The 72,089-nt window shown below is 35.5% G+C and overlaps 2 protein-coding genes and 1 non-coding gene across 3 annotated transcripts; 2 read left to right on the top strand and 1 right to left on the bottom strand.

Annotated features, from left to right (window-relative positions):
• Positions 1-5,535: 5,535 nt before the first annotated feature.
• LOC112745485 (small nucleolar RNA R71) lies at positions 5,536-5,643 on the top strand. Its single transcript, XR_003173412.1, has one exon. It is a non-coding gene; the product is annotated as a small nucleolar RNA R71 (small nucleolar RNA).
• A 28,814-nt stretch (positions 5,644-34,457) lies between these two features.
• LOC112743798 (ABC transporter B family member 15) lies at positions 34,458-46,244 on the bottom strand. The gene is made up of 10 exons (XM_025793140.3): positions 45,877-46,244; positions 45,222-45,276; positions 44,752-44,930; positions 42,730-43,190; positions 41,312-41,683; positions 40,403-40,571; positions 39,368-39,809; positions 38,001-38,452; positions 37,103-37,285; positions 34,458-35,808 (listed from the first exon to the last, which is right to left on the bottom strand). Exons 1-10 carry the CDS (start codon positions 46,096-46,098, stop codon positions 34,609-34,611), a joined length of 3,735 nt encoding a protein of 1,244 aa, XP_025648925.1. The 5' UTR covers positions 46,099-46,244; the 3' UTR covers positions 34,458-34,608.
• A 196-nt stretch (positions 46,245-46,440) lies between these two features.
• Positions 46,441-50,223, top strand: LOC112742996 (protein MAINTENANCE OF MERISTEMS-like). Its single transcript, XM_072214684.1, has 3 exons — positions 46,441-48,517; positions 48,600-48,687; positions 48,767-50,223. Exons 1-3 carry the CDS (start codon positions 47,814-47,816, stop codon positions 50,030-50,032), a joined length of 2,058 nt encoding a protein of 685 aa, XP_072070785.1. The 5' UTR covers positions 46,441-47,813; the 3' UTR covers positions 50,033-50,223.
• Positions 50,224-72,089: the final 21,866 nt, after the last annotated feature.

Here is a 72,089-nt window from a genome sequence, read left to right as displayed (position 1 = left end):
CTTGGTGCTCTGATCTTAATTCATGATTGTCACAACTTCGATACAACTAACCAGCAAGTGCACTGGGTCGTCCAAGTAATACCTTACGTGAGTAAGGGTCGAATCCCACGGAGATTGTTGGTATGAAGCAAGCTATGGTCACCTTGCAAATCTCAGTCAGGCGGATATAAAACAGTTATGTGGTTTTTGAATATTAATTAATAGAATAGGGATAGAAATACTTATGTAAATCATTGGTAGGAATTTCAGATAAGCGAATGGAGATTCTTTCGTTCCTCTGAATCTCTACTTTCCTGCTATCTTCATCCAATCAGTCTTACTCCTTTCCATGGCTGGCTTTATGTGATACATCACCATTGTCAATGGCTACTTTCGGTCATCTCTCGGGAAAATGATCCAATGCCCTGTCACGGCACGGCTAATCGTCTGGAGGCATCACCCTTGTCAATGGCTTCATCTTATCCTCTCAGTGAATAATATGCTCACGCACCCTGTCACGGCACGGCTATTCATCTGTCGGTTCTCGATCATGCTGGAATAGGATTTACTATCCTTTTGCGTCTGTCACTAACGCCCAACAATCACGAGTTTGAAGCTCGTCACATTCATTCAATCATTGAATCCTACTCGGAATACCACAGACAAGGTTTAGACTTTCCGGATTCTCTTGAATGCCGCCATCATTCTAGCTTACGCCACGAAGATTCTGGTTAGGAGATCTAAGAGATACTCATTCTAGCTTATTTCATGTAGAACAGAGGTGTTTGTCAGGCATGCGTTCATAGGGGAGATGGTGATGAGCGTCACACATAATCATCACCTTCATCACGTTCTTGGGTGCGAATGGATATCTTAGAAGCGAAATAAGATGAATTGAATAGAAAACAGAAGTACTTTGCATTAATCTTTGAGGAACAGCAGAGCTCCACACCTTAATCTATGGAGTGTAGAAACTCTACCGTTTGAAAATACATAAGTGAAGGTCCAGGCATGGCCGGGATGGCCAGCCCCCTAAACGAGATCACAGGATCAAAATACAATCCAGGATACCTAATACAATAGTAAGAGGTCCTATTTATAATAAACTAGCTACTAGGGTTTACATGAGTAAGTATTTGATGTATAAATCCACTTCTAGGGCCCACTTGGTGTGTGTTTGGGCTAAGCTTAAGTGTTGCACGTGCAGAGGCCATTTGTGGAGTTGAACGCCAGTTTTTGTGCCAGTTTGGGCGTTCAACTCTGGTTTTGGATCCTTTTCTGGCGCTGGATGCCAGATTTGGGTAGAAAGCTGGCGTTGAACGCCAGTTTACGTCGTCAATTCTTGGCCAAAGTATGGACTATTATATATTTCTGGAAAGCCCTGGATGTCTACTTTCCAACGCAATTGGAAGCGCGCCATTTCAAGTTCTGTAGTTCTGTAGCTCCAGAAAATCCACTTTGAGTGCAGGGAGGTCAGAATCCAACAGCATCAGCAGTCCTTTTTCAACCTCTGAATCTGATTTCTGCTCAAGTCCCTCAATTTCAGCCAGAAAATACCTGAAATCACAGAAAAACACACAAACTCATAGTAAAGTCCAGAAATGTGAATTTAACACAAAATCTATTAAAAACATCCCTAAAAGTAACTAGATCCTACTAAAAACATACTAAAAACAATGTCAAAAAGCGTATAAATTATCCGCTCATCACAACACCAAACTTAAATTGTTGCTTGTCCCCAAGCAACTGAAAATCAAAATAGGATAAAAAGAATAGAATATACTATAAATTCCAAACTATCAATGAAACAGAGCTTCAATCATATGAGCGGGACTTATAGCTTTTTGCCTCTTGAATAGTTTTGGCATCTCACTTTATCCATTGAGGTTCAGAATGATTGGCATCTATAGGAACTTCAGATTTTGAATAGTGTTATTGACTCTCTTAGTTCAGTATGATGATTCTTGAACACAGCTTCTTTATGAGTCTTGGCCGTGGCCCTAAGCATTTTGTTTTCCAGTATTACCACCGGATACATAAATGCCACAGACGCATAATTGGGTGAACCTTTTCAGATTGTGACTCAGCTTTGCTAAAGTCCCCAATTAGAGGTGTCCAGGGTTCTTAAGCACACTCTTTTTTTTGCTTTGGACCTTGACTTTAACCGCTCAGTCTCAAGTTTTCACTTGACACCTACACGCCACAAGCACATGGTTAGGGACAGCTTGGTTTAGCCGCTTAGACCAGGATTTTATTCCTTTAGGCCCTCCTATCCACTGATGCTCAAAGCCTTGGGATCCTTTTTAATTGCCCTTGCCTTTTGGTTTTAAGGGTTATTGGCTTTTTGCTCTTGCCTCTTGGTTTTAAGAGCTTTGGCTTTTTCTGCTTGCTTTTTCTTTTTCTTTCTATTTTTTTTCGCCTATTTTTTTTTTCTGCAAGCTTTGTTCTTTGCTGCTTTTTCTTGCTTCAAGAATCATTTTTATGATTTTTCAGATTATCAAATAACATGTCTCCTAGTCATCATTCTTTCAAGAGCCAACATATTTAACATTCTTAAACAACAACTTCAAAAGACATATGCACTGTTCAAGCATACATTCAGAAAACAAGAAGTATTGTCACCACATCAATATAATTAAACTAAGTTCAAGGATAAATTCGAAACTCATGTACTTCTTGTTCTTTTGAATTAAAACATTTTTTATTTAAGAGAGGTGATGGATTCATAGGACATTTATAACTTTAAGACAGAATTACTAACTACTAATGATCATGTAATGAAGACACAAACATGGATAAGCACATAACATATAAAAAGAAAAAAACAGAGAAAGTAAGAACAAGGAATGAGTCCACCTTAGTGATGTCCTTGAGCTCTTGTATGTCTCTTCCTTGTCTTTGCTGCTCCTCCTTCATTGCTTTTAGATCTTCTCTGATTTCATGAAGGATGATGGAGTGCTCCTGATGTTCCACCCTTAGTTGCTTCCAATAATTGTGTGGGAGAAAATGAATCCCCTGAGGTATCTCAGGGATCTCTTGATTTGCAGTCAAATGTTCTACCACTGAGCTATAGACCCTTGATGGAAGCTTTTGTCTTCCCTTTCCTCTTTCTAGAGGTTTCTCTAGCCTTAGGTGCCATCAATGGTTATGGAAAAAACAAAAAAGCTATGCTTTTACCACACCAAACTTAGAATGTTGCTCGCCCTCGAGCAAAAGAAGAAAGAATAGAAGAATAGGAAGAAGATATGGAGGAGATGGATGGGAGTGTGTATTCGGCCATATGGGTGGGATTGGGTGGGAGAGAGATGTTGAATTTTTGAAGGTAGTGGGTGTATGGATGTGAGTGGTAAATGAAAAAAAAGAAGGGATGATCATGAATGGAAAGAGAGATGATGAGGTAGGTGGGGATCCTGTGGGGTCCACAGATCCTGAGGTGTCAAGGCATTTACATCCCTGCACCAATTTAGGCATGTAAAATGCCCTTGCACACAACTCTGGGCGTTCAGCGCCAGGTTGGTGCCCATTTTGGGCGTTCAACGCCCCTTTGCTGCCATTTCTGGCGTTGAACGCCAGAACCATGCTTGTTCTGGGCGTTCAGCGCCAGGATGCTCCCATTCTGGGCGTTCAGCGCCAGAACTATGCTCTGTTCTGGCATTTGAACGCCAGACAGATGCTCCTCCAGGGTGTGATTTTTCTTCTGCTATTTTTGATTCCTGTTTTTGATTTTTTTGTTTATTTTGTGACTCCACATGATCATGAACCTAAGAAAACATGAAAAACAATAAAAATAAGAATTAGATAAACATTGGGTTGCCTCCCAACAAGCGCTTCTTTAATGTCAATAGCTTGACAGTGGGCTCTCATGGAGCCTCACAGATGTGCAGAGCTTTGTTGAGACTCTCCAACACCAAACTTAGAGTTTGGATATGGGAGTTCAACACCAAACTTAGAGTTTGGTTGTGGCCTCCCAACACCAAACTTAGAGTGTGACTGTGGGGGCTCTGGTTGACTCTGCTTTGAGAGAAGCTTTTCAAGCTTCCTCTCCATGGTTGCAGAGGGAGATCCTTGAGTTTTGAATACAAGGGAGTTCTCATTCCATTGAAGGACTATTTCACCTCTGTCAACATCAATCACAGCTCTTGCTGTGGCCAGGAAAGGTCTTCCTAGGATGATGGATTCATCCTCTTCCTTTCCAGTGTCCAGGACTATAAAATCAGTAGGTATGTAAAGGCCCTCAACCTTTACTAATACATCTTCTACTTGTCCATAAGCCTGTTTTCTTGAGCTGTCTGCCATCTCCAGTGAGATTTTAGCAGCTTGCACCCCATAGATTCCCAATTTCTCTGTTACAGAGAGGGGCATGAGGTTTATTCCTGAACCAAGGTCACACAGAGCCTTAAAGATCATGGTGCCTATGGTACATGGTATTATGAACTTTCCAGGATCCTGTCTCTTCTGAGGCAATGTCAGTTGATCCAGATCACTTAGTTCATTGATGAACAAGGGAGGTTCAACTTCCCAAGCATCAATGCCAAATAATTTGGCATTCAGCTTCATGATTGCACCAAGAAACTTGGCAGTTTGCTCTTCAGTAACATCCTCATTTTCTTCTGAAGAGGAATACTCATCAGAGCTCATGAAGGGTATAAGGAGGTTCAATGGAATCTCTATGGTCTCTAGATGAGCCTCAGAGTCCTTTGGTTCCCCAGAGGGAAGCTCCTTATTGATCACTGGACGTCCCTGGAGGTCTTCCTCCTTGGGATTCACGTCCTCTCCTCTCCTCACAGGTTTGGCCATGGCGCTTATGTCAATGGCCTTGCACTCTCCTTTTGGATTCTCTTCTGTATTGCTTGGGAGAGTACTAGGAGGGATTTCAGTGATCCTTTTACTCAGCTGGCCCACTTGTGCTTCCAGATTTCTAATGGAAGACCTTGTTTCATTCATGAAACTTACAGTGGCCTTAGATAGATCAGAGACTAGATTTGCTAAATTAAAAGCATTTTGTTCAGAGTTCTCTGTCTGTTGCTGAGTGGATGATGGAAAAGGTTTGCTATTGCTAAACCTGTTTCTTCCACCATTATTAAAGCCTTGTTGGGGCTTTTGATCCTTCCATGAGAAATTTGGATGATTTCTCCATGTTGAGTTATAGGTGTTTCCATAAGGTTCACCTAAGTAATTTACCTCTGCTATTGCAGGGTTCTCAGGATCATAGGCTTCTTCTTCAGAAGATGCCTCTTGAGTACTGTTGGATGCAGCTTGCATTCCATGCAGACTCTGAGAAATCATATTGACTTGCTGAGTCAATATTTTATTCTGAGCCAATATGGCATTCAGAGTATCAACCTCAAGAACTCCCTTCTTCATAGGCGTCCCATTGCTCACAGGATTCCTTTCAGAAGTGTACATGAACTGGTTATTAGCAACCATGTCAATGAGTTCTTGGGCTTCTGCAGGCGTTTTCTTTAGGTGAATGGATCCACCTGCAGAAGTATCTAATGACATCTTAGATAACTCAGACAGACCATCATAGAATATATCCAGGACGGTCCATTCTGAAAGCATGTCAGAAGGACACTTTTTGGTCAACTGTTTGTATCTTTCCCAAGCTTCATAGAGGGATTCACCTTCTTTCTGTCTGAAGGTTTGAACATCAGCTCTAAGCTTGCTCAGCTTTTGAGGAGGAAAGTACTTGGCTAAGAAAGCCGTGACCAGCTTATCCCAAGAGTTCAGGCTGTCTTTAGGTTGAGAATCCAACCATAATCTAGCTCTGTCTCTTACAGCAAAAGGGAAAAGCATGAGCCTGTAGACTTCAGGATCTACTCCATTAGTCTTTACAGTATCACATATCTACAAGAATTCAGTTAAGAACTGAAAAGGATCTTCAGATGGAAGTCCATGAAACTTGCAGTTCTGCTGCATCAGAGAAACTAATTGAGGTTTCAGCTCAAAATTGTTTGCTCCAATGGCAGGAATGGAGATGCTTCTTCCATGTAAATTGGAATTAGGTGCAGTAAAGTCACCAAGCATCTTCCTTACATTATTATTATTTTCGGCTGCCATCTCCTCTGCCTGTTCGAAAATTTCTGAAAGGTTATCTCTGGATTGTTGTATTTTAGCTTCTCTTAATTTTCTCTTCAGAGTCCTTTCAGGTTCTGGATCTGCTTCCACAAGAATGTTCTTATCCTTGCTCCTGCTCATATGACAAAGAAGAAGGCACAGAAAAATAATAATAATAATAATAGAGATCCTTTATACCACAGTATAGGGATCCCTTTGTGAGTGGAAGAGAAGAGGGGGAGACAAAGCACGTGATGTAAAGGGAGAGATGCAACTGTACGAATGGAAGAGATGTGAGATGAGATGTTAGGATATGAATGAATAAATAGAATAGGATGGGGGGAGGGATAATTTTCGAAAATTATTTTGAAAAAGAGTTAGTGATTTTTGAAAAATGGTTTTTGAAAAATGTTAGAATTTTTTTTTTTTTTCGAAATTTTTTTTTGAAATCAAAAAATAAAAAATAAAAATAATTAGTTAATTAAAAAGAAATTTTCGAAAAAGGGGAAGATATTTTCGAAAATTAGAAAGAGAGAATTAGTTAGGTAGTTTTGAAAAAGTTAAGAAACAAACAAAAAGTTAGTTAGTTAGTTGAAACAACTTTTGAAAAGATAAGAAGTTAGGAGGTTAGAAAAGATATTTTGAAAAGATATTTTTGAAAAAGATAAGATAAGAAGATATTTTTGAAAAGATATGATAAAATTAGTTTTGAAAAAGATTTGATTTTTAAAATCACAATTAATGACTTGATTCATAAGAAATCACAAGATATGATTCTAGAACTTAAAGTTTGAATCTTTCTTAACAAGCAAGTAACAAACTTCAAATTTTTAAATCAAAACATTAATTGATTATGTTATTTTCGAAAATTTGGTATAAAAATAAGAAAAAGATTTTTTGAAAAATATTTTTGGAATTTTCGAAAATAACTAAGAATTTTGAAAAAGATTTGATTTTTGAAAAAGATTTTGAAAAAGATAAGATTTTCAAATTTGAAAATTTGATTTGACTCATAAGAAACAACTTGATTTTAAAAATTTTTGAAAAAATCAACTCAAATTTTCGAATTTGATGAGAGAAAAAGGGAAAGATATTTTTTTTTATTTTTGAAATTTTTATGAAAAACATGAAAATTATGCAATGCATGAAATTTTTAGATCAAAACAATGAATGCATGCAAGAATGCTATGAATGTCAAGATGAACACCAAGAACACCATGAATGTCAAGATGAACATCATAGACACAATTTTGAAAAAATTTTAATGCAAAGAAAACATGCAAGACACCAAACTTAGAATTCTTTAATGCTTACGCACTAAGAATTCAAGAATGCATATGATAAACATGAAAAGACACAAAACAAAAAATCATCAAGATCAAACAAGAAGACTTACCAAGAACAACTTGAAGATCATGAAGAACACCATGAATGCATGAGAATTTTCGAAAAAATGCAAGATGCATATGCAATTGACACCAAACTTATGATATGACTCAAGACTCAAACAAGAGCACAAAAATATTTTTGATTTTTATGATTTTCTAAATTTTTTTGGATTTTTATTTTATATTTTTTGAAAATTTATATGAAAAAGAAAAAATAAGGATTCCAAAATTTTCAACATGAATTCCAGGAATCTTATGCTCTAAAGCTCCAATCAAAGGGTCAGGCATGGCTTAATAGCCAGCCAAGCTTTAGTATGTAACTCAGACATGACACGCCTGACATTCCTTACATTCAACAGTCAATTGGCTAAGAAAGATAAAGAAGCTTTTCTCTTGAGTATAAGGATTGAGACATGGCTTTACAGCCAGCCAGGCTTCAACATGCTTCATGAAACACTAGAATTCATTCTTAAAAATTCTGAAGCCATAGAATAATTTATTTTTGAAAACATTTTTTTTTTGAAAACTTTTTTTTTTTTCGAAAACAAGTGAGGAATTTTTGAAAGGTTTTTGAAAAATTTTTTTTTTTGAAAAGAAAACAAAAAGAAAATTACCTAATCTGAGCAACAAGATGAACCGTTAGTTGTCCAAACTCGAACAATCCCCGGCAACGGCGCCAAAAACTTGGTGCACGAAATTGTGATCTCCAGGCTCGAACAAATCCTGGTAATGGCTCCAAAGCTTGGTGCTCTGATCTTAATTCATGATTGTCACAACTTCGATACAACTAACCAGCAAGTGCACTGGGTCGTCCAAGTAATACCTTACGTGAGTAAGGGTCGAATCCCACGGAGATTGTTGGTATGAAGCAAGCTATGGTCACCTTGCAAATCTCAGTCAGGCGGATATAAAACAGTTATGTGGTTTTCGAATATTAATTAATAGAATAGGGATAGAAATACTTATGTAAATCATTGGTAGGAATTTCAGATAAGCGAATGGAGATGCTTTCGTTCCTCTGAATCTCTGCTTTCCTGCTATCTTCATCCAATCAGTCTTACTCCTTTCCATGGCTGGCTTTATGTGATACATCACCATTGTCAATGGCTACTTTCGGTCATCTCTCGGGAAAATGATCCAATGCCCTGTCATGGCACGGCTAATCGTCTGGAGGCATCACCCTTGTCAATGGCTTCATCTTATCCTCTCAGTGAATAATATGCTCACGCACCCTGTCACGGCACGGCTATTCATCTGTCGGTTCTCGATCATGCTGGAATAGGATTTACTATCCTTTTGCGTCTGTCACTAACGGCCAACAATCGCAAGTTTGAAGCTCGTCACAGTCATTCAATCATTGAATCCTACTCGGAATACCACAGACAAGGTTTAGACTTTCCGGATTCTCTTGAATGCCGCCATCATTCTAGCTTACGCCACGAAGATTCTGGTTAGGAGATCTAAGAGATACTCATTCTAGCTTATTTCATGTAGAACAGAGGTGTTTGTCAGGCACGCGTTCATAGGGGAGATGGTGATGAGCGTCACACATAATCATCACCTTCATCACGTTCTTGGGTGCGAATGGATATCTTAGAAGCGAAATAAGATGAATTGAATAGAAAACAGAAGTACTTTGCATTAATCTTTGAGGAACAGCAGAGCTCCACACCTTAATCTATGGAGTGTAGAAACTCTACCGTTTGAAAATACATAAGTGAAGGTCCAGGCATGGCCGGGATGGCCAGCCCCCTAAACAAGATCACAGGATCAAAATACAATCCAGGATGCCTAATACAATAGTAAGAGGTCCTATTTATAATAAACTAGCTACTAGGGTTTACATGAGTAAGTATTTGATGTATAAATCCACTTCCGGGGCCCACTTGGTGTGTGTTTGGGCTGAGCTTAAGTGTTGCACGTGCAGAGGTCATTTGTGGAGTTGAACGCCAGTTTTTGTGCCAGTTTGGGCGTTCAACTCTGGTTTTGGATCCTTTTCTGGCGCTGGACGCCAGATTTGGGTAGAAAGCTGGCGTTGAACGCCAGTTTACGTCATCAATTCTTGGCCAAAGTATGGACTATTATATATTGCTGGAAAGCCCTGGATGTCTACTTTCCAACGCAATTGGAAGCGCGCCATTTCGAGTTCTGTAGCTCCAGAAAATCCACTTTGCGTGCAGGGAGGTCAGAATCCAACAGCATCAGCAGTCCTTTTTCAACCTCTGAATCTGATTTCTGCTCAAGTCCCTCAATTTCAGCCAGAAAATACCTGAAATCACAGAAAAACACACAAACTCATAGTAAAGTCCAGAAATGTGAATTTAACACAAAATCTATTAAAAACATCCCTAAAAGTAACTAGATCCTACTAAAAACATACTAAAAACAATGTCAAAAAGCGTATAAATTATCCGCTCATCACGAGCCTTGAGGCGACGGCGGCAACCTCGCGCAGCATAGCGGTGGAGCACAGCTTCGACATCCCTCGCGAGCGCGCTTTCTCTTTCTCCACCGCGGACTCTCTCTCTCCCTCTGTCGCCTTTCTCCTCATCTGTGACGGCACAGCCGCAGTGATTCGAGGCGCTTGGCTCGGCGGCGCTGGCTTCGTGACAAGGACGACGGCGCAGACAGCTGCAGTAGGGGCGACGGGATTCACGGCGCGAGGCAGCGGCGGTTCACGAGGATGGCGTGAGCTTCTCCCTCTACCGGTGCGCTCCTTCTCTCTCGGATTCCCTCAGTGTGCGTGTGTGTTTTTTACATTGAGAGAGGGTGAGGTTGTGTTGGTGTTTCAGAAAGAGGAAGGAGTAATGGCGGCTGGGAAAGGGAAGTTGGATTTTCTGATTAGGGATTTAGAATTAGGGTGTTAGGTGTAATTGAAAATCAAAAACTAATTTTTAATCCATTAATAATATTTATAAAAATACTATTTAATTATTTATCAATTTATAAATTATTTTTAAATAAAGACTCTAACTCAATAATTAGAGATAATATAATTAATTTTTTTATTCATAAAAATTAAAATATATCAAATTCCAAAATCTCAATTCTTTAAATCAATTTATACAAAATTCTTATTATTTTAAAATTACTAAATTTTATAGTTCAAATATAGAAAATTATCCAACAATTATAAAATTAGAGAAAAATTCTAATTTAATTAACAAAACTTGATTTAATTAGCTTTAATTAAATAATTTCTAAAATTAAAGTCTTTAATGAATAAATAAATTGAAATCAATTTAGAATAAGGCTTTTCAAAAGTTTTGGGTTTTACAGTTGACTTTGAATGTTAATCTGAAAATTTAAACATCTCCAAAGTTTTAACTCCATTCTTATCCTATTTTCTCAACTATTCACTGTTTGCTTTTCCTAAGTCATTGTCTTTTATGCTATTTGATCTTCAAAACTCTCATTTCAACTTGTCTAACTAGAACAATTAATCAACCATTGCTTGCTTATTCCATTAATCCTCATGGGATCGACACTCACTCACCGGAATTTATTAGTTGGTACGATCCGATGCACTTGCCGGTAAGTTGTGGTTTGAAATATGCACACCAAGTTATGCGTGAGCATCATTAGTGTCTTTTCTATATTATTTATGGAGTATTCCCTTGATTTGTTAGGGGATTTCAGTGAACTTTATCCTAGTAGATGCTACTTTGAGTTGTTGTTGCATTCTATTGATTACAGGTAGCATTCAAGTGGAATTTGACAGAGTTCAGAAAGAAGAGGAACAAGAGAAGGCATTGCTGCCTGATGAGCAGATATTTTATACGCTTTTTGGCATCATTTTTATATAGTTTTCATTATGTTTTGTTTAAGTTTTATTATGTTTTCATAGGTTTTAGTGCAAAATTCACATTTTTTTATTCTACTTTGAGTTTGTGTGTTTTATGTTGATTTCAGGTATTTTCTAGCTAAAATTGAGGACCTTGAGCAAAAGTCTGATTCAGAGACAGAGAAAGGATTGCAGATGTTGTCAGGATCTGACCTCTGTGCACTCAAAGAAGCTTTTCTGGAGATAAAGAAGTCTAAATGGCGCGCTCTTAATGGCTATTGAAAGCTAACATCCAGGGCTTTCCAGAAATATATAATAGTCCATACTTTGCTTTGGAAATAAAGGCCCAAAACTGGCGTTTAACGCCAGCCACCAGTCCCATTCCTGGCGTTCAACGCCCAAAAGGGAGCCCAAGGGTGGCGTTCAATGCCCTTAAAGGGTACTAGCTCGTGGATTTCACTCAAACTCAGCCCAAACACTCACTAAGTAGTCTCCAGAAGTGGATTTTCGCACTATCAACTTAGTTTATCTTATTTTTGTAATTCTTAGTTAGCATATTAGTATATATAGGAGGAGATCACCCTAACTTAGGATCTTCTCCCTCCCCCATTTTGTATTTTCGAATATTATGAGTCACTAACCTCCTAAGGTTAAGGTCAGAAGCTCTACTGAGTTTCATGAATTAATAATATTACTGTTCTAGTTCAATATGTCTGATTCTATTCTCTTATGCCTTCTCATTCTTCATCTCATGAATTGAGGGTGACCCGTGACAATCACCCTTAAGACATGGGTTCCGTGCGAGTCCTGAACCGGATAGCGTTGAACCAAAGCTAAAGATTGCATTGCGGATTCCAATAGAGTACCTGGGCAACTTTGGATATGTGACATGAAATTCCGTTGACCATGGGTAAGTGAGGTCTCTGTGGCGCTAAGGCTAGAGTCTGAGAAGCAGCATTCCCTGAACTAGAAAATCTGCCTTGTCTGTGACACCTTGAGTAGGATCATGAAGGGGAGTGGATTGCTTAGAGCTTCATCTTCTGCTACAGTGAGAAACCTAGAGGTGGCTTGATGAGAGGACATGAGTCACTTGCAACATGGTGGATTGCTACAGTGGAGGAGGTTAACTTGATGAGAGGACATGAATTAATCACTTACGGCTGCCATTGAAGGAATTAGAAAGTTATTGAAGTGGACAGTAAGAAAAGTTAATCTGGAAAGACAAAGCATCTCTGAAGCCTCAACCGTTCTCACACCATTGAATTCCCACCTATCTAGTAACGTTTTATTTATTTATTATGTTTTATGCGTTTTCTATGACAAACTATAATTTTTATCCGCCTAACTAATATCTGCAAGGTAACTACTGCTTGATCAAACCAACAATCTCCGTGGGATCGACCCTCACTCACCTGAGGTATTACTTGGACGACCCGGTATACTTGCTGGTCTATCTGTGTGAAACGTGCGGAGCCAGTTTCACGCACCAAGTTTTTGGCGCCGTTGCCGGGGATTGTTCGGATTTGACAAACAACCGGATTATCTTGTTGCTTAGATTAGGTATTATTTATGGTTTATTTGCTCTTTTGTTTGTGTCTTTTGTTTTCTTTTCAAAAAATTTTCAAAACCTTTTCTATTTTTGGCTATGTATTTTCTTTTGATTTTCTTACTTTGAGTCTTACCTATTTCTTGTTTTCTTTTTCAAAAATTTTTCAAAATCTTTTCTTTTCTTTTGTAATCTTTGTCTTTTGTTTGAGTCTTGTGTCAGTTTTAAGTTTGGTGTCCCCTCTGTTTTTATCTTTTTCTTTAAATTTTTGAAGGTGTTCTTATTTTCCCTTCTTCATATTCAAATTGTTCTTAGTGAATTTTCTCGGTTGATTTTAAAAATTTTAAGTTTGGTATCTTGGTGTTTTTCTTTGCAAATTTCAAAAAATTAGTGCCTTGGCTTTTTAAATTTTAAGTTTGGTGTCTTTTTGTGTTTTTCTTTTCTTAGATTTTCAAAAAGTATTCTTGAGTGTTCTTCATTGTGTTCAAATTGTTCTTGGTATTTTTCTTAGTTTGATCTTAAAAATTTTAAATTTTGTGTCTTTTAGTGTTTTTTTTTGTCAAAATTTCAAAATTGTGTTTTTAATTTCAAAAAATTTTAAGTTTGGTGTCTTTTTTTATTTTTCAAATTTCAAAAATTTAAAATTCAAATTTTGACTTTCTTGTTATCTTTTCAAATCTTTATCTTATCTTTTTCTTTAAATTCAAAATCTTATCTTATCCTAATTCAAATTCAATTTTCAAAATTCAAAATTTTTAAATTTCAAATTTTAAAATCAAATCTTTCAAATCTTATCTTTCTTTGTTTGACTTCCTCTTTCCAACTTTAAATTTTTAAAATCAAATCTTATCTTATCTTTCAATTCTTTTTAAAAATTCAAATTTCAAATCTTTGAATAAATCTTCTTTTAAACTTTCTCCTTGTAATTTCAAAATCAAATCTTTTATTTTGTTTTCAAATCTTGTTAATTAGTTAGTTACTTGTTTTATCTTTTATTCTCCTTTCTCTTTTTCAAAACTTCCTAACTACTTTCTCTTTCTTCTTTTTCGAAAATCCCCTCTTTGAGTTTAGATCTTGTTAGTTAATTGGTTATCATATCTTTTCTTAATCTTTCCTTTTCTTATTTTTTTTTGAAATTTCTTAATTATTTTTTTATTTTCGAATTAGTTTTTATTTTAATTATCTATTTTAAAAAAAGATTATTTTAATTCCTGTTTCTTTCTGAGTATCTCACTGGAGTTCTCTAGATTGTGACATAGAGACTCCCACTTTTTATTGTCTCTTGTTTGTACAGGAACACTAGAACCACTATGGATCGTGAGGAAGAAGCACAATCAAGAAGAACCTTGGGGTCTTATACAGTCCTCACTTCTGACTTCTATAGAAGCAGCATTAGCATACCTCCTATTGGAGTAGCTCATTTTGAGCTCAACCCACAGTTAATCACTCCAGTGCAGCAGAACTGCCAGTTTCAGGGACTTTCTCAAGAGGAGCCCGTAGAATTCCTTGCAGATTTTCTGCAATATGCTGACACAGTGTACACTAATGGAGTAGACCAAGAAGTCTACAAGTTGTTGCTCTTTTCATTTACTGTGAAAGGCCAAGCAAAGAGGTGGTTGGATAGTCAACCCATATCAAGTTTGAAAACATGGAGTCAGCTGGTGGAAAAGTTTTTGAATCAATACTTTTCCCCAAAAAGCTAACCCAGCTAAGACTGGATATTCAAGGCTTCAAACAAGGAGATAATTAATCCCTTTATGATGCTTGGGTGAGGTACAAGATGATGCTACGGAAATGCCCTACTAAAATAATTTCAAAATGGGTAAAGTTAGACATCTTCTATTACGGACTCACAGATATGGCTAAGATGTCCTTAGACCATTCTGCTAGTGGTTCAATCCACATGAAAAAGACAATTGAGGAAGCTCACACGCTCATTGAGACAGTTTTCAACAATCAGCATCTGTACTCATCTAATGAGACTCCAATAAAAGGAGAGGTTAAGACAGTGTCCACTGAGTCAGACCCTCCTGAGCAAAGTAAGTCATTAACCCAGTAACTATACTCCCTTGCACAACAAATGTTGAAATTTCAAGAAATGCTGCAAGAAGCCCGAGCCTCTAACAGAACTATAGAGGCACAGTTGAGTCAAACTAGACAGCACTTATCTGAACTGATAAGAGAAGAGTGTCTGGCCCTCATTAGTAACAAGAAAAAGCGTGGCCAAAACGCTAATTGTAACACCCTACCATACAGAGTCTTATGCTTAAGTCATAATTCAGAGATGGCAAGGTATTACGACCTCTAAAACAAAAATTTAGTACGTATAGTAGTATGAATAATTGATTATAGCTAGGAGCCTTTGTAGGAAAAGGGGTAAACAAAAACCGTAACTCGAACGCGCAACACTCCGATCGATAACGTAACGAGCAAAGGATAAGCTAACGCAAGATCATATATATAAGGAGTGTCAAAAACGGGAATACCAAGACTCAAAATCCGGCTGCGAAGATAACCGGTCCGAGCATAATAATATATACATATAATAAAATAAGGAAACCCCAAAGGAAACCCAAAGGGACACAAATACATACAACCTATTCTCCAAAATCCCCTCTAGAAGGAGTCATCATAGTTTGTATTATTTAATGGAGATAAAAGTATCTAAACAAGATATATAAACCAAACAGAGTCCCAAGAACAAAGGATCTTCGCTAATTCAGAAGTCTCCAGCATGCCTCAACGAGAAACCTCGCGTCCTGCATCTGAAAACCACAAAATCCGCATGGGTGAGAACCAGAGGTCCCCAGCACGGTAACATCTTCCACATATATAATACATAATAATAGAGGAAAGCCGAAGGCAATCCTAGAACTTCCTCCAGATAATATTAAAGCTTATAAACAAGCTAAACCGTAAGTGGCAACTGACTAAAGATTCTTCAGTCTAACTAATACTTCCCTTTCCAATTCCTCCAGACCTCCCAACCACCAGCAGGAGTATAATATAGCAAACACAGTTATATCAGACAAGAGATTTACAAATAGGAACAGATAAGGCATTTAGGCAATTAGCAAGTAATATGCAGTCAAATAGGCAATCTCAAACAATTCATGTAGTATGCTTATGATGCATGCCTGTCCCTAGTGGCTGATGATATCATCTGTCGGTTATAGAGCCAACCCGACAAGTCCTGGTAGCTAACCATTGGACTGTCCCTCTATCGTGCATCCCCAACTCGAGTTATACTCATCATAAACTTGATCATAATCATGATCTATATCCATCACCCTCACTGGTGAATATTTACGGGGGCGAGCTCATCCGGGCCTTTCACAGTGCCCGGCCACACTTACGACATAGGGTCAAAAGAGCTTCGAGTCTCAACCTGGAGCATGTGGTGGCTAGCCACTGCTACTACCCAGGGAAACCCTCATCTCCAATGGTGGAAGTGCAAACATACACAATTCAATCAACAGCATATATGCATTTATACTTGGCCATAAACATGGCTCCGCCGTAACACGGCAATAATCTAGCCATCCGGCTCACGGTTAAATCCATAACCAGCCAATTCATTAACAATTATGGCCCTTCGGCCCATGGCATAACAAGCACTTCCACCGCCATTCTCCGCATCTCACATAATCATCTTTGATCCTCAATGATCATTCATTTTTCCCCTTGCTTCACTCGCAAGTTACCACAGTCACTAGCCCTTTTTCTCATGCTAGGCATATCATAATGATTTAAGACATAAGTGGTGAGATCGGAGGCTTAGAAGTATGAAATTTGGCTTTTAAAACTCAAAAATCAACTTTGGGATGAAAACAGGGCCACGCGTACGCGCACTCCACGCGCACGCGCGGATGGCCTTATAACTCATCTACGCGCAAGCGTCATACGCGCGAACGCGCGGATTGAAAATTAGCCAAACGACGCGCACGCGTCAGCCACGCATACGCGCAAATACATTGTGCCCCAGGCACAAAATTGGCACAACTCTGGCACAACTCTCTGGAAAATGGCTGGGCATTCGATGCAGCGCATCGACGCGCCCGCGCACACCACGCGCACGCGTGGATGATGCTTTCTCGAAGAACGGCGCGTACGCGCCAAGTGCGCCTACGCGCGAGGGGTCATTCTGCTAAAAATTTTCTAAGTTAAAAGCTGCAGAATTCACAGATTCAACCCCCAATCTTCCGACGGTCATAACTCTCTCATTTTAAATCATTTTTCACCCGTTCTTCGAACGGCACGGACATCCCGGATCCAATTTCATTTCTAAACAGATTTGGCACAAATCAAAGATTCGTAGTCCAAGTTATGTCCCGTCAAAGTATGCCCAAAAACCATATTTTCATTCAAAACCACAAAGTGCCATTTTCAAAACAAGCCACTTTCAACTCTTTTCAAAATCAATCAAAACATGCCAATTTCATCCCTTTTCTTTGAAATCAATCAAAGTGTACCAAATTCAACAACAAGCCATCCTCAACTCACACATTGACATTTTACCAAAATTCTCAAAACTACCTCCAACCATTTTAACACTTCTCAATTAATGGCTAAAGGACAAACACAATCTCATGTCATACATCCTTCTCATCCCAATTTCCAATAATATCAATTTCCAAATCAACCATCATTATACATGATCAACATCATACTCACCATCAACATGGTACCACCCATCAATTCAACCCCAATAATCCATCAAGCATATATCACAACATGCATTTCTCATATATCACACAATCAAGGCATCAATATTCATAATCACATATATGAACACATCATATATCTCAACCATTCAACAACACCAACAATTCAATGCCTATCTTAGGGCCTCTAGCCTAAGTATTTCCTACCACATTACATATTAGATACGGGAAACCGAAACCATACCTTAGCCGATTCCCCAAGCTCAACCGGAGCACTTCCAAACCACTTGTCCACAAGCTCTCAAGGTATCAACACCTCCAAGAACAGATTTTATCACACAAAACCCTCTTCCAAGCTTTCCAAAATCACCAATCAAGCTCCAATATTCACATATACACAACCTAAGCCACAATCATCATACCCATACACAATATCTCAATACCCAAACCTCATAGAACAACAAATTACACTAGGGTTGAGAATCTTACCACACCCAAGGTCCAAGGAGACAAGATTAACCTTCTCCTTCAAGAGAGTTGGGTCCTATAACATCAAAGAACCCAAAATCTCAACATTTTTGCTCATGAAACTCGAAATCAAGGGCTGGAATTTCGAACAGTAAAACGTGGCTTACCTCAAGATTGATTGTATGGGTTTTGTAGAGCTCTCCGCGGTGAACGCGTGGCCGCAAACGGAGCGGCAATCGGAGCTCTAGATCAAAAGTTATGGTGGTTTGAAGATCAAGTGAGAGAAAGAACTTGAGAGAGTGTTCTTCCTCCCCTCTCTTCAATTTCAGCGTGTTTGAGTGTGTTGTGAGGAGAGAGAGTGCTGAAAACTAGGGTTTTGGTTTAGTTTAGTTGGGCCAAGGGCCCACTTTGGGTCCGGTTGGACCGGTTTGGCCCGTTTGGTCCAATCTTGGTCCGATTTCTATAAAATTGGTACCGAAATTCTCGTCTCAATCTCCTCTATCACATTTAGCCATAAAAATAACATTTTTGGCTTTCTAGAATAAATTCTCATTTATGGGTTAATTAGCCGTTAATTAACTGGGTCTTACACTAATCAATTGCCACCCTCATAAAACATGGCCATTGGCCCCTTTTGGTCGTGCTTTAAGAAAAAGAGCGGCCAAAGCTCTAATCAATCGCTACTAGGGGTGGCAAACGGGTCTTAACCCGCCGAGTCAGCTCGCGTAACCCATTAAAAAAGGCGGGTCGGGTTGAAAAATTGAGACCGTCACACATCAAAAGTCTGCCTAACCCGCACCGCTTAAACCGTGGGTTTTGGCGGGGCGGGGCGAGGCGAGCTTCCCCGCCGGCCTTAGGACTTTTTTAAAGATGTTCTAATTTAGTATTTTGGATTATGTTTTATGTCTGATTTATTATGTTCTAAACTTGTAGATGTTTAATTATATATTTTGGACAATATTTATTTTACTTTAGACAATGTTACTTTTATTATTTTGTTTCAAAAAATTTGGTTTATGATTATGTTTATTACGTATTTATAATTATAAAGACTTTAATATTTGTGAATTTAGATATTATAATTTTTTATGTCTTTAGAAATTATAAATTTATTAAAAAAGTTGTGAAATTATATATATATATATATATATATATATATTATTTAATACTTTTTTTGTAATTTATATTATTTAATATTTAATAGTAAAAAAAATTAAAAAAGAAGATTTGGTGGGTTTGGCTCGTCAGCCCGCCAGCCCATTGTTAGGAGGGGCGGGGTGAGATTTCAGGACCGCCTCATTAGGCGGGGCGGGGTGGGGCGGGCTTCTCCGCTTGAAACAGTCTTTTTTTTTTTTGTAGTGTAAATATTGAGAGGATAAAATTATAGTACATTCAGTTTTAAGACCATCTAGTATTATTGATTTTCAACTAGTTTATTTAAGTAAATTACCCTATGCATTACTATGAATTTAAGATTTACGAATACCAACATAATATATATCCAAAGTGAAAAAATAAATATTATTAATAAAACGTATTATGAAGACTTTTAATAAGAGCAATGCTACATGGTCAACAATTATTATTATTTTTGGCTAGTACTTTGTTAGTAATAATTTGCACCCATATTTATATAGGTTTTGCACACAATAAGCATATAATTTGCACCTTTATTTATCAAAATTTTACACATATGAATTATTATCGTTTACGTCCAAATTTTTCAGAATTTTTACACGTGAATTAATAAAATTTATCTATTAAAGATAATTTAGTATTTATGCTAGTCAAAAGATGGCTAAAAATACTAAAAATTGTTAATTTTCCAAAAAAAAATTTTAATAATAATAATAATATCAATAATAACAAAAAATAATAACAATGATAATACCAACAATAATGTTTAATAGTTATTTTTATTAAAAATAATAATATTTTGTTATAAAATTTAAACACTTTCTAAATTTATACTCTCATATAATTCATGCCACAAATACATTAATAGTAGGAATTTACAAAAATGTCACATGATAGATTTTGTTCTTTTTTTTTCTCGAATTACTGTCATTCATTAACAATTCTAAAGTTCTTATTGACGCAACATTATAATGGATTTTCACACTCGTGCTTAATTATTGGAGTTTTGGGTGTTATCCACTCAAAAAATACTAATAGAATTTTTTTCCTTCAGATAGAAAGCCCACACAATATACATAGTTTTGGTTAATTCATTTCCTTCTTTGTCATGTGGTAATCACTAATATTTATTGCACATCAATCTCACTAAAAACATGTAACCAGCTCTCCACATGTTATGTACTTATAGGTCAATCAAATCTTAACCACTCTTAGCCACTATAAACTTGGTCACTGGAAATATTTCCTTATAATTCAATTCAATTACGATTTGATTACGATTGAACTACTAAACTTTTAAATCAGTGGTTTGACCAATTCATTTACTGATTTAATTTTCAAAACCTTGATAATAATGGGTTCATATAGAGCTTTTGATAGGAATAAAACACACAATTCTCTACTTGCAAGAATTAGAGGAGAAACAATACCCACTCACAACAAGTATTAACAACAGAGCAAGAATACCCAATAGCAGCGAAAAAATCACATAAACCAGAAATTAGAGACAAGCTAACACACCAAGATTTTTAACGTGAAAAACCTCCTCAATGAGAGAAGTAAAAATCACGAGTCACCATAACCAGGAAATAGCTTCACTGTGATGAAAAATAGGGTATAAGAGAGTCACAAATTACTGCACAAAATGTGCATACAACAGGCCAAACAACCCAAGTTTCAAAGCTTACAAAATAAGAACAAGAAGATGAAAATACCACAAAAATAGAGCTTCTGTGTGTGGCCAATATCTCCAGCTATAGATATTGAATAAAATATTCGAACGGTAAAAATAAAGAACCAGGTGTGTGGAATACACTATCCAAATTTGAGCTCGATCCAACAGTTAACGAATCTGCAGCGACCAATTTACAGAGACAGCTTTGTATATGTGTGAAAATGACTTTCTCTCTTCTCTTCTCTCTAGTGTTCTCTTGCAAATGAGACATCTATCACTCAACCCTAACTAACCTTAGCCACTTCAACTATTCATGAACTTGGATACTAACATTTGGGCTTTTTCTTCACATAGGAAGGGAGCCCAAAATACCCAACAAATCTCTCCCTCACGACTATGTGGAGGTAACCGCCACTCCGGCGATTAAGCAACAAACTTCAAACTTCCATCTTGGTAATGCCTTGGTCATCATATCAGAACCATTCTCATCAGTATGAACCTTTTCAATTTCTAATAACTCAGCATCCAGAATATCACGTATCTAATGATACCTCACATCAATATGTTTGGATCGAGAATGAAAAGTAGAGTTTTACCAAGATGTATATCACTTTGACTATCACAAAACAACACATACCTCTCTTGAGTAAACCCGAGTTCCTTTAAGAATTTCTTCATCTAAAGCATCTCCTTGCACGCTTCGGTAATGGCAATAAACTAGGGCCTCGGTAGTAGACAAAGCAACATATTTTTGCAATCTAGATTGCCAAGACACAGCTCTACCCACAAAGTTCATCAAGAAGCCTGAAATGGACTTTCTAGAGTCAATATCTCTTGCCATGTCTGAGTCAGAGTAACCAACTAGAATAGGCCTATCACTTTCATAGCACAACTTCATGCTAGAAGTACCACGAATTTATCTCATTTTCCATTTTACAACATTCTAATGCTCTCTTCCTGGGTTTGAAACAAAATGGCTAACACAACCAACAACATGAGCTATATCCAGTCTTGTGCACACCATAGCATACATTAAACTACCCACAGCTGATGCATATGGAACTTTCTTCTCTTCATCACTTGATGGACTTTGCTTGCAACTTAATTTGAAGTGTGTAGCATGAGGAGTACTAACGGCCTTTGCTTTCTTCATTTGAAATCTGTGCAACCTTGTTTCTATGTATTTCTCCTGTGACAACCAAAGTTTCTTCTCTTTTCTATCACGATCGATTCTTATACCAAGAATCTCTTTTGCCGGTTCAAGGTCCTTCATTGCAAATGACATCGCAAGTTGCTTCTTCAACATATCAATCTTAGAAGCATTCTGACCAACAATAAGCATGTCATCAACATATATCAAAAGGATAATAAAATCATTACTAGCAAACTGTTTAACAAATACACAATGATCAAAAGTAGTCTTCTTGTAACTTTGTTCTGCCATAACAGACTCGAACTTCTTGTACCATTGTCTTGGAGCTTGCTTCAAGCCATACAAGCTCTTCTTCAGTTTGCAAATATGATCCTTTTTTTTTCTTTTACCATGAAACCTTCAGGTTGTTCTATGTAAATTTCATCCTTAAGATCAACATGAAGGAAAGCAGTTTTCACATCGATCTGCTCTATCTCTAAATCAAGAGTTGCAGCCAAACTCAAAACATTCCTAATAGAAGATCTTCTCACAACCAGTGAGAAGATTTCATTATATTCAACTCCCTTTTTCTGTCTATAGTCCTTGACCACTAATCTAGCCTTGTACCTTGGACACTCAGAATTTTCTTCATGCTTCAACTTATAAACCCACCTGTTCTGTAAAGCTTTCTTCCGTTTTGGCAACTTCACAAGCTCAAATGTTTGATTATCATGCAAGAATTTTATTTCATCTTGCATCAAATCATTTCTTAGTGTCGTCACCTTCCATAGCTTCCGCATAACATTCAGGTTCGCTCCCATCAGTCAAGGTCATATATCCATCAGTAAATATCACATACTCATTAGAAGAATACCTCGTTGAAGGTCATCGCTCTCTAGTAGACCTCCTAGGATGAAAACCTGGTGGATCTTCAGGTAGCTCAGGTTGATTATCAGCATCATCATCAACTGGAGCATCAATCGAATCTTCCATCTCTTGGTCATCAGGAACCAAAGGCTCATTTTGTTGCATATGCTCTTGATCTTGATTCTCTACTAGTTCTGGTGAAGGAGGCGACTGAACTGGATCTACATCAGTCAAGTCACTGCTCTCTTGTGATTGAATCTGCTCTGTCTTATCAATGTCTTCAATAGTCTGGTCTTCAATAAACTCTACATCACGGCTTCTTACAAGCTTCTTTTCAACCGGATCATAAAGCCTGTAACCAAACTCATCTTGACCATACCCAATAAAAATGCATTGCCTTGTCTTCACATTCAACTTTGACCTTTTATCCTTCGGAACATGAACAAATGATTTGTATCCAAATACTCTCAAGTGACCATACGAGACATCTTTGCCCGACCAAACATGATCCGGAACATTATTGTCCAAAGCAATTGTAGGACTCAGATTAATCACATGAGCCGTTGAAGAACTGAAGATTGATGGTTTAGAGGTTATAGTAAACTCTCGTTGTAAGTATAGTTACTAAACCAAGCAATCAACCTTTCTTACAAAAGTTTTGGTTGTCACAAGTAACAAACCCCTTTAAAATTGATAACCGGGTATTTAAACCTCGGGTCGTCTTTTCAAGGAATTGCAGGGAGGTATGTTCTTATTATTGGTTATGAGTTTGTAAATTGGGGTTTTGGAAGTAAGGAGGGAATATGTTATATGACAAGTAAAATAAAATAATAATAATAAAATCTCTTGGCAAGGTATAAGAATTGGAATTCCTATCCTAGTTATCCTTATCAGGTGTGAAGAGAATTGGGTTTTAATCCCACTTGGTCAGCCTTAATTAAACAAAGGAAGGTTAAGTGGACTGATTAGCTTGATTCTCAAGTCCTAGTCAACTCATGTGGAGAGACTAGTGTTAGAGCAATCCTAGTTCAAGCAGAATCTGCCAATTTCAATCACTTGCTGAGTTTGATAACTCAAGTACTACCAATTACTTGACCAAAGCCAAAAGGGAGAAAAATATCTAAATTAAATTAAAAGCATCAATATAAATAAAGCAAAGCAATCTTAAATCTGAAATACCTCAAATAACATTAATTAAGAAAATTATATGTAACATGGAAGAGTTCATAAATTAAATTGGGAAAATAAATAAAAATAAAGAACCTGGGATTGAGAGTCACTCCTAAAACTAAGAGAAATCCTAAATCCTAATCCTAAGAGAGAGGAGAGAACCTCTCTCTCTAAAAACTACATCTACTCATAAAATTGTGAATATGAAAGCTTTTTTATGTATGGATGCATTCCCCCACTTTATAGCCTCTAATCTGTATTTTCTAGGCCGCAAACTGGGTCAAAAACAGCCCAGAAATCGCTGGAGAAGAAATCTGCCACGCTGGTTTTTCGCCACTACGACACGTCCGCATGGAGCACGCTGTCGCGTCACCTAGCGTCAGGGCAACTATGGCATATTATATATCAAATCAAATCTCCAGACGTTAGCTTTCCAACGCAACTGAAACCGCGTCGTTTGGACCTCTGTAGCTAAAGTTATAGCCGTTTGAGTGCGAAGAGGTCAGGCTGAACAGCTTAGCAATTTCTCCAACTTCTTGTATTCCTTCCACTTTTGCATGCTTCCTTTCCATCCTCTGAGCCATTCCTGCCCTGTAATCTCTGAAATCACTTAACACACATATCAAGGCATCTAATGGTAATAAGAGAGGATTAAACATAGGGAACTTAAGGTCAAAGAAGCATGTTTTCAATCAAAGCACATAATTAGGAAGGCAAATGTAAAACCATACAAATAGTATGAATAAGTGGGTAAAGAGTTGATAAAAACCACTCAATTGAGCACAAGATAAACCATGAAATAGTGGTTTATCAACCTCCCCACACTTAAACATTAGCATGTCCTCATGCTAAGCTCAAGAGAAACTATAAAGATGAAGAGGAATGGTAGATTAATATGAAATGCAACCTATCTATATGAATGCAACTACATGCAAAATGTTTCCACCTACTTAGTTAAAAGTAAACAAATCTTTCAAGAAGAAATATGAACTGGATTTCACTAATTCAAATCATGAAAATGAAGTACAAATAGACTTGCAAGAAGAAAATAGCTCATGAAAGCCGGGAACAAAGAATCGAGCATCGAATCCTCACTGGAAGTGTATACACTCTAATCACTCATGTGTTTAAGGTTTGATTCTCTCAATTCCCTACTATCCTTGCTTTCTAAGGCTTGCTCTTCATCTAACAATCAACATAAATTTAATGCACAGACACACATATCAAGAGGTCTTTTAAGGGTTGTAATGGGGTTAGGGTCAAGGTAGGATTGTATTTGGCCAAGTGGACTAAAATCTGAATCATTAATTAACTTAAACTTTCCACCTAACTTAAACAATCCATGTAATCAAAATACAAAACCTAACTGTCCATTAACCATGTTTTCCACATATTCATGCATTCTAATTTCAAGTACAGTATATATGCATTGCTTTCACTACTTACTTTGGGGCATTTTGTCCCCTTTTACTTAATTTTTTTCTTCTTTTTCTTTTTTTTTCATTTTTTTATTATATTTTTTTCTTCTATTATTTTTTTTTCAATGCATATGATTAAATTATTGAATGCATGAACATGTCCTAAATAATTCTTTCACATTTTCAGAAAATTCTAACATACTCAATTCTCAAACCAAATGTTTTCAATCCCACTTTTTCCCACACTTAATTCATGAGCACTCTCATTAGTCTAAGCTAACCAAGGATTCACATTAAGGACATTATTTATTTATTTTTTTTCGCTTAGAGTTAATGATGTGCTAAAGTAAAGAACAAAGAGGTAAAATAGGCTCAAAATTGGTTTGCAATGGATAATGAAAAGGTTAAGGCCATATGGGTATGTAAGCTAAGTGAAACAAAGGCCTCAATCATATAGGTTCATGCATACATCAAACCATGGAAATATAGAATTAAGCAAGACAAAGATCACAATTTTAGAGAGAAAAATACACACTAAAACAGAATATTAGTTGATAAAATGCAACCAATTCAAATAGGCTCAAAAATCTCACAGGTTTTGTGTGTTCAAGCTCTAAACCATGTTCCAGTATAATATTTCTTCAAACAAGTGTAACATTAAATTTTATTCAAATTAGTGAAATGCTCTAAAAGGTTTCTTGAAAAAGAAAATATTACTTTAACCAAGTGGTAAAATATGCAAAAAATCAAACAAATATGCAATCAAACATGCAAATGCAACAACTAACAAGGAAAATAAAGCATTGGTGTTTAAGAAGGAAATACTAACCCATGGAGATCGGTATCGACCTCCCCACACTTAAAGATTGCACCGTCCTCGGTGCATGCTAAGACGTGCAAGTGGACGGGTTGCTTCAACTGATGCTTTTCTCATCAAGGAATGTGCGTAGGAACTTGTTTGTCTCTCCCATGTAAACGTCTTCCAGTTCTCTTCCTGGTGGCCATCCTGAAATAAAAAGGGAAGAAAGGTAACCCAATAATAAAGATAAGAAAATAAATGAAGTATGGTTGGGTTAATGCCAAATGATAAGGGTCTCAAGTACATGGTAGCTACAACATGCAAGTGAGAAAACAATAGAAGCCATGGCATACCAGTGGTGCAAAATTTGCAACAAAGGGGAGGAGTGTGGGTAATGAAAATATCAATATAAGTTCATGTCAATACAAATGAACTGCAAGTATCATAAAAGATTGGCATTTGCAGATAATTAATATCATTCCACAGTGTAAAACAAGTCACTAAGCACCAAAGTAATTCAAGAAAAGATGTAACAGTTGAATAAGAAAATATTTAACACCAATGAAAAAAATAAAAACATGCACAAAATTAAAATGCAATGAATGAAAGTATGTAAATAAAATAAAATAAAATAAAAGATAATAAGAATGAGAAGGGAAAGAAGGGAAGAAGAAGTAAGTAAGAAAGGAGGTAAGGAAAAAATTAAGATTGGAGAAGAAAAGATAAGATATATTTGGCAAATTAGGATAAGCTGTGCGGCGCAAGCAACACGGTCGCGTGGGGCACGCGGTCGCGTGACTTGCGCTGAACTAATTGACGCGGTCGTGTCGGTCACGCGGTCGCGTGACCCGTTTTAGGCTAATGGCGCGAGGGTAGCCTCGCACTCGCACAACTCTCTGTTCAAAATCATATTAGTGCCAAATTTTGGGTGACGCGATCGCGTGGGGCATGCGATCGCGTGAGTGGCCTTTCAGAAGGATATGACGCGGTCGCGTCGGTCACGCGTTCGCGTGAGAGGGACTGCGCGTCCAGCGCCAGTCCTGCACCACTCTAGCACAACTTTCGGTTGTGCACCTTTTTACATCGAAATCCTGGTCACGCAGCCGCGTGAGTGACGCGGTCGCGTGGGAGGCCAGTATTCTCACTCGACACAGACGCGTCAGTGACGCGGTCGCGTGGGATGATTTGTGCCATTGGCACGCCTCCAGCCACGCTCTCGCGTGACTCTTTGTTCATTTTAATTGTTCTCTCCCAACACCTGCGACGCGGACGCGTCAATGAGGCGGTCGCGTCGCGTGATTTTTTTTTTTATAATCTGAAAAAAAAATGCAGAATGCAGTGTTAATATGAATGTGATGCAAAACTCCAGGTTCAATATAATAAAATAAAATGAAACTCAAAAACAAATAAAACTAAATAAAAATGAAAAAAAGAACGATCATACCATGGTGGGTTGTCTCCCACCTAGCACTTTTAGTTAGAGTCCTTAAGTTGGACATTTGGTGAGCTCCCTATTATGGTGGCTTATGCTTGTATTCATCCAGGAATCTCCACCAATTTTTGTGATTCCAATGGCCTCCGGGGTCCCAAACTAGGCGCAGAAAGCCTTCAAGTAAGTTAAAGCAAGTGACAAGGCCCCAAGAGTGTTGATTGTTGGAATGAATTCCAGGGTCCCAAATCTTGCTTTTGCACCCATCTTCTTGTTGATCATCATTTTTCCACTTGGTTGGTGAACAGTCAGAATTCTCACTGAGACATCCAAACAGCTTCCTAGACCCATTCAGTTGAGCTTTATACCAACCTTTGCGTTTAAACTTAAAGCTTCCAACCATAATGAACCTTGCAGGACAATTCTTACCACTGACCATCTTCCTCTTACTCTTAATGCCACAAAGAGCTCTAAGTTGACCATCCGTCTCCAGTAGCCCATATTCAAGTGGGATTAGAAAGCTAAGGGATATGAATTTTACCCACTTGAATGTTGTGAAGGATGATGGCAACTTAGGGGGAGGTATTGTTAACGAATTTGCAAGCTCCACTCCCTTGTGCTCTTCTCTGACAACTTCCACCTCTTTGCAAGTTTCTTCAATATCAACCTCTTCCTCTTGGTAGCTTTCTTCCAATTCAATCTCTTTTTCATTACTTACCAAGGGTATGGGAGGTTGTGCTTCTTCTTCTTGAATCTCCATCTCTTGATCAACCTCTTCCAAGTCCTTAACCATGATATGTATTGGAGGTTGTACACCCTCCTCAGCATCAATTTCAATTGCCTTGGAAGGAGGTTTTATAACCTGACTTTCCCATGGAGGTTCAGCATCTCCTAAGTCTTCAACCACTTCTTCCTCTGCAACTATTATGGCTTCCTCCACTTGTTCCAATACAAAGCCATGTTCCTCATTGTCTACCGAAGTTTCTAGTGTTTCCTTCATGCTTTGCTCTTCTTTTGATTCTCTACATGTAGCCATGGGAGTTCTTTGAGTGCTCAGATATTGGGAAGCTATTATATTTACTAACTCGCCAAAGGTGGCCGCGAAATTTTGCACACTCTTATTCATCCTTTCTTGCCTTTGAAGAATAACACGAAGTCTGTCATCCATTGGAGGTTGGGGTGGATATGAGGATTCATTGGTTGGGAGAGAGGGTTCATAATAGGAAGGTGGTTCATCTTGATAATGATATGGAGATGATGAATATTGAGGTGGTGGTTCATGAGAGTAGTTGTGTTGGAAAGGTGGTGGTTCTGTGTATGGTTCATTTGGCTCATAAGGTGGTTGGTATGGTGGATGTGGGTTAGGGTCATATGGAGGTGAATGGTGGAAAGGGGCTTGTGAGTATGGTGGTCTAAAGTCATGTTGAGGAAAGGGTTCATAGGCATATGGTGGTGGTTGTTGATAGTCCATTGGAGGTGGTTGTTGCCATGAGGGTTGATCAAATCCTTGTGGCTCCTCCCATCTTTGATTGTTCCAACATTGATGCCTGTTCTCATTGTAATTTCTTCTTCCTGCAACATAATTGTAACCAGACTCATAGCCAAAGGGGTGAGAGTTCATAGTAGTAGGAGAAAATAAAAACAAAAACTAATAAAAAAGAAAATATTTTGAAAAAGATATGATTTTTGAAAAAGGATAAAAAAAGATTTTGAAAAAGATATAATTTAAAAAAAAATATTTGATTTTTTTTAAAATAAGAATGATAAAAATTTTTTAAATATTTACAATAACCAATAATAAGGCACACGTTTGCAATTCCCCGGCAACGGCGCCATTTTGAGGCGCCATTTTGAAGAACTGAAGATTGATGGTTTAGAGGTTATAGTAAACTCTCGTTGTAAGTATAGTTACTAAACCAAGCAATCAACCTTTCTTACAAAAGTTTTGGTTGTCACAAGTAACAAACCCCTTTAAAATTGATAACCGAGTATTTAAACATCGGGTCGTCTTCTCAAGGAATTGCAGGGAGGTATGTTCTTATTATTGGTTATGAGTTTGTAAATTGGGGTTTTGGAAGTAAGGAGGGAATATGTTATATGACAAGTAAAATAAAATAATAATAATAAAATCTCTTGGCAAGGTATAAGAATTGAAATTCCTATCCTAGTTATCCTTATCAGGTGTGAAGAGAATTGGGTTTTAATCCCACTTGGTCAGCCTTAATTAAACAAAGGAAGGTTAAGTGGACTGATTAGCTTGATTCTCAAGTCCTAGTCAACTCATGTGGAGAGACTAGTGTTAGAGCAATCCTAGTTCAAGCAGAATCTGCCAATTTCAATCACTTGCTGAGTTTGATAACTCAAGTACTACCAATTACTTGACCAAAGCCAAAAGGGAGAAAAATATCTAAATTAAATTAAAAGCATCAATATAAATAAAGCAAAGCAATCTTAAATCTGAAATACCTCAAATAACATTAATTAAGAAAATTATATGTAACATGGAAGAGTTCATAAATTAAATTGGGAAAATAAATAAAAATAAAGAACCTGGGATTGAGAGTCACTCCTAAAACTAAGAGAAATCCTAAATCCTAATCCTAAGAGAGAGGAGAGAACCTCTCTCTCTAAAAACTACATCTACTCATAAAATTGTGAATATGAAAGCTTTTTTATGTATGGATGCATTCCCCCACTTTATAGCCTCTAATCTGTATTTTCTAGGCCGCAAACTGGGTCAAAAACAGCCCAGAAATCGCTGGAGAAGAAATCTGCCACGCTGGTTTTTCGCCACTACGACACGTCCGCATGGAGCACGCTGTCGCGTCACCTATCGTTAGGGCAACTATGGCATATTATATATCAAATCGAAGCTCCAGACGTTAGCTTTCCATCGCAATTGAAACCGCGTCATTTGGATCTTCTGTAGCTAAAGTTATAGCCATTTGAGTGCAAAGAGGTCAGGCTGGACAGCTTAGCAATTTCTCCAACTTCTTGTATTCCTTCCACTTTTGCATGCTTCCTTTCCATCCTCTGAGCCATTCCTGCCCTGTAATCTTTGAAATCACTTAACACACATATCAAGGTATCTAATGGTAATAAAAGAGGATTAAACATAGGGAACTTAAGGTCAAAGAAGCATGTTTTCAATCAAGGCACATAATTAGGAAGGCAAATGTAAAACCATGCAAATAGTATGAATAAGTGGGTAAAGAGTTGATAAAAACCACTCAATTGAGCACAAGATAAACCATGAAATAGTGATTTATCAGCCGTTGTAAGTAGCACTTCACCCCAAAAGATTTTAGGTAGCTTAGCTTCTGTAAGCATACACCTAACTCTTTCAATCAATGTTCTATTCATCCTTTCTGCCAAACCATTCAACTAAGGTGTTTTAGGAGGTGTCTTTTCATGTCTAATGCCTTGCTGCTTGCAATACTCATCAAATGGTCCACAATACTCACCACCATTATCAGAGCGAATACATTTAAGCTTTTTACCTGTTTGTCTCTCAACGAAAGCTTGGAATTGTTTGAACTTTTCCAAAGCTTAGTTCTTTGTTTTCAAAGCATAAGTCCAAAGCTTTCTTGAATGATTATCAATAAAAGTAATAAAGTAAATAACTCCACTAAAAGACCGTACCTTCAAAGGACCACAAATATCGGAGTGCACCAATGCGCCAAGAAGTCTAATTTTTTTGAAGGTTGATGCTTTTTTAAGGATAATCTTCTTTATTTGTCAGCCATGCAATGAGAATATTTCTCCAACTCTGCATTCTTCAAACCTAAAAGAGCATCCTTTCGAGCCAAATAATTAAGTCCTTTTTCACTAATATGACCAAGTCGTCTGTGCCACAATCTACAAACTTCTTTACTTTCAATCGCATTCACACTACCTTTTGCAATCATGGCATGCATCACATATAAACTTAAAGTAACTTTTTCTCGAGCCACCACTAACTTGCCTTTAGCAAACTTCCATTGTCCAAAGCCAAAAGTATTTACAAAGCCTTCGTTATCAAGCATTTTAACTGAAACCAAATTCAAGCAAACATCTGGAACGTGTCTAACATCTTTGAGTAGCAGCTTCATTCCCATAATTAGTCTCAAGACAAACATCTCCTACACCAATAATCTTGGCCAAGCCATCATTACCCATCTTAAGCACTCCAAAATTACCTGGAGTATAAGAAGTGAAGAACTCCTTCTTCGGTGTAATATGTATTAAGGTACCACTATCAATTACCCAGCTGAACTCATCATCAAAAACAAGATTGACCTTGTACTCATAATCAACAATATCAACAGTAAGAAGATCATATGAAATAGAAGATACATGATCATTACCACCATCATCCTTCTTTTCTTGCTTACCTTTGTTCTCCTTTTTTCAAAGAAAGCAATATTTTTTAATGTGATCCATTTTGTGACAGTAGTGACACTCAACATTCTTGTATCTTGACTTGGATTTGCTCCTGCTTTTACCTCTACCCTTTTGACCTCTATTCTGATTTCTCCCCTTGGTTTCAATGACTAACATTTCAGAGTGTGATGAAGAATTCTGCATCTTCCTTCTCATCTCTTCATTTAAAATGCCACATTTAACAAGTTGCATGCTCACTTTACCATTCAGAGCAGAATTAGTAAGAGAGATACGAAATGCTTCCCAAGAATCTGATAGAGTATTTAGCAACTACAATCCTTAAATCTCATATTCAAACTTGATTCCCATTCTACAACTGATCCAGAACCCCTTAAAATTCATTCAAGTGATCTAATACTTGTGACCCCTTCTTGTATCTCAAATTCATCAACATATTCAACAAGTACAATTTATTATTGCCAGATTTGGAAGATACGAAGATTCAATTTGATTCCACAAAGCTCTAGCATGAGTCTCGTTAGCAATGTGATTGTAAACATTATCATCCACCCATTGCCTAATAAAATCACAAACTTGTTGGTGTTTAAACACTCATTCTTCATCTATTTTAGATTTTGGTTTTTGTGTAAAAAATACAGATAAATGTAGATTTTTGACAAACAACAAATCCTTCATTTTACCCTTCCATAGATGGTAATTAGTGCCATTCTAACTTATCATCCTAGTAGAATTATTTGCCTCCATTTTTCAAACAAGTTATAACCAAATGCCCAAAACTTAACTCTGATGCCAACTGATACGAATAAAACACACAATTTTTCTACTTGCAAGAATTAGAGGAGCAATAATACACACTCATAACAAGTATTAACAGCAGCACAATAATACCCAATAGCAGCAGAAAAATTACATAAACAAAAAATTAAAGACAAGCTAACACACCAAAATTTTTAACGTGGAAAATCTCCTCAAAAGCACGAGTCACCAAGACCAAGAAATAGCTTCATTATGATGAAAAATAGGGTACAAGAGAGTCACAAATTACTGCACAAAACGTGCATACAACAGGCTAAACAATCCAAACTTCAAAGATTACAAAATAAGAACAAAAAGATGAAAATACTGCAAAAATAAAGCTTTTGTGCGTGGCCAATATCCCCAGCTACAGATATAGAACTAAAGATCCGAACGGTGAAAACAAAGAATCAGGTGTGTGGAACACACTGTCCAAATTTGAGCCCGATCAAACGGTTAACGAATCTGCAGTGACCAGTTTACAGAGACAACTTTGTATATGTGCAAAAATGACTTTCTCTCTTCTCTTCTCTCTAGTGTTTGGTGTTCTTCTTGCAAATGAGACCTCTCTCACTCAACCCTAACTCACCTCAACCACTTTAACTATTCATGAACTTGGATACTAACATTTAGATTTTTTCTCTACATAAGAAGGGAGCCCAAAACACCCAACAGCTCTTATGTTTGTCATAGACACATGTTAATTAGTTTCCTGAACTAATCCTTAGCGTTGCTTTAAGCCTTTAGATACTAATCTTGTTGACTTTGCATTGGATATTGTTATTACATTTTTGGTAAGTTAACCTTATTAAAGATTCTCACATCATCTTTGAAGTTATGTGGTTCTTTTGCTATTCATAATTTCTAAAAATAAACAAATAAATAATGCAAAAATAAGAACGTGCACTGCTGCGTTGTTGTTTTGAACTACTGTAGTGAGCTTGTTCTATTTTAATCATGCTTGCCAAGTAAAAAATAAATAAATATCAAAGAGTATGTGCTCTCTTATTTTTAGTTTAAGTCAAACATACATTACTAATTAACTTGGGGAGGGAGAATTTGATAATGAGAACGAATGAGGGATTGAGACATAGAGAGGGGAAGGAAGAGGGTGAGGGATCCGAGAGAGGAAGAATGAAAGCTCCATGAAGACTTGCCACCCCCGTGGTTCATTCATGTAGAACTTTTGGTGACACACCAAGGACACGGAAGACAGCAACATCATGTGCAGTGGCTCCTCCGATCCCATGAAATAGACAAAATCAGAGATAATTTTTTATGCGTACTCAATAGCCAATATATGTTGTGACTATGTGAATAATAATCAAGTGTTTGTGTGTGATAATGGTAATGTTGGAGTAAATGAAAAATATGAGATACAGAAAAAATAGATAATACGAAAGAAGAGATGAATTGGGTTAGTTCTTTTGCCCAAATTAAAAAAATTTTGATGCCTTTCTGTTGAAAAAATCACTTCTTTTTATAGGTAAAGTTTACATCAATAATGCATGTAGCGGAGTAGATTTTCAATAACAGATTGGTCAAATTTTAAACACATTTGTTTGGTACTTTGAATTTATATTTATTATCTTTTGAACTAAAAAGTATTTTAACTTTTGAAATTTTCATATTTGACAAACACTTGGTAAAATTTTTGAGAGTTTTAGGTTTCATCCCATCTGATGATTTTTCAATGTTAATAGAAGAAAACAAATAAAATGATCAGAAAGAAGAATATTATAACACCTGGAATTATACGTCCAAATTTTAAAATTGTAAGTAAGGATATTATTTTAAGATAACTTAAAAGTTACTAGACGTTTTTAAATACAAGTAACGAAGTTGAAAGTTGTGGATCTCACATAATCTAAACTTGTCCAACAACTTATAACATTTCTGATTGATTAATTTGACGCACTAGTTAGTTCCAGTCTGAAGCCTAACAAAGTTGCAATAAGCTCCAGCAGTTCCTTTTGCCAACAAAGAAGAGTGGGTCCCACTTTCCACAACCATGCCCTTCTCCAACACAGCAATAAGATCACATTTCTTTATGGTACACATCCTATGTGCGACGATCACGCTAGTCCTCTCCACCATAGCCCTCTCTAGTGCTTCCTGAACAACTTTCTCCGATTGAATATCAAGGGCACTAGTTGCCTCATCCAATAACAACACTCTTGGATTTTTCAATATAGCCCTTGCAATCGCTATCCTTTGCTTTTGACCCCCTGAAAGCTGTAACCCCTTCTCACCACACCATGTGTCATAACCGTCCTTCAATCCGGTAATAAAATCATGTGCCATGGCTAATTTTGACGCTTCTATGATCTCTGACTCATCAACTTCATTATCATCATCACCGTTATTAGATCCATAAGCAATGTTCTCTCTTATGCTCCCATTGAACAACGTAGGTTCTTGGCTCACAAGTGCAATGTGCCTCCTTAATTGTTTCAAATTATAGGACTTTACATCTCTATTATCAATTGTCACGTACCCTCTTAGCGGATCATAGAACCTTGCAATTAGCCCTATAATCGTTGACTTTCCGGATCCACTTTGACCTATCAATGCCGTTGACTTTCCAGCTTCTATTTTCATTGAAAAGGATTTGAAGATAGTCACGTTTGGCCTAGTGGGGTAAGCAAAATGCACATCATGGAGTTGTATTTGTCCTGTTACATGTTCCGGGTTGTGACCATTTTCGTCGTCGGCCGCTATCTTGGTGGTCCGGTCTAAGACGGCGAAAATGGAGCACACGGCGTCAGCGCCTTTTGCGAGGTCCGAGGTCATGCTGCCGGCGTCGGCAATGACTCTTGCTGTACTCACAATAATCATGAAGCTTTGAAACAATGCCTTTGTGGTGATGTAACCGTCGGCGACGAGCTTGCCACCGTACCAATAGTTGAGAGCCCAAACACATGATGTTATGCCTTGGGAACATGCAAGGCCGATTCCGGCGTAAAATGATTGCCGGATATTCTCGCGTCTTGGTCCTTCTTGTGCATTTTCGAGCATTTTGAGGATTCGGTTTTGAGAAGAGAAGGCTGTGATAGTTCTTAGGTTTGAAACGGCTTCAGCGGCAACCTTGCTACTTTCTTCTTGCGCCTTTGCAACCTAAATGTTGCTCACGGAACAAATACTAATTAATACAATATCATAAGAGAAATTTTAGCAACTAATATGTTTTTTTTTTGTCATAAATTTAAAAAAAATCAATATTACATGATTCTCATAAACTTAAAATTAAATATACTATTTTTTTATTTAGATAAATTATTTTAAGATATTTTGTTTTAGATTAGAACATAAATCGTCCGATGATTTATGAATTAAAATTCTCACTTATGCACATAAACTATTTTAGATAGTGCTTGTTTGGATGCTATTATCTTGATAAAAAATATTTTTTTTAATCTAAATTTTTTTAACGTATTTGACAAATTTCTAGTAGTAAAAGTAAAAGCATTAGGAAAAAAAACATCGTTTTTGAAAAACTGTAATTTATATTTTTTTTCAAAAGATCTTTTTTCTTTAAAAAAAGATATTTTTATATAATAAATAAATAAAAAGTACTTTTATATCGTTATATTCAAACATAATTGATAGATAAAAATATCTTTTTGTATGAGATATTCAAATATAAAATTACTTTTATTTTTTCATAATATCTTTTAAAAAAAGTAACTTAAAAAAAAATTTTTTTAGAAGTTTATCCAAACAAGTCCATAATGTGTTTTAAAAATGAGGAGTGCTAGGGGCCAACAAAATTTGTAATGTTTGACTATCAAATAGTTATCATTAATATTTTTAATAGTGTAAGATGACATTTAATAGTATAGAATTAATCATTTTTTTTTATGATTAAGTGCTGGCCAAATTTTAACAAAAGTGCTGGCCTAAACTTTTTCTTTAGAAATACATATAAATATTCTTAGACCGTAAAGATTTATGAACAAATTCTAAGTGATGATTTATTTTGGATTAACTTAAGAAAGTATTAAATATAAAAGGTAAAATATACTTTTTCTTTTTTTAAGATTTGTAATTTTTTAAAAATATTTTTAATTTTTAATTTTATTTTTAATATTTTTAATTTATTCAATTTTATATTTAACGTTTTTTATTTATTTTAAAATTATCTCTAATCGTTTTTAATTGTGTTCTCAATATTTCAAATGGAATTAACATAATAAAAGTAATTTTAATGTACAAATTAAAAATTTTAAGAATAAAATTAAAAATAATTTTAAATATTAAAATTATTTTTAAAAAATCACAAATATAAAAAACAAAAAACATATTTTATCTTAAATATAAATAATCTTAAGTTTACATTTTCATCCAAAGAAAAAGATACAGTATTATATAATAATAGGATGAATTTAATTTTGATATAATATTAATTTACCTTTTTTGACATAGTCTTGATAAGGACACGTTTTGTATAGAAGCATGCAATCATAAGGGGTTGAACACATATCATAACAATAGCCAGTCTCCATGCAATGACCAAACCCAAAGTCCAAGCTGTTACTACCGCTGACACTGTCTGCACCACCAAACCAATCCTATCTCCCACTAAAGACCTCACCTAAATAAATGCCACAATAATAACCGAAGATAAATACAGATTTAACCACAAAACGACCATTAAAAGGAGAAGTTCAATTATTATAACCACAAATGCTGAAAGTAGCAACTAGCTAGCATGTATATATAGAGTTTCATTATTTAAACATTTTCAAATTTTCTATAATTTAAACATTTCAAAATACATATTTCCATTAGGTCTTTTATTTACTAAATTGAAATATATATGTAACATATATGATAAAAGAGAAAATTACACTCCTAGTTTAATACAATTATATTATGTCTCTACTAAAAAAATTATTTTTAGTTGTAATTTATTTTATTTTTAGCTGATAATAAAAAAGTCGTTAATATATATAATTGTCGATAAAAAAATTTTTAATTATCACAAAAAATATATAATTGCCATTATAATATTTAATAATAACAACAAATATATAATTATCGCAAAAATATAAATTAAATAAAATATATATAATAACTATTATGTTATTGTTACTAAAAATCTATCAATCAAATTTTTATAATATGTATGTATATATAAAAAATTAGTTACTAAAATAATAATTAATATAAAATATATATTAAAAATAAATTAAACATGTACATACAAATATATAATCTGAATTGATATTTGATTTTTAATATGTAGATAATATTTTTTTTATTTAATAATGATACTATCGAAGAGGAAGTGAAAAAATAAAACGTACCACATTTGCATCGTTGGCAAGCCTAGAGCAAATAGCACCGGTAGAATTTTCATGACGATCAAACCAGGAGACTTCAAAGGTGAGTATCTTTTTAAACATAGTCTCTCTAATTCTTTTGGTCAAGCACTCTCCCATATATGCAAAGCTATAATGCTGCCCAATGTTCACAATCAAAGACAACACAAACAGTCCCACAAAGCAAACCGAGTACTCCTTCGTCTTCCTCCTCATCTCTTCATCATCGCTGTCGAAATACACAAACATCATCGACCCCATAATCAAAGTGTACACCGGTTGAACTGCACCGAACACCATCGCATTCAAGCAACCCATAACTGCTTGCTTCCACTCCGGAAGGTTCAGTGCCAGCAGCCTCCAGAACGACGTCGTCGTCTGAGCGTTCTTATTCTCCTCTTTCTCTTCTTCCAACTTTTTAATGTTGTCGTCATCATCTATGATACATAGATACTTCAAAAATTAGTATATAAGAAAATGATAAAAAGTCTCATTTAAAGTTTTAAAAATAATTAAATAATAATTTAATCAAATTTATTAAATTATATAACGCTTCATATAAAATAATTACATATAAGGTTCATGTACGAGGATATTCTTTTCATTGAATATTTACTACAAGAGTTTTTCTTTTTATTTGAAAAATTTAATTTGAATACCTAAATTTTGTTCAGACTTATCAAGTTCTTTGCTTAATATATCGCCTTTTAAAAATATTTCATGATAATATTCTGAGTTTAACTTTGAATTTATTATGAACTAATAGTGTTTTACACAATTATATATAATTATATTTGTTCTTTTAAATGATTATCTACGTAATTAATATAAAAAATATATTTTTATTAATATGATATATATTATATGATTGGATATATATATAAAATTATTTAACATCAAAAAATACATCAAAAATAAATTTATATTTTAAAATAATAATCATAAAAATTTATTTAATATATATTATTGTATCTATAATATTTTATATATGTAATTTAAATAAATTTTTTATTTTATAAAATATTTAGGTTTTTTTTAGTTCTCATAGAAAATATATTTTATTTTTTATTAAGTACTAAAACAATTGATTAAATGATAAAATGACACTAGAAGAATAAATTACCAACAAGAATTAAAGTAGACTATTTTCAAATTTTATTAGACCAAAATTTATTCAAGTCTATGCTCTACTACGATTTGCATTCAGAAACTGAAAAAAGGGTACTCAGATTTGCTAGATCGTCTTAGAGTATTTCAATAAAGAAAAGCATACGCATAAATAAGATTCAATTAATTTGTTTTAGAATTTAAATATTTTATTAGAGAAAAAACTTCCTTTCAAATATTGATACCTGTATGAGTTAAACATAGGTGGTGAATATCAACAGTGTCACTAGCCGACATAGAAGAAGGAACATGAATAGCAGTTGTTGGGGCAGTTACAGATTCATCTGTTTCTGATTTCTCAGTTTGTTGGAGACGAACCATGGAGGAGTAGAGTCCATCATGACTCAAGAGGAGGTCGTCGTGAGTGCCCATCTCCACCACCTTTCCGGCTCGCATGGCGACGATGACGTCGGCATTGCGAATCGTGGACAGGCGGTGGGCGACGACGATGGTGGTGCAGCCAACAGACACTTGTTCGAGGGCTTTTTGGACAATTCGCTCTGAGTGGGAGTCTAGTGCACTGGTTGCTTCGTCCAGAAGAAGCATTCTTGGCTTCTTAATTATTGCCCTAGCAATTGCAATCCTCTGCTTTTGTCCACCTGACATTTGAGTTCCTCTCTCACCCACCTGCACGCATGTAATCAATAAGACAAAATATTGGAATTCAACCCTTTTTTCAACCAACAAATCAACTAATAGTTAAGCATTAAAAAAAATATTCAAAACTAAAAGTAATAAAAAATCTGAAATTCAAATAAAAAAAATATTTGAAAGTGAAATAAAGTAAAACTAATTTAAGGTATAAAATTTGATAGCTGAAGTGGTGGCCAAAGGTTAAAACTTAAAAGTGGGTGAATGAAATTGTAGTGTAGAGAAGAAAGAGAATAAGTGAAAAGGGATAAAAAGGTATCTTAAAAATGTGCTTTTTTATTTTATTGAATTTTTTTTGCTATCCCCCCATTTGTTGTTTCTAGAATTGTGGTTGTAATATTGATTTTCTGGCATAGTTGAATTAATTAATAAAAATTTTATTTACATTATTTTTATGTATAATTTTTTTTTTATTTTTAATACTAATATAATTAATAAATTTTTTTAAAATATATAAAAATATAAATAAAATGGTATAAATATTTTTTATTATTAAATAATAATAATAACAATAATTGAATTGTTATAATGGTTGATTTTCTAAAAGAAGTGAGCATTTGTCACACTACCTGGGTTTGATAACCCTGAGGCAGCATGGAAATAAAATGATGAGCATTGGAAGCTTTTGCAGCCTCAATGACCTCAGCTTCTGTTGCATCTTCCTTCCCAAACAGGATGTTCTCTTTGATGCTGGTGGCAAACAATGCGGGCTCTTGACTCACTAACCCCATCTGTGATCTGAACAAGTAGCAAATTCAGAATTTTTTTTCTTAACATGGATCAAATTTTGTCAATAACAATACAGGCGAAATAATAATATTTAAAAATCGTGACTCTTCCATTCTTGTTTTATAGTAGTTTTAAAAAAATATTTATTTTTATATTTACCTTATTCTTTAAACATATATATATCATAGGTGTCTTTTACGTTAAGTTTGAATATTGTACTTAATACAAAAAATAATACTATTTATATATTAAATATTCTTGACATTCATATAAAAATATATTTTTTATAAATTAATTACGTATTTAAATTATTTTTAAAAAATAAAAAAACCTGTATATAATTATTAAAAAGATGATATTAAAATAATATTTATTGTAAAAGATACACGCATAATATAATTAATATAAAATTAAAAAATTATTTAGTTAAGAAAGAAGAAAATGCATAAAAAATTTATATACTTTCTGTGCAAAAAATATAGAAAATTAATTTTTAAATAGTTAATATGGATCTATTTTTATTGAAAATTATTTTTTTTAATTATTTTTCGAAGAGTATAGGTTTAAAGTTAAATTTAAAATTTAAAAATTAGTATTTAGATGGTAGCTTAGAAAAAAATTGACTATCTAAATAAAATTCATCTCTATCTCTCAAAGTTTTTCTCAATATTGTTAAGAAAATATCCAAACACAGGCATAACCAACGATTCTATATTCCTATCCTCTCACCAAATGAAACCTGTCCTTACCTGAACCACTTGAGCTGCAACTTATTAATGGCAACACCATCAAACCTTATTTCGCCACCAAGAGGGTCGTAAAACCGCTGCAAAAGCGCAATGATGGTGGATTTTCCAGAACCGCTCTCTCCCACCAATGCCACCGTCTTCCCTGCCGGAATCTTGAGCCACAAACCCTTCAAAATAACGGTCTCTGGTCTCGACGGGTACGCGAACTCTACGTTTCGGAATTCTACTTCCCCTCGAACGCTTCCCAGGATTTTGCCGTCACTGTCGTCGGAATCGATCATCGGAACTCTCTCATTGACTTCCCTTATGCGTTCCGCTGCTGAACTTGCTTCGCTCAGGTATTTCATGTTGGTTAAACCAGCACCTAGTGCCCTGTGTTCATGCAAATTATATGAATACATAAAATTATGTAATTTCTATATTAGAAATTACACTAATGTTATACTTATTAGCATATTAATCTATTTTTTATAAGATAAAAGCTCAGTATGTATTATTTGTCTTGATATAAAATTGATATTTGAGAACAGTTAAATAATTTAATAAATTTGATTAAATTATTTTTTTAATAATTTTTTATTATTAATTTTAAATAAAAATAACTGTATATAATTTTTATTTTTATAATTAAATAATAATAATAATAATAATAATAATAATAATAAATTAGATATTAACTTATGCATAAGATAATATATATATATTATATTAGAATTATGAGATTATGGGTTTGGATCTAACAATTTTATTTTTTATAAATTATTTATGATAAAAGATATTTAGAAAAGAAGTTATACATTCAAATCTTTTTCAGTCTCCACTATATGTCGTATGAATTTTATATTTTAAAACTAAATATGTATAATTATTAGTACAATTATGGCTCTCTTCTGAATTTACTACTAATAAATTATATAAACTATTTAAAAATGATAAAGAACCTTTTCATAATTGAGTCATAATTTACAATGTTTTTGGAAACTAACAGAATAATTAAATACATATATAAATTATATATATGCGATAATATTTAATCAATAACATGATTAGATGTATAAATGGGGAAAAAAAATAAAAGGCTATATATTTAGATATTATAAATAAATTTATAAATATTTTGAAATTTATAATAGTGTAGACAAATTTTTTTTCTCCAACGATTAGAAACCATTGCTAAAACTGAAAAAATAAACATTGCATATTTTGTTGTAGTGGGTGTTTGTGATTTCAGGTTCTGAACAAAAAAAAAATTGAAACAGAAGGAATTTCAAGCCTTATTATTAACAAAAATCACTTCAATTTATTAGCACAAATAATATGAAAATAAAAAATCTTGATGAGGTGAAGAAATTGGATATATAATATTAATTAATATATAAAATAAACGAGATAAAAGGGTAGAGAGATATGATAATTACAATCCACCAACAGTGATAGCTGCTCCAGCTGAAAAAACTGTGCCTCCTTTAGCACCATGGTCCATGACCAATCTGCTACCATAATAACACAAAAAAGACCATATACCAAAAACAATACCATTATTGCTTCCAATGGCTAAACCTTTAGCCAACCCTTGTTTGAGTCCCAAACTCAGTGACCCTTGAAGAGAATTAGAGAATGCATTTATGGTCTTATTTTCTCCCACATATGAATACACTGTTCTTATTGAACATATTGCTTGTTCAGCTATTGCACCTGCTTTATTATACTCTTCTCTCATTTTCTTTGCTAATCCCATTAATGTCTTGCCATAAATGAAGCCAGGGATTACAAGAAGAATTGTGAATGGGATCCCTACTATGGCCAATCTCCATAGCATTGCAAAACCAGCTATGTAGCTCCCAATGAACAATGAAAAGTTCATCAACAAATTTGGTACCTAATTTTTTTAGGGGGAAAAAAAAAGAAAAAGACAAAAGAGAGGAGTTATTCATGTCAAAATATGTGTTTTTATTTTTCGAATTTCGTCCGTGTATTTTTTTATTTGGGTTTAGTTAACATGTATTCTAAGAACATAAATTAAAATTATTAATTATTTTTTTAAAAAAATATACAAAAATTTAGTTTTTTATAATTATTAAAATAATAAATTTTAAAAATTTTACTAATAATAATCTTAACATATGTCCTAAAACATATGATAGCTAAACTTTTTTTTAAGGTAAACAAAAATAAGTATTAATTAGCCACTTTCAAAATGAAAAAAATACTTCTCTTTATTTATAAATTAATTTTTAGAGGTATTATAATAAAAAAGACTTTATCATTAATTTTTCACTCTCCTATTTTTATAGTTTTTGCTTCTTTAAAGAATTTATCTATTTTGTGTTTTAAAGACACATGTTAAAATTATTATTAAAAATATAAAAATTTAATTTTTTAATGTATTTATTTTATATTTATTTAAAAAATTTTAAAAATTTTTATTAATAATAAACTTATCATGTGTGTTATATATATGTTAGGTAAATCCTTAAATAAAGATATATGCAATGAAGCTAATAAATAATAAATAAATATACCAATACATGCATTTTAAAGAAGACAAAAATAAGCATGTTGTATAAGTATATCTACCATCATATTATCATTTTCCAATTTTTACCGTATGAGTTAGCTAGGGTACGGTAATGAGTATTAAAAATAGGAATTATTATTAGGATGATATTATTTCCTTAAAAGAAAAATAGAGATAGTATGTATGGGATGTATTTTAAAGGAGTCACTCACATAAAAACGTTTAAAATATTTTTTTTAAAAAAATTTTTTAGTAATTAAAATTTAATACATATAATTGATTAAATCATATTATTTTTGTTAAAATTAGGTCAGACAAATTAATTTGACCGAAAAAATTGTGAATCAAATCTTGAACCGATTTAAATTAATATTATTTTTTATAAAAAATTATTATAGTACTCTTATTACAGAAAATGACTAAAATACTTTTATTATATATATTTTGAAAACTCTAAATTCTAACCCTATGACAGAGAAGCAAGGGCTAGAATTTAGAATTCTCAAAATTAATATGTATAATAAGATTATTTTAATCATTTTCTATAATAAGGGTATTGTCATTTTTTTATAAAAAAATAATATTAATTTAGATCAATTTAAGATTTGATTCACCATTTTTTTGGTTAAATTAATTTATCTGACCTAATTTTGACAAAAATAACACGATTTAATCGATTATATATATTAAATTTTAATTACTAAAAAATATATTTAAAAAAAGACGTTTTAGACGTCTTTATTTAAGCGGTTCCTGTATTTTAAATATGTTATAAACTAACTAAGTTTAATTATGTATATATTTTATGATTAAAGTCAATTACTAAAAATACTGAAAACACCTTAATTCTAATTCCTGAACTACCTAAAATGCTTTTGTATGAATTAATTTTTGGTGGCATAGTAGTGTTAAAAGTTAAAACCTTCTCACTAATAACATCCTGAATGAGGAGGCTATCATTGGAAACGCCAGTGATTATGTCTGAGGTACTTGTCACATTCAAATCAAAATATGCAACTTCTTGTCTCATCACTGCTTTCAGGTACTTTGCTCTCATTCTTGCTGCTTGTCTCTCACTTGTTCTTGTCCAACAATAACCCTCTGACCAAAACAACAATGTTTCAAAGATTATTAATTATCATAACTAAGAGAGAGAGAGAGAGAGAGAGATTTTATATATAATTAATTAATTAATAAAAAAATACAATTCTTATAAGATAATGCTAAAAAAATAAAAAAATCAGTTCAAATAATTTAAATTTGTCTTATTTAATTTAATTTTTATTTATTACAAAATACATGAAATAAAATTACAAATAATAAATTTTGGCAATTTTTTATTAATATTTTTTAACTATCAAACATTTCTGTTCTTATAAATACTAAACTCACCGAGGAAGCAAACAAGGAATGTTCCAGCAGCCAAATATAACCAAGCCACTGCATTCTGCATCATCAATATATAATAATAAATTAATCCCCAAACTTAATTAATTAAGAAGAAATATCTACTAAATTTTCATGCATGGACGTTCTCTCCAGGTATAAGCTCTAGTTATAGACACATTACATAACATAAAAAAATTGTGTTAAAAAAAGTTTAATTTGCTATATTCTCATTGATTTTATGTTAACATATCAAATATATAATTTTTTTTTAATTTAAAGTATAATTGGTATATGCTTTCTTTTAGTTTATCTTCTCCTAAATTTTTTTAGGGGTAATAAGCGAAAATATTTTAATCATAAAAATTAATACTATATATCATAAAGTTATTTATCCAAATAATTTAAATTAATAAAATAAAACACATGAATAATTATATCTATAACATAAATATTATCAAATGAGTTTGACATGCTGTAAATATTGCAATTCAACAAAGTATTTGTATTTTAATTTTCCAATATATCAATATACACTATCTATAAATAAATTGGATTTTGGATGCAATAACTTTTTAAAAAAAAAAATCAACGTTATATATCAAAATAATATTGAGATTTTCAATGGAATAATTTAAATGGTTTATGATAGTAGAAAAACCTTGTTGATGCAATGGACAAAAGTGGTTGATGAGATGGTAGAAGAAGTCCCAATATTGTTCATAATGAGGCTACTGAGATAGAGCACAAGAGGAGTGGTGGAACCTTCACCAATGGCCCCTAACACACCAAAACCCATTAGAAGCCAGTCTTGGGTATCCGCATGCATGAAAATAGACCACACAGATCCATTACTACTCTTCTTCCTTCTCTCAATTCCCATTGTTACACTACCTTTTTCTCAAAAATAAAAACAACAATAATATGATTGTGATGTGAAATTAGGTTTTATTTTCTTGGCCTAATTAGATGATCATAGTGCATTTGTTTCTATGAATTTATATAGGACTTGTATTGAATGGTGTATGGAGGGGACAGAACTTATTGCAACATTGAAAAATATCTATAGCATCATGTGAAGAAAACGAGGATGATGGAGAAGGCCAGGAGCACTATCATGAATATATTTATTTATATAATACCACTTATGAATATGTATGTTATATATAGGGCAAAAAACCCATATATACTAAGGAGAGATCAAAATTACCGAAATCAGCCAAACCAGAAATTCATACCTGAATCAACCAGGACGAATTATTATGTAATTCGAATCAATAAGATTCGAATTAGACTCTCAAGTAATTCGAATTGATATAATTCGAATTACCTCCATGCAACAAATGAACGTAATTCGAATCAATATGATTCGAATTATAGTCATCCAAAAAATCATGTAATTCGAATCAATACGTTTCGAATTTACATAACCTATTTCGAGTTTAGTTAACTCGAATTACTAGGAGAAGTTTATGATAGAGAGGTTCGAATCAAGTTGATTCGAATTAGGGTTAAAATCGGTTTCCATAGTAATTCGAATCAAGTTGATTCGAATTACAACTGTTTCGGCTATAAAAGGAGTTCGAACCAAGTTCATTCGAATCAGTTTGTCTTTCTCTAACCCCACCAAATCCCAGAGAAAACGACCAACCTTTCGTACGAGTAAGAGGAGATCGCCTTTTTTTGTCGATGGGGGACGATCCGGGAAGACTTTATCGTTTGGATGGAGTTGCGCACATCGCCGGTGTCATCAACGACGAGGTTAGTGGTTTATGGTTTAGCGTTTTATGATAACGGTATTTGTTAATGGTTTTTGATAATGGTTTATGTTACTGTTAGTGGTTTAGGATAGTGGTTTAGGAGAGTGGTGCAGGCTAGTGGTTTATTGTTACTGGTTTTTTATAGCGGTTTATTTTAGTGTTAGCGGTTTAAGCAAGCGGTTTAGGCTATTGGTTTTTGTTAGTGGTATTTGAGATTGGTTTTTTTAAGCGGTTTGTGCTAATTGTTTTGGATAGTGGTTTTAGTGATGGTTAGCGGTTTAGGGGGTTTTTTGAGTTGGTGGTGTATGGTAGTGGGTTTTTATAATGGTTTTTTATAGCGGTTTATTTTAGTGTTAGCGGTTTAAGCAAGCGGTTTAGGCCAGTGGTTTTTGTTAGTGGTATTTGAAATTGGTTTTCTTAAGGGATTTGTGCAAATTGTTTTCGATAGTGGTTTTTGTGATGGTCAGCGGTTTAGGGGGTGGTCTGAGTTGGTGGTGTATGGTAGTGGGTTTTGTTAATGGTTTTTTATAGCGGTTTATTTTAGTGTTAGCGGTTTAACTAAGCGGTTTAGCGGTTTAGTGGTTAATGGTAGTGGTTTATGATAAATGTGATCATGCATCTGTTTTTGTTAATGGTATTTGCACTAGGTTTGAGTGAGCGGTTTCTGTATAAAATGTTGGTCGTTTGTTTCATTTATCTTTTACACATGACGTTTTATTTTCTGGTTCCTTATGAAACATATTGTTTATGTTAGTGGGTTGTGCATCTCTTCTAATTATGCGGTTTATGTACTGGCCAGCCTCGTCGTTGCATATCCAGCGTTAGGCGGCAGCAGGGGATGCGTCTTGATGAGAGGTACGTTCCGTACCTGCAGATGGCCGGATTGTACCATCTTGCGAGACTGAATGACAGATGGTTCCGACTAGACGAGCCACTAGTCATCGCATTCGTCGAGAGGTGGCGGCCTGAGACGCACACCTTCCACATGCCTTTCGGAGAGTGCACCATCACTCTTCAGGACGTCGCATACCAGCTGGGGTTGCCAGTGGACGGAGATTATGTTAGTGGTTGCCTGACAGACTTCCACCTTTATATTGAGGGTGGGAGACCTGCTTGGCAGTGGTTCCATGAGTTGCTCGGTGTTTTACCTCCCGAAAACCAGGTGCAGAAATTCGCAGTCAACTGCACCTGGTTTCAGGAGACATTTGTAGAGTGTCCAGACGGGGCTGATGAGGAGACAGTTAGGCGCTTTGTCCGGGCCTATATCATGATGTTATTGGGCACACAGCTCTTTGCCGACAAGTCCGGCAATCGTATACACATCAGATGGCTACCTTATGTTGCTCGGCTTGAGGAGATGGGTCGCTACAGTTGGGGGTCGGCGGCACTTGCATGGTTGTACAGGTGCATGTGCCGAGTCGCCAACAGACATGTGGTGAAGTTAGCTGGCCCTTTACAGTTACTACAGTCTTGGATATTCTGGAGGTTTCCCACTCTTAGACCATCTGGGTATGATGAGATTAGCTGGCCCCTTGCCTCGAGGTACCGTTGTTGTTTTGTATTATATATTCTTCTCGTATTTATTTTCGATTATGAAACCAATTTTAATGTTTCTCGTACGCAGATGGTCTGGTTACAATCCTGGGATTAGCAACAAGGGACCTCGGGTACAGATGGCTCGCCTGAAGATTGACTTGTTACAGCCTTGGCAGGTAAGTACGCAGAACATGTGTATTTCAAGTCATGGTTTCAGTTTATATTGTCCAACCCTTTTAATTTTTATTTTTCCAGTTCATATGGATGCCCTATAGCGCACTAGACGTCATCCAGGTTGTACATCCGGAGGTCTTGGAGCCTCGGCATACGATGTTATGGCGGTGCAGGACGTCCCTGATTTACTTTGCGGTTGTGGAGTGGCATCAGGTTGATAGAGTTTTACCTCAGTTTGGCGGCGTTCAGCCCATACCGTCTCCCGCCTTGAACATCGACTTCTTGATGTCGAAGGATGGGAGAGGAGGTGACCGTTGGTTCCCGGCACAGTACGCTGACTGGCACGTTCACTGGCAGGAGCGTGCGGAGCACATTCTACAGTTTGATATCGTCCCCGACCCCGGTCCATCACACGATTTCTTGACATGGTGGTATCAGCACGGAAAGAGGTTTCTGTCGCCGGAGATGTTATTGGGGGATCCGAGAGGTATTCCTATTCCAGATGAGGCTACGCAGAGGGGTGCAGGTCGACTTCCAGATATGGACCGGGTCGAGGACGTTCCCGACAGACGTCGTATTGAGCGGAGAGCTCAAGTTGGGACACGTCGTAGCCAGCGGGAGTGGATCGGGGCGGATCTTGCTATGGATGACGTCGAACCCCCAGTTAGGGGTGGCGGGAGAGTTCGTGGTCGTGGAGGCAGGAGGAGAGTGGGTGCTGCTAGAGAGGGTGCCCAGATGCCTATGGGAGGTGATGTTGCGGGGGTTGATAGGGCCCATCGGGGCGGACATGAGGGTGGGTCGGGTGGATCTGGTATGGGAGATCCGACGACACACACTGATGCTGGGCTTGGTGGTGGAGGTCTTGGAGATTACTTCGTAGGTGTTCCCGGTGATGATCATACCCTCCAGGAGAGTACTCCATGGGTGAGTCCGAGCTCGATGTTTGGAGACTTGCTTGCTAGTGATGGCATTGTGGCCGAGTTTGGTGGACCGCATTTCCTTGAGGATATCCGGACCATCATGCAGGAGGATGAGGCAGCAGCCGGACGGGTTCAGACGACAGGGACACAGCCACCCCTGGATGTAGATCTGAACGAGCCTGCCACGGTAGCTCCCCCGCATCCTTTTGCCATGGGTGGGACCCCAGCATCGGCCCAGACTGTTGGGTCACATTCAGTTGCCGGCCCGTCATCATCCAGACCCCCGGATGCTGCGCGTGTGACCCCGATACAGCCAGTTCCGGATGACAGCGACGAGTCTATTGAGGATGAGGAGCCACTTATACGGAGGAGTTTCCGGACACGGGTGCCACGCCGTTGCGGCACTGGATCGCACCTATTTAGATGATTTGTGGATAGTGGTGTATGTCATGTTGTTATATTTATACTGTCTACCTTATTGGTTGGTTATCTTTGTTATTGTATGTATGTTGTAGTTATGTTATTTGATGTTATGGTATGTACTTTGTTGTTTTGTTATGTCATATACTATGATGTATTCCACTTTTCTGTTATGATATATAGTTTCATGTTATGTTATTCATTATGATTCATCCCTCGCGGTAATGTTGTTTGTTTTAGAAACTAATTTCAATCATTTAAAACATATTCAGCAGAAATATTTGGTACGAATAACAAGTTTCATTACTAATAGGAAACAACTTAGTACAAAGGAGCACAATGGTTGCTAACTTACGTAGAAGACAAGTGCTAATAGATTAAGAAATCTCCTATTGATTTCCAGCAGTCCCGCTGGGGCCTGCGCCTTGTGGACAACTACGCCTGGTGTGACCTGGCTGCCTGCAGAGGCCACATCTCTTTGGCCGGTTCGGATCTGCTTCATCCATGTTGGTGCGGATTCTTGTGGATCTTGGACGACCCTCCCGCGCACGCCTCATATTCGGATCCGGTATAACGGTTGGCCCTGCATAAGGTGGCCAGAAACCCTCTGGAACGGGAGGTGTAAATCCCATCTGATAGACACCGAAAACGGAACTCAGGCGATAGACCTCGTGGACGTAGGGCTGCCATGTAAGTCGTGAATAAGCACAACATGCCAGTGCGTGTGGACAGGGAAAATGAAGTGCTTGGAAGTATCCACAATCACAAGTCTTAGAACCTAATGAGACCCTGTACGTACCAAGGGAGAATGAACCTGTCGGAGTCGTCTCAGCAACGGTGTATTCCGAGTTATCCCTGTCGTAAACAGTCACCGTGAAGCACCTGGCTGTCTTCAGGTTGGCCTCGATACACTTTACTAGGTATTGACTGAATTGTTGTCCAGTACCCATCTGAGCCTCGGCCTCCCTTCCCTTACGGACAAATAGCTCAGCTAGCCTTCCGTATGTGGCCTTCACCAGCGAGCAAACAGGGAGGTTTCTTACCCCCTTCAGGATTGAGTTGACACATTCAGAAATATTGGTCGTCATGTGCCCGAATCTCCGACCCGCATCACAGTACTGTGTCCACAACGAATACTCGATTCGGTTCGCCCAGTCACACATTGCCGGATTCTCAGAGCGCAGAATGTCAAACCAGTAGTCGAACTCCACTTCAGTCTTCGCATATGCGGCGTTAACAAGAAGCCTCCGGGCATCTTTTCCCTTGAACGTCAATGCAAAGTTCGATGCAACGTGTCGAATGCAGAACGCCCGGTACGCAGCTGGGGGTAGCCATCCCCCATCCGGAGCCTCGAGTGCTGCCTTTATGCCATTATGCCTATCTGAAATAACTAACAGACCCGGCTGAGGTGTCACGTGCTCACGGAGGTGGGAAAGAAAGAAAGACCATGACTCAGCATTCTCACCCTCGACTAGTGCAAATGCCACGGGGAGGATGTTCGAGTTTCCGTCCTGTGCAATGGCGACTAGCAGTGTTCCCCCATACTTCCCATATAGATGGGTACCATCAATACTCACCAAAGGCTTGCAATGACGGAATGCCTGGATACAAGGGGGGAAAGTCCAGAACAGCCTATGAAAATAAACTTGAGACTCGTCAACCTATCCCCCAACTCGAACAGGGCAAGTCCTGAGGACGGCTACAGTGCCAGGCATCGTCAGCTGAACTCCTAAAACCCACCTAGGGAGCTCGTTGTACGACTCGTCCCAGTCCCCATATATGACGGCAACGGCCTTCTGCTTCGCCATCCATACCCTCCTGTACGTTGGCCTGAACCCAAATTGTGCGACCGTGGCATTTTGAAGCACCTTGATGTTCACAGCTGCATCAGCCCTAACCATCGGCATAATGAAGGTGGATATCACATGGTAGTCCAAACTCCTATGGTCGCTGGAGATGGAGCTGGCGAGACATGTATGCGGACCATTGTATCGCTTCACTTCCCAGATACCCTTCCGCTGTCGGAGACTCATCCGAATGAGCCATGTGCACCCATTCCCAAACTCAGAACACTTTCCCACATACCTCCGATAGTCAGACTCAACGACCTTGTACTGGACCCCTCGGCGGATACTGTACGTCTTCACATTGAACAGCGCCTCATCTTTATCCTGAAATTGTTGGCCAACCTGAAACTCGTTCACACCGGCAGACCCCTCGGTATCTCTAGCGCCAAATCCTGAGGGCAGCAGAGCATTTTCGTCCTACCGCATGGCATCCAGGTCCAACGAGGAAAAATGGGGTGGATACTGCTGTGTGCCAGAACTAGATCCACCTGTAGCCCTTCTCGGAACAGTAGTTCCAACATCATCGCCGCTTTCATCAGCGATCAAATCCGGCTCCACGTCATCGTCATCTGGATCATCAAACAAACCATCACCAACACCAGCCGGTGTGGGACAATGTACCTCGGTGGGAATATGTTCCCCATGCCGAACCTCATCTCCAACATTGCCGCCCAGATCGACGGCAAACGAAGGGGACGCAACAGGCTGCATTGGTGGCTCATACACAGGAGCAGAGGACGAAGCAACAGCAGGTCTCGAGCTCGACCCGGCAACTGCGGCTATAGTATTCGCATTCCGGTTTGAACCACCCGAGCTAGATACCACATCAACCAACTTAGCCAACAACTCTGGTGTCCTTACCTCGGGAAACTGCCTACGACAAAGAAACATAACCTGCAAGTCCTCGTTACTGCCGATTGTGGAACAATCAAACTTCACGGTGTCATGGAGCACCGCTGTTGGAATGCGGTAGAAAAACTTCTTGACCCTTTTAACTCCTTCGAGACCAAGCTTATCCAGCACACAGCTAACAAGAGCATCGTAGGTGGTTGTTGGCGTCACGATAATACATAGTGGATCCTTATCAGTGAACTTCACCCCGGATCGAGTTTTTCTCTTAATCGACCCTCTATAATGTACCAACACTAGGAAACTCTCCTCACTAGCCATCTCCCCACTTTGTTCACAGCATCATGAGTTCACAGCACATATATATAGCCCTGGTTCGTGCTATATATATATAATTCGGAACAATTTGTTTCGAATTATCACAACCTAGCCTAGTAATTCGAACTAACTAAACTCAAGTTTGTTACTTATAATTCGAAACAATTTGTTTCGAATTATGTTGAAACACAAACTAACCTAGTAATTCGAATTAATAAGACTCGAATTCTTCATATATATTTCGACACAACTTCATTCGAATTACCTTATGTTCTTACCTTCATAGTAATTCGAATCATATTGATTCGAATTACTTTAACTCTTGCTTGCATATAATTCGAATGAAATCAATTCGAATTACTTGAGATCATAATTCGAATCTTATTGATTCGAATTACATAATAATTGGTCCTGGTGGATACAGGTGAAGATTTTTGATTTGGCGGATTTAGGTAATTTTGATCTCTCCTTGGTTTATTTGGGTTTTTTACCCTTATATATATTTGGAGGAAAACGTATTTACAACATATTTGAAAAAGCTAAGTGACACTATTTATTAACCATTTTTTTTTTGCCCTATTTATTAACCATTTTATATTTTACAACTTTGCTAGGTGATCAACACTCAACCAGCCAATTTGTCAGTAATCCTGATTTTTTAAATTATCATTAATTAATAATTATTTATTTTTTAAAAAAAATATAAAATTATTCTATATTTAAATTTAGTTGATTAAAAGTTATTTATTTATATTTTTTCTATATTTTATGAATATTAAAAAATTTAATTATTCTATTTCTTCCTATAATTTTATCAAAATTTTAATTAAATTATTTTTTTTTCAATTGGGTTATATTAATGTCAAAATGTTTGTTCGTTTGTCATGTTAGTAAACAAATTTACTATTTGTTAATCACTTTGTTAAAAAGTTAGTAGAATAATATAGAAAAATATTAAAAAATTATTAAAATTTATTATTTTTGGTCATTATTTTTAGTTATTAATTCAATTTTTTTAGTTTAATAATTCAACTAACATATTTTAACTTATACTTTTAAATATTAATGATTAATTGATGACAAAAAATAATAAATTTTGATGGTCATATATATATATATATATATATAGCAATAGTGGTTGAATTCTATTGTCCATATTTTTTATTTATAAATCTTACTATTTAAGTTATTCATGTTTGATATTGGTTGTTTTTTTTTTAATCAAAAGCTCAACACAATAAGGTGAAACAACAAAGCAAATAGAACAAGATAAGAAAACTACGAGTAAATCCTGACATATCCGACAGTACTATCAACAACCAAAAAAAGAGTCCAAAATCACTCCACTCTTATAGCTACTAAAGTCCTAATCGACCTGATAATTATTCCCGCAATACTTCTTGATTTTTGAAGATTCTATCATTTTTTTTTCGGTCAAGAAACTCCAAACAATAACCAAAAAAATTAAACAATCACCTATTACATTCTTCTTTTTCGAAAAATGCACTTATTCAACTCTCAAAAAGTTGTTTAATAGTTCTTAGAATATACCATGATTTATTATAGACCAACAACCAAGTGCACCACAAATTCCCTAATTCCACCCTCCAGTTGTTGTATCCTCAACTCAATATCACCAAACTTCTCCTTATGCCATATACTCAAAGGTACCGTCAAATCCGCCAACATTCAAGTAAAACGAATCTCTCCTAAATCCCGCCATTCCTCCTTCGCCATTCTAAGAAGATCCTAAAGTGTGAACAAATTCAATTCTTCCCATAGAGTACATTGTTTTTCTCTTGTACACAATCCTCTCTCCTTTTAGTAGCAGTTATCCAACCTAAACATCATATCATCCTATATAAACGATACACCTCTAGAAGCACCTTCAGCACTCACAATTTCAACCCACTACACCATTTTTCTAAACTTGTGTTACATCAAACTTAGTAACCACCTCTTTTTTTATTTCTATCAATCCTAACATGTTCACAACGTCCTCCCGCTTGAGTTGTTTATTATTATCTTAGGAGTCAAAAATTGTTTATGATGATCTCATTTGATTTTTATGAGAGAATGACACTTCTTTCTTTTACTTTTTGAACAGATGTCTAAATAACACTATTTTTTTTATTTATAAAATATATATTCTAATTATTTATAAATTTAAAATAATATACACTTTAGTTTATATAATAAAAGGATCATTTAATAATCAATTATATGGTAATAGAGTAATAGTTATATAATTGACATGAATCTCGAACAAATAACAAAAAAAATTATCATGAGTGTGTAGATAAAGTGGGCGGTTGCACTCTTCATTGAGTTTTAGTGTAGACTTATCCTACAATTGCGCTGCATCGTTGGTGATGGCTGATTTTTGTAGTCTATTATTCACGTTATTTAAATTTTTTATTGTCTATCCAACAGAACAGTTGTATTAATTGTATTTTATATGTTTTTGGTCACACTTGCTTACGTTGATATTTGTAATATTTGTGTTGTTTTCTTGATATTTTAGTTTTAATAGTATTTTATGTTGTGTCTTTTGTGATGTGTGTGGTCTTATACTCGAGTCTCCTTAATTCATTTTTTATTTGATCTTTGTGAGGGTTTAAACTATTGAAAAGAAAAAAAATAGCAAAATAAAAATGAAACAAATAACATTGTCGGTCTATATTTATCTTAAGAACAAAGCATCCCTCCATAATTTAAAATTCTTTATCGGTCATCAATCATTCAAATAACTAGTTTTTACACCGAAATAGTTTTGTCATATTTTAAAATTTTTAAAAATATTATTGTTGTATCTATCCTTTCGTTATATTTTTGTTAATGGCTAAACTTTTTTATGACATTTTTATTAGTTCACTCTTATGATAATAATAATAAAAATTTACAATGAAGTGATTGATCGAAGCATGAAAATGAAGGTTGGTTGGGCAAAGATGCGGTGCCTCTGGTCTTCTGGAGACGCATATATCCCAAATATGGAGAGTGCTATCACTGTTCTTGATAACACAATTTGCAGCTCAGTCGCCTCACTTCACTTCTTTATTTATTTATTTGTTATTATTGAGCATTAATTCAGAGTCTTGGAATTGTCAACATTCAAAGAAAAAAAAATGATAAAATATGTTCTTTTAGAAATTTTTTTATCTATATTGGAATACAATGTTTAAATGTTTCATTTGTTTTTTTTTTTTTTTTCAGAAAAGGAGAAGTTATGCTTATGCCATGATAATTGATCGATGAGGACAATTTTGTAAACATGTCTAAGTTAATCTGACTTTCTATGCTTTTTTAGTTTTTTAAGTTAATTAACAGACTATTATTGCCCATGTATATGTATGTATGGAAAGACTACCTACATAATATATATGAATATAAATTGTATATTAAGAAAAAAACTAGGACTAAAATAAGTTGAAAATTCAACTCTATTATTATCAAGTTAAAATCTTCTCTATTTTTTTCCAAGGGCATTTCACTGTTTATTATTAGGGAAGAAAATTGTTTTTATGTCTGTTTTAAAGGTTACTTGAAATTTAAAAGAATTAAGTCTGGACATGAGGTCTAGATTTTTTCTGGTGAGAGTTTCAACGTTTTTTTTAGGCTTGGTTTGGTAAAGCTTTTTGGAGAGGTGCTTGTACTTTTAAAAAGCACAATCACCTCATTTTGCGTTTGGTAAATTAAAAAGTTCAAGTGCTTGTACTTGCAGCTTTTAAAAGTTAGGAGTGCTTTTGAAAGTACCTAACAAGAAGCTTTTTAAAGTTAGCTTGTACTTTTTAAAATTTAAAAGTCTAATATAACCTCATATGTTAACTAATTTTCAAATTTAATGTTTGCATTTATGTCTATTATAGTACTTTTAAATTTTAAAAGTTATTTTACCAAACGTAATTGTTGTTGCTTGTGTTTATTGAAAGCTATTTTTAATTTGATTTACCAAACATAAATGCTACAACTTTTATAAAGCCATCTTTTAAAAGTTAGCTTTTATAAGCTACTTTTGAAAAGTAAAAGCTTTACCAAACTAAGCCTTAGTGAGGCAAAGTTGTCCAACATTTTTGAAATGATCTGCAAGAAATTTTGATGTTTAAGTTAACAAAGATTTTAGACATATTTTTATGAATTAGAATTAAAAAATACATGTATGTGATGGAGTATTTACATAGCTTGTCAAAGGTAATTTAAATAAGATGTCACTATGGTTTTGAAAATCGGACGGACTGACTGATAAGACCGATTCAACTGAGAACTAGAAACAATTATAGTTCGGTTCAACAAATAAAACCATAAAATAAAAAATTACTAAAAAACCGTTGAAGTTGGTTGAACCGAATCGAAACCCGGCCAATTTTTCAAAAACGACATCGTTTAGTTGATTTAAAAAAAAAAAGAAAACTTTGAAATGCAGTTGGTCTTCACTCTTCTCTTCTCATCATTCTCAATTTCTCAAAATAAAGAACATTTCCCTCAAAAAAAACCCTAGCCTCCTCCACTGCCACCATCATCGACATTTTCTCACTGTTGTCATCTGTCACACTCAAGATCTTCATCTATTCGTCGTACTACAGCCCCTCTCCTCATTCTCCAGTCGCCAACTTCTTCGTCATGCTCGTCGAGTCGTCGTGCTCCAACCCCTAATCTGACTCAGTTGTGCTTTGCCCACCGTCCATCATCGTTCTCTGTCAAGTCGTCTGTCGTGCTTGTCCCTCGAAACCTTGAACCCTTTGATAAATCCCGATTTTGTGGTTTATCTTGTGCTTAATTTGGGGGACTTTATCACCTTTTCTCACATTTATTCAATAAACTCCCTGAATTTGTGCTTAAGTGTGAAAACATGCTTTTTAGACCTTAAAATAGATAAATTTAACTCACTTTAATTCCATTCGATGCCTTGATATGTTTGATGAGTGATTTCAGGTTCATAAGGCAAGTATTGGATGGAAGAAGCGAGGAGAAAAGCATGCAAAGTGGGAGAACTCATGAAGAAATGAAGGAACTGCAAAGCTGTCAAGTCTGACCTCTTCGCACTCAATTGACCATAACTTGAGCTACAGAGGTTCAAATGAGGCAATTCCAGTTGCGTTGGAAAGCTAACATCCGAGGCTTCAAAATGATATAAAATTTACCATAGTTTCCTAACGTCTAGGGACGCACACACGCACTGTACGCGTGCGCGCCGATGGAGCAGCGTGGGTCCACTTTAAGCAACTCGTTGGGGGCGATTTCTAGCTCATTTTTGGCCCAATCCAACTCATTTCTGATGCTATTGAACCCAAGGATTGAGGAGGGAATGAACGAAGTAGTCATAGTTTAGTTTTCATCATGTTTTAGGTTAGAATTCTAGAGAGAGAAGCTCTCCCTTCTCTCTAGAATTTAGGGTAGTTTAGGTTTAATTCTCTCAAATTCATCTTTCAATTCTTGTTTTGATTTAGTTTTCTCTTTTAATTTCTTGTTGTTACACCTTTGTTCTTCTAGTTCTTGTTGTTAATTTCCCTATTTTGCCATTTTTATGTTTATGAACCATTGTTGAATCTTGATTTCTTTGAATGCAATTTCATGTTTCTATGTCTCTTTTATGTTACCTCTATTGTTATTGTTGATTTTTCGTTGATGATAGTTATGGATCTTGTTAATTTTGGTATGTGGTGATGTTTAATTTTCTTGCACTCTAGGTGTGTTTGTTAAAATGCTTCCACTAGTTTTTGAGTAGTTTTCTTAACTCTTGGCCTAGGCTAAGGGAATTGAGTGATCTTGAGTCATTAGGTCTCATTGAATTGGTGATTTGAAAATCCTTGGTGGTCAATTTGATATCCATTGACACTAACCCACTACTAATCTAATTAGTAGATAGGTTGGGACTTATGGGTTGATGTTAATTAAGCCATTTGATATACTTCAAGTATAGAAGTAAACTTAATGAGCTTGGTTCCTCATAATTGTTAATATTTGGTTTGTAGACAAGGATGGTGATCTCAATTACCTATGTCTAGCCAAGAATTCTTTTCTTTTATTTTATTAGTTCTTATTATTTACTTTCTTGTTGGTTACTTTTCTTATCAAACTATAAAAAATCAAACCCCCCTTGCATTTTCATAGCCAATAATTGAGCACTTCATTGCAATTCCTTGTGAGACGACCCGGAGTTCAAATACTTCGGTTAATTTTCTTTTGGGTTTGTACTTGTGACAACCAATATTTTTTTTATGTGAGAATTGTTTGTTGATTTAGAACGATACTTGCAACGAGAATTCATTCATTTGAAGAAATTCTATACCGTCAAAGAATTCACTCATCTAAATAGCGCCGTTGTCGGAGAATTACAATGGTGTTATATTATTGGCTATTGTGAATATTGTAAATATGTTTGCCTTTTGCTTATTTGTTAGTTTTTGTTAGCTTTAGGACTTTGTTGCTTATTTTTGTTAGCTTTTGTTTTTATTTGCTATTATGAATTCTCATCCTCACTTTGGCTATGAGTTTGGCTCAAATTATGTTGTAGGAAATGGGAACTACAATGGTGACATGCATCAAGGATGGAGCAATCAAAGATGGGAGGAGCCTCAAGGAATTAATCACTCCTGTTGGCAACAACAACCTCCGGTTTCTTATGGGTATAATTCTAATCCTAATGCATATCAATCTAATGGATGTGGTGACCTTTATTGTGATTGTCAACAACCACCACCATATGCCTATGAACCACCTCTTCAACATAATTTTGAACCACCTTACTCACAAGCCCCTTTTCACCAAACACCTCCATATGACCCTAATCCTTACCCACCATACCAACCACCTTGTGAACCGTATGAACCATATGAAGAACCACCCCAATTCCACCACCAATACCCTCAAGAACCACCACCTCTATACTATTACCAAGATGAATTACCTCCCATGTATGATAACTTTCAACCACAAAATGAATTTCCCTTTTCACCACAACCCTCTATGGAAGAACACCCATATCCATCAATCCAAGAGCAATATGATCCTACTTATACTAGCCAAGTGGAACAAGAGCCAATGGATCGTCTCAAGGAAGCAATGGATCGGCTTCAAGCAATAATCCATCAAAAGGAGCAAGAGGAAGCCCAAAGAATAAATGAAGTTATCACGGCCAACCTTGCCAAAATTAAAGCCGCCTTGGACTCATGGGACTCATGCAACAAGCAAAGCACCTCCACGGATGAATGTGAGAAATCAACCGAAGAGTGGAGTATGAAGGAGATTTTAGAATCCCAGCATGAGGACAAGGAGATGGGGTATGTCTTGCAACAAGTGGAGGAGGAAGAGATTGTTGAAGAAGAAGAAGTGGTTGAAGAGTTAGAGGAAGTTAAACAAAAGGTGGATTTCAAGCTTGAGAACACTTCCACACCAAGTAATATTGTTGATGATCTTGTGGAAGTTGTTGGACTTTCTTCCATTGAACTTGAAAATGATGTTGAGGAAGATAATGCGCAACCTCCAAGGCATAGTATGAGTGATGAAAGATTGGAAGAGGTTGATCAAGAGATGGATTCAATCATTGAGAATTTCTTATCTACAATTGAATCCTCTCCTATTGGGCTTGAAATTCAGATCAAAGAAGAAGATGTCCAACCTCCCATGCCGTTGGTAGGCAATGAAGAAGAGATTGAATTGGAAGAGAGCCACCAAGAGGAAGGGGTTGAAGTTGAGAAAAGTTGTAAAGAGGTGGAAGTAATCATGGAAGAGTACAAGGGAGTGGAACTTGCAAGATCATTGGAACTACCCCTTCCTAAATCACCATCCAACACAACATTCAAGTGGGTAAAATTCTTATCCTTAAGCTTTAACTTCTCACTTGAATATGGTTTGCTTGAGACGGATGGACAACTTAGAGCTCTTTGTGGAGTCAAGAGTAAGAGAGAGTTGTGTAGTGGTTGGACACATCACTCTAAGTCCATGATGGTTGCATGCTCAAAGTTGAATGGCAATGGTTGATGTAAAACCAAATTGCATGGGTCTAGGAGAATTTTTGGATGTTCAATTGAGAATTCATAAACCTTGTCACCCGGATTTAACTATAGTAGTCAACAAGAAGATGGGTGCAAGAACAAGATTTGGGACCCCGGAATTCATTTCAACAACCAATACTCTTGGGGCCTTGTCATCTACCTAAGCTTACTTGAAGGCCTTGGGCGTCTAATTTGGGATCCCGGTGGACATTGGAGATGCAAACAATGGTGGGGATTCCAAGATGAATTCAAGCATAATCCACCATAGCAAGGATTCCACCAAATGTCCAACTTAAGGACTTAAAATAAAAGTGCTAGGTGGGAGATACCCCACCATGGTAAACTCTTTCCATTCTCTTGTAAATATAATCAATGGATGAATTGGGTTGCCATTGTTAGGTAGTTTTCTTCTTTGCATACTCTTGTTTTAATATTTTGGTTGTTAGTTTGTTTGCTTAGATTTATGCCTTAAGTTGTAGCTTAGTTGTTGTTGAGTAGTGTTTTGCTTGTATTATAAGTTTTGTTTCTAGTGTATTTGAAAATTCTTGAAAAACCAAAAAAGATTTGTTGTTAAATTTGATTTTTGATTGTTTTAGAATTCTTATAGATTAGGAGAATGCCCTATTTTTCAAAAAAAAAAAAAGGGCATCGGCGTGCAAGCGCGCTGTGCGCGTGGGCGTCGACGTGGTTTCACAACTCCTAGTACTAAAACGCGAGAGTTGTGCCCACTTTATGCCTACTTTGTGCCAGGTAATCCGCGCGTAAGCATGCATGGCGCGTACGCGCCGATTGTCCCTGCCGCATCCGCGCGTAAGCACGCATGGCCCGTACGCGCCAATTGTCCCTGCCGCATCCGCGCCTAAGCACGCATGGCGCATATGCGCGGATTTGCACCCTGTTTTTCTCATTTCTCCTTTCTCCTTCTTTCTTCTTTTCTTCTTCTTTCTTTCTACTTTTTTTTCTTCTTCCTCTCTTGGAAAATTTTTTTTTTCTTTTAAAAAATTTTTTTTAAAAATATATATATATAAAATAATAATAAATAAAATACTGATAAAAAAATAAATAATTTTTTTTCTTTTCTTCCATTTCTTTTATTGCATTTCCTTGTTTTCATTCATTGCATTTTAATTTTATTTTTGTAACTTGTTTTTCCTTTTATTTTCTAAGTTTCTTATTTTAATATTGGTGTTGAATTATTTTACTCAATTGTTGAGAATTTCTTGGTTACTCTTGGTGCTTCATGACTTGTTTGGTATTAATTGTAATATTTGCTCTACACACAAGATTAGTGCTTTAGTCCTTCCTGACTCATGATCCCTTGTTTTTATACCTCATCATCAGTGAGTTAGGATGGAACCAAATGCTCTCATGCTTATCACTAATCTTGTTTGTGTTAATTGTTGTTTGAACTTGATGCTCGACATGCGCTTCATGTTATTCACTTATGCTTTGACTTTCCTCTTGCATCAAGTATTAATTGATATGCCATTTGCCTATATTGCTCTCTCACTTACATGCATAGCTAACATGTAGTGAGAACCTTACTCTTATTTGGCATTAGCCCCCGCCTATGTTATACTTGCTTTGCTATCTTTGTTGTAGGATTAATTCTCTTTCTTTTTCTTTCCTTTTAGGTTGGCCACCAAAAGGGAAAGGCTAAGCTTCAAATGGGGGCAACAAACAAGTTCATCCGCACAACCTTTTGAAGAAGCTCATCAATTGTAGCAACCCATCTACTTTACTCTTTTTTGCATGCACCGAGGACGGTGCAATCTTCAAGTGTGGGGAGGTCGTCCGACCGATCTCCATGGGTAACAACTTCCTTTTTCAACACTAATTCTTAATTTTCTTTGGTTAGCTAGTTGTTGCATTGCATGATAAGTTGCATGTTAGTTAGAATTTGTACATATTTCACCATTTCTTTTTATGTTAGGATTACTTGGTTAGGGTGATGATTTTTTTTCCAAGAAAAACTGTTTTTAGGGCACCTTACCAATTTAAAAAATTTTTTCTTGTTGAACTTGCTTGAAGAAGTTATTTTGGAACATGGCTTTTGAGTTAAGAACACAAGCATGTGAGTTTTGAGTCCAATTGTGTGGTTACATCTTATAACCACTTATTTTTCATTCTTGTGTGCATTATTTTTTTCTATGATTGTAATCTTTGATTTGTTTAATTCTTTATGTCCATTATTCCATGTATACATGCATTTATATGATTGAGGCCATCATTTTATTTAGCTCACTTACCCAAATAGCCTACCTTTCATCAACTATTGTTAGCCAATTTTGAGCCTATTTAATCGCTTTTGTTCTTAATTTTAGCACATCACTACCCCTAAGTGAAAAATAATAAATGTCCCTTAATTTGGATCTTTGATTAGCTTAGGCTAGTGAAGGTGTGTATCATTTGGGTATGGAAAACTTGGGACATTGGTTGAGGTAAAAGTGTAATTTTATTTTTGTTAAAAATATTGAGAATTGGGTACATATTCATGCACTATAAGTAAAACTAGATGCATTGATACGTTTGTATATACTTTAAAAAAAATAATAAAAAAAAAAGAAAAAGAACATATATATATATATATATATATATATATATATATATATATATAGATATATATATAGAAAAAGGAAAAAAGAGAAAAAGAAATAAAAAGGGGACAAAAATGCCCCAAAGTAAAGTTCAATAAAAATCAATGCATATGTGTGGTGAATTAAAAAGAATGCATGAGTATGTGAAAAAGTGAAAATCATGGGTAGCTAGGTTGTGTATTAGAATTGGATAGGTTGTTATATGTGTTTAGTGAGAGTTTAGGTTAATCAAAGATTCAAATTCCAAGCTCACTTGACCATATGCATCCCTACCTTTACCCTAGCCCCATTACAACCTATGAATAAGTCCTCATGATGAATGTATGCATGCATTGAATAATTGTTAATTTTTAGATGAAAAATAAATCATGGAAAGCATGATTAGAAGAGAATTGAGTGGATCGACCCTATACACTCGAGCGACTAGAGAGGATACATATCCGGTGAGGGTTCGATGCTCAATTCCTTGTTCCTGGCTTTCATTAGCGTTCTTCTTGCAAGTCTGTTTGAACTTTATTTTGATATTTGAATTGGTAGGATTCATGAATCATCATACTACTTAGCCCTACTTGTTCATACATGCTCTTGGAGATTGATTTGCTTTTAACCAAGTAGTTAGAATCATTTTGCATTTAGTTGCATGCATGTAGATAGGTTTATATAGTTTATTTGCATTGAATAAATGTTTATATCCCTTTTCTTGTCCTTCTTTATTCTGAGCATGAGGACATGCTTGATTTAAGTGTGGGGAGATTTGATAAACCCCGATTTTGTGGTTTATCTTGTGCTTAATTTGGGGGATTTTATCACATTTTCTTACATTTATTCAATGAAATAGCATGATTTTGCAATTCTCCTTGAATTTGTGCTTAAGAGTGAAAACATGCTTTTTAGGCCTTAAAATAGCTAAATTTAACTCACTTTAATTCAATTCGATGCCTTGATATGTTTGATGAGAGATTTCAGATTCATAAGGCAAGTATTAGATGGAAGAAGTGAGAAAAAAAGCATGCAAAGTGGGAGAACTCATGAAGAAATGAAGGAACTGCAAAGCTGTCAAGCCTGACCTCTTCGCACTCAATTGACCATAACTTGAGCTACAGAGGTCCAAATGAGGCGATTCTAGTTGCGTTGGAAAGCTAACATCCGGGACTTCACAATGATATAAAATTTGTTATAGTTGCCTGACGTCTAGGGATGCGCATGCGCACTGTACCCGTGCGCACCGATGGAGCAGCGTCGATCCACTTTAAGCAACTCGTTGGGGGCGATTTCTAGCTCATTTTGGGCCCAATCCAACTCATTTCTAATGCTATTGAACCCAAGGATTGAGGGGGGGGAATGAACAAATTAGTCATAGTTTAGTTTTCATCATGTTGTAGGTTAGAATTCTAGAGAGAGAAGCTCTCCCTTCTTTCTAGAATTTAGGGTAGTTTAGGTTTAATTCTCTCAAATTCATCTTTCAATTCTTGTTTTGATTTAGTTTTCTCTTTTAATTTCTTATTGTTACACCTTTGTTCTTCTAGTTCTTGTTGTTAATTTCCCTACTTTGCCATTTTTATGTTTATGAACCATTGTTGAATCTTGATTTCTTTGAATGCAATTTCATGTTTCTATGTCTCTTTTATGTTACCTCTATTGTTATTGTTGATTTCTCGTTGATGATAGTTATGGATCTTGTTAATTTTGGTATGTGGTGATGTTTAATTTTCTTGCACTCTAGGTGTGTTTGTTAAAATGCTTCCACTAGTTTTTGAGTAGTTTTCTTAACTCTTGGCCTAGGCTAAGGGAATTGAGTGACCTTGAGTCATTGGGTCTCATTAAATTGGTGATTTGAAAATCCTTGGTGGTCAATTTGATATCCATTGACACTAACCCACTACTAATCTAATTAGTAGATAGGTTGGGACTTATGGGTTGATGTTGATTAAGCCATCTGATATACTTCAAGTATAGAAGTAAACTTAATGAGCTTGGTTCCTCATAATTGTCAATATTTGGTTTGTAGACAAGGATGGTGATCTCAATTACCTATGTCTAGCCAAGAGTTCTTTTCTTTTATTTTATTAGTTCTTATTATTTACTTTCTTGTTGGTTACTTTTCTTATCAAACTATAAAAATCAAACCCCCCTTGCATTTTCATAGACAATAATTGAGCACTTCATTACAATTCCTTGTGAGACGACTCGGAGTTCAAATACTTCGGTTAATTTTTATTGGAGTTTGTACTTGTGACAACCAATATTTTTTATGTGAGAATTGTTTGTTGGTTTAGAACTATACTTGCAACGAGAATTCATTCATTTGAAGAAATTCTATACCATCAAAGAATTCACTCATCTAAATGGCACCGTTGCCAGAGAATTGCAATGGTGTTATATTATTGGCTATTGTGAATATTGTGAATATGTTTGCCTTTTGCTTATTTGTTAGTTTTTGTTAGCTTTAGGACTTTGTTGCTTATTTTTGTTAGCTTTTGTTTTTATTTGCTATTATGAATTCACATCCTCACTTTGGCTATGTGTTTGGCTCAAATTATGTTGTAGGAAATGGGAACTACAATGGTGACATGCATCAAGGATGGAGCAATCAAAGATGGGAGGAGCCTCAAGGAATTGATCACTCCTGTTGGCAACAACAACCTCCAGTTTCTTATGGGTATAATTCCAATCCTAATGCATATCAATCTAATGGATGTGGTGACCTTTATTGTGATTGTCAACAACCACCACCATATGCCTATGAACCACCTCCTCAACATAATTTTGAACCACCTTACTCACAAGCCCTTTTTCACCAAACACCTCCATATGACCCTAATCCTTACCCACCATACCAACCACCTTGTGAACCGTATGAACCATATGAAGAACCACCCCAATTCCACCACCAATACCCTCAAGAACCACCACCTCCACACTATTACCAAGATGAATCACCTCCCATGTATGATAACTTTCAACCACAAAATAAATTTTCCTTTTCACCATAACTCTCTATGGAAGAACACCCATATCCATCAATCCAAGAGCAATATGATCCTACTTATACTAGCCAAGTGGAACAAGAGCTAATGGATCGTCTCAAGGAAGCAATGGATCGGCTTCAAGCAATAATCCGTCAAAAGGAGCAAGAGGAAGCCCAAAGGATGAATGAAGTTATCGCGGCCAACCTTACCAAAATTAAAGCCGCCTTGGACTCACGGGACTCATGCAACAAGCAAAGAACCTCCACGGATGAATGTGAGAAATCAACCGAAGAGTGGAGTATGAAGGAGATTTTAGAATCCCAACATGAGGACAAGGAGATGGGGTATGTCTTGCAACAAGTGGAGGAGGAAGAGATTGTTGAAGAAGAAGAAGTGGTTGAAGAGTTAGAGGAAGTTAAACAAGAGGTGGATTTCAAGCTTGAGAACACTTCCACACCAAGTGATATTGTTGATGATCCTGTGGAAGTTGTTGGACCTTCTTCCATTGAACTTGAAAATGATGTTGAGGAGGATAATGCGCAACCTCCAAGGCATAGTATGAGTGATGAAAGATTGGAAGAGGTTGATCAAGAGATGGATTCAATCATTGAGAATTTCTTATCTTCAATTGAATCTTCTCCTATTGGGCTTGAAATTCAGATCAAAGAAGAAGATGCACAACCTCCCATGCCGTTGGTAGGCAATGAAGAAGATATTGAATTGGAAGAGAGCCACCAAGAGGAAGGGGTTGAAGTTGAGGAAAGTTGTAAAGAGGTGGAGGTAATCATGGAAGAGTACAAGGGAGTGGAACTTGCAAGATCATTGGAACCACCCCTTCCTAAATCACCATCCAACACAACATTCAAGTGGGTAAAATTCTTATCCCTAAGCTTTAATTTCTCACTTGAATATGGTTTGCTTGAGACGGATGGGCAACTTAGAGCTCTTTGTGGAGTCAAGAGTAAGAGAGAGTTGTGTAGTGGTTGGACACATCACTCTAAGTCCTTGATGGTTGCATGCTCAAAGTTGAATGGCAATGGTTGGTGTAAAACCAAATTGCATGGGTCTAGGAGAATGTTTGGATGTTCAATTGAGAATTCACAAATCTTGTCACCCGGATTTAACTATAGTAGTCAACAAGAAGATGGGTGCAAGAACAAGATTTGGGACCCCAGAACTCATTTCAACAACCAATACTCTTGGGGTCTTGTCATCTACCTAAGCTTACTTGAAGGCCTTGTGCGTCTAATTTGGGATCCCGGTGGACATTGGAGATGCAAACAATGGTGGGGATTCCAGGATGAATTCAAGCATAAGCCACCATAGCAAGGATTCCACCAAATGTCCAACTTAAGGACTTAAAATAAAAGTGCTAGGTAGGAGATACCCCACCATGGTAAACTCTTTCCATTCTCTTGTAAATATAATCGATGGATGAATTGGGTTTCTATTGTTAGGTAGTTTTCTTCTTTGCATACTCTTGTTTTAATATTTTGGTTGTTGGTTTGTTTGCTTAGATTTATGCCTTAATTTGTAGCTTAGTTATTGTTGAGTAGTGTTTTGCTTGTATTATAAGTTTTGTTTCTAGTGTATTTGAAAATTCTTGAAAAACCAAAAAAGATTTGTTGTTAAATTTGATTTTTGATTGTTTTAGAATGCTTATAGATTAGGAGAATGCCCTGTTTTTCAAAAAAAAAAAAGGGCATCGGCACGCTGTGCGCGCTGTGCGCGCGCGCGTCGACGTGGTTTCACAACTCCTAGTACTAAAACCCGAGAGTTGTGCCCACTTTATGCCTAATTTGTGCCAGGCAATCCGCGCGTAAGCACGCATGGCGCATATGCGCGGATTTGAAGCCATGAACCCCTCCCTATATTCACTCATCAAAGAATTCACTCATCTCCCTTCACCGTTCATCTCATCGTTCTTGAAGCCATGAACCCCTCCCTATTGGGCTTGAAGCCCTGTTCGCCAGTTGCCAGCATTCGTGTCCACGGGCCCTGTTCTACCGCTCTTCGCCCGTTGTCCATCGTCGTGGTTGTTGCCAGGTCGCCGTCGCCCGTCGCATTCAACTGCACTTCCTCAAATTCTACTCACCGCCTCACTCAGTAAAGGTAATGGTTTCTCTGCTCAGTGCTCAGACTCGTTCTTTGTAATCTGTTGTATTTTCAGAGATTTGTTGTTGCTGCTATAGATTATGCTACTGGTAGATATAGTGGAGTTGATTATTTGAATTAAGATTTTGGTTTATTTCTACTTCTTTCATCATATTAATAATAGATATTATATTTTTCTTCTGTATTAGTTATGAGTTCAACTTTTTTATTACCTTTAATTTTAATTTTACTGATCTATTAAAGACTAGTTTTATTTTCTTTCCTGGGAATAATCTATATGATTGATTTTGCACTGTTATAAACTTATCCATTCACCTTGTAGAGGCATGCTCTTGATGACTGCTTTTGATGTTATTGTTGTTAAAGAGTCTATATATGTAATTGGAGGAGTCAAGATTGGAGAGAATATTGTAGAAAATGTACATTTGTCTACTAACATTAATATTAATTGTAATTCATTGGCACTTGTTCTATATTGTGCTAATTGAATGTGTTTGTGTATAATCATTGGCACTTGTTATGTACTTATTTATTCATTTAGTGTATTTGTTTATATTTTATTATAAAATGGTTATTCTGGTTAGATCATAGTTAAAATGGTTGAACTAGTAAACTAGTAGTTAGAGCAATTCGATGATCAGTCCGATTTTTAAAATCTTGATGTCCACTAAACTTTTCTGATCTACCAATGCCCTGTGAATATTAGCATTGGCTAGAATCATTGTTATCGCCATTGGATCATCATGACCAGGGATTACTTCTCGTACATCTTCTTTGGTGAAGGTTATTGTAGGTAGGTCGAAAACCTCTTCATTTTTCCCGACCTGATAGACCTCCTTCAAATGCCTTTTGCGAGAGGACTTAGTTATTCCTCCTCCTGCAAATCCTCCAGCAATCATGTGAATGTGTCTCTCAAGTGTTTTTGGTGGTCGTTCTCGCTTTTCTTCCTCGTATCTTTTCTTTTGTTGGTTTTGTCCGACCTTCCAACAAGGTATTTATCCAATCACACTTCTCTGTCTAGTTTTTCTATCACATTCTTCAAATCATAACAATCATTGGTGGAGTGGCCATAGATTTTGTGGTACTCATAATATTCGGACCGATTTTTGCCTTTTTTTTCTCCGAATTTGCCTTGGAGGTGGTATCTTTTCAGTATGATATATTTCCTTGTAGACATCAACCAGGAAAACTCATAGTAGAGCGTAGGAATGGTACTTCTGAGGTCTTTTCAAATTACATTATTTCTTCTTCTTTTGCTCCTTTTCCTTATCTCGGGACTGATACTAATTACTTTGTCCTAGTGCTAACTTTCTTAGTTGAGTAGTCTCCTCTATATTAATATACTTCTTAGCTCGTTCTTGAACTTCATACAAAGAAATCAGGTGCCTTTTCAATATAGCCTGTGAGAAGAGACCTTTAGTAAGGTCATTGACAAGCCCCATGATAGATGTTTTAATAGGCAAATTTTGAATTTCTAAATATGCTTTGTTAAACTTCTTAGTGTAAGCTCTCAAAAACTTTCTGATATTCTGTTTGACACCGAAAATATTCGGAGCATGCTTGACTTTGTCTTTTTAAATAATAGAGAATCGTGTGAGAAAGTTTTTGACCAAGTCGTCGAAACAGGTGACCGATCTTGATAGGAGCCTTTCGAACTCCTTTATTGCTGCCTTAGTCAATGCAATTGAGATTTGCATCGTGTCGCATCTAACGCGTCGGACAAGTACATGCGACTTTTGAAATTGTTTAAGTCGTGTCAAAGATCAGTCGTACCATCATAGAAAGTTATATTTAAACTTTTAAAGCTTCTACGAATTTTAATTCATATAATTTTTTTTGAGAATGGATCTTCACTACCTAAAGGATTGGAGTTGTAGCTCTCCCACCCATAATGGAAGGTGATTATTTCCTTTATTTAGGAATTATTAAAATTTCATATTTTAAAATAGTGGATGAATTTGTAGATACAATTAAGATTATGCATACAAGTTACAGGTCGAGCAAATTGCCAAAATGGATCTAAACTCTCAAATCTTTGTCAATTAGATATTGTTCATTTTAGGCATGGCTTTGAACCGTGGGTTAGTGTATAAGCAGCCTCCTTAATTCAATTTTCGTATAAGTTTCAAGTGAGTCAAACACGGGACACTAGATTCAAGGGAGATATGTAGAAATCTTAATCATTAAGATGTAGGCTTAATTATCTATATTTAATAGATATTTACTTCACATGTATAATAGATTGAACTAACTAAGATAAACATATAGCAATGCAATTTGTGCGTTAAATAAAGTAGAGACTAGTATATACCAAAATATAATCATATAAATTTCAATAAAAATAATATTTCCAGTTAGATGTTGAAAAATATATTTTTTAAACCACCTTATATTAAGAATTTATAGTGGAAATTCTTGTAAAAAAGAATAATTCCAATGGAATTTTGTTGTTAAGGTTCGATTAACAAGTATACTATGAATATTTGTTAATAAATAACATCACTTAAAAAATTTATATCTTTATAAAGATTTCAATATATCTTCTTAGTATATATAATGAACCCTTGGTTTGAGTCCAAATAAAATATTTGAACATTATTTAAGTGTTTTATTTTTATATACTAACAATTTAATATATATAATTTTTATATGGTCATTTAACCAAATTTATGCGTTTAATTAGATGATATTTAAGTAGTAAACTGAAAATAAATTATTTTTGCTGATGTGATAATACACTATTGATTGTCCATGTAAAACTCTTTACATTTACGATTTATGAAAATTAAATTCTAAAACTAATTACAAAACAAAGAGACAATCCAAAACATACAAAAAATTACCTCCACTTATTAATAAAAATAATTAAAAATTTAATTTATATTTTATAATTATACTATGTGTACATTAAAATCAATCACAAATTAATTATCAATATAAAATATATATTAAAAATAAATTAAACTTCATATATATTTATACATAAATACATAATGAACTGATTTTAGTGTGTAAGAAATATTTTTATATTTTAATATCAATAAAATATTAAAATATCACTATATTTTATCTAAACAATATTTTATATTTTACATAAATATTATATCTCCGTGTTTTATAAAAACTAAAATTCATATATCTGTGTGTCCAGTATTCTATCGTATTCCATATCTATATCACATTTGTTTAAATTTTTATGATAAAAATTAGTAGTTTAATCTTAAATAAACCTAAAAATTGACCCTTATCTTTTAATAGATGTAGCATTAATCTTCCATTTGGTTCAATACACAAAGAAAGAGAAGAAACCTAAAGAAGAGAAAATAAAAAGGAAAGGATACTTTTCACTATTTTGTTATGCAAAGAAAACAAGGA

Source organism: Arachis hypogaea, chromosome 14 (genome assembly GCF_003086295.3).
Source record: "Arachis hypogaea cultivar Tifrunner chromosome 14, arahy.Tifrunner.gnm2.J5K5, whole genome shotgun sequence".
Lineage (NCBI taxonomy): Eukaryota > Viridiplantae > Streptophyta > Magnoliopsida > Fabales > Fabaceae > Arachis > Arachis hypogaea.
This window is presented reverse-complemented; position numbering and strand designations above follow the sequence as displayed.

Coding starts and splice junctions, on each gene's coding strand:
- LOC112743798 (XM_025793140.3), bottom strand. CDS start 46,098: ATGGGAATTGAGAGAAGGAAGAAGAGTAGTAATGGATCTGTGTGGTCT. Junction 39,810..40,402: donor CTCAGGGTTATCAAACCCAG/GTAGTGTGACAA, acceptor ACATGCGTGCAG/GTGGGTGAGAGAGGAACTCA. Junction 37,286..38,000: donor TTGCCAACGATGCAAATGTG/GTACGTTTTATT, acceptor GCATTTATTTAG/GTGAGGTCTTTAGTGGGAGA.
- LOC112742996 (XM_072214684.1), top strand. CDS start 47,814: ATGCGTCTTGATGAGAGGTACGTTCCGTACCTGCAGATGGCCGGATTG. Junction 48,518..48,599: donor AGCTGGCCCCTTGCCTCGAG/GTACCGTTGTTG, acceptor TCTCGTACGCAG/ATGGTCTGGTTACAATCCTG. Junction 48,688..48,766: donor ACTTGTTACAGCCTTGGCAG/GTAAGTACGCAG, acceptor TTATTTTTCCAG/TTCATATGGATGCCCTATAG.